This window comes from Dendrobates tinctorius, unplaced genomic scaffold (genome assembly GCF_039654945.1).
Source record: "Dendrobates tinctorius isolate UK_male_01 unplaced genomic scaffold, ASM3965494v1 ptg000046l, whole genome shotgun sequence".
In the NCBI taxonomy this organism is placed as follows: Eukaryota; Metazoa; Chordata; class Amphibia; order Anura; family Dendrobatidae; genus Dendrobates; species Dendrobates tinctorius.
Genome location: NW_027361714.1, coordinates 41,601,440 through 41,673,528, shown reverse-complemented (window position 1 = coordinate 41,673,528; position 72,089 = coordinate 41,601,440). Strand labels below are relative to the sequence as shown.

General features: G+C 44.3%; 1 protein-coding gene across 2 annotated transcripts; it reads right to left on the bottom strand.

Annotated features, from left to right (window-relative positions):
- Window positions 1–14,147: 14,147 nt before the first annotated feature.
- Window positions 14,148–38,432, bottom strand: TBPL1 (TATA-box binding protein like 1). Of its 2 annotated transcripts, XR_012232286.1 has the most exons (8): window positions 38,275–38,432; window positions 34,427–34,605; window positions 34,219–34,301; window positions 22,359–22,422; window positions 20,545–20,648; window positions 20,361–20,455; window positions 18,924–19,013; window positions 14,148–14,743 (listed from the first exon to the last, which is right to left on the bottom strand). XR_012232286.1 is itself a non-coding variant. In XM_073575846.1 (7 exons), exons 2-7 carry the CDS (start codon window positions 34,559–34,561, stop codon window positions 14,664–14,666), a joined length of 561 nt encoding a protein of 186 aa, XP_073431947.1. In that variant the 5' UTR covers window positions 34,562–34,605; window positions 38,275–38,432; the 3' UTR covers window positions 14,148–14,663. The 2 variants fall into 2 exon arrangements, 1 of the variants encoding a protein (XP_073431947.1); XM_073575846.1 differs by lacking the exon at window positions 18,924–19,013.
- Window positions 38,433–72,089: the final 33,657 nt, after the last annotated feature.

Here is a 72,089-nt window from a genome sequence, read left to right as displayed (position 1 = left end):
CTAGCGCAGATAGGGAAGCTGCGCTAGCGTGATCGGTAAACGCGATCACAATATGACAGTAGCGTTATGCAGTCCGTCAACACTATGCGTTGAACGGACTGCGTTAACGCAATGTGAACCTAGTCTAAGGGAAAAGAAGATATTGGCAGGTTTTCAGTGGCCCATGCTAGAGTGGAACTGAAGAACATCAACCACCTTGCCTCCCTCAGTATCCTCTTTCTCTAGCACAGGAGAATGCAATAATTGTCTATATCACCCAGTAGCTTCAGGCTGGAGCTTTGGTCCCTGTAACACGCGCCTTTATCCAGTCAAGAAAAAAACTGCCCAGATCTGCTTTCCACTTGTAGGATGGTCCATGATTTGAGAGAAGTGAACACAGCTAAGGAAGAAATCCCCCCCCAGAAGATCAAGTGTACACTGTCACTGACCTTGCTAATGCTTTTTTTCTTTGTACCATTGCTCCGGATTGTCAATATGCTTGGACAGTGTTACCACAAAGTGCCCAGAATTCAATGACAAAATACTCAACAGCCCTGCAGTCAGTCCTTCAGAACTGAATCCTCACACAGTCCTCAGTTGTGCTGTTACAGTATGCGGATGATTTGTTGATTTGTGCATCAGATGCTGAGAATTGAGAGCTGTAGGACTGCTTCCGTAAGTCTCCTGCAGTTTGTAGCACAAAATGGATGTAAGGTCTCCAAGGATAAACTTCAATTTTTTAAGCCAAAGGTTGTTTTTTTGGGTCACTCCCTGTATGGACCTACCAGGTACCTCACTCCTGATCAGAATCAGCACTGCACCTTTCTGAGCCAAGTTTCCTATTGTAGGGAATGGATCCCCAATTCTGCTTCACATATACAGCCTCTCTACAATTCAATTAGGATACTCTTTCATTTGTCCAAGGATGCTCTTGATAGCTTTTACGCCCTTAAACATGCCATCATGTTTGCACCAACAAGAGATATTCCCAATTATGAGCTTCCTTTTAACCTTTATTGCAAGGCTTTGCATCAGCAGTTTTGACCCAAACCCATCAACGCCCTATTGAATATTATTCGGCACACCTGGACCCAACAGTAAGATGTCACGAATGGACAAGGATATGTCCGGCAGACAACACAACATATACATACAACAGGATCATGAAAGGAGGGGAAGGCCCTAACTGGAGGGAGAGGGGAATAGGACACTTCGACGGAGGCCTCAGTGCAAGACAAATGGAAGTCTCTATAGAGTTTGTTAAAAAACACATGATGGACTCCCATACTATGAGAAATAAGATTCTCTGGTCTGATGAGCTGAAGATAGAACTTTTTGGTGATAATTCTAAGCGGTATGTGTGGAGAAAACCAGGCACTGCTCATCACCTGTCCAATACAATCCCAACAGGGAAACATGGTGGTGGCAGCATCATGCTATGGGGATGTTTTTCAGCTGCAAAGACAGGATGATTGGTTGCAATTGAAGGAAACATGAATGCGGCCAAGTAAAGAGATATCCTGGAAGAAAACCTCTTCCGGAGTGCTCGGGACCTCAGACTTAGCCGAAGATTCACCTTCCAAAAAGACAATAACCCTAAGTACACAGCTAAAATAACAAAAGAGTTGCTTCAGAACAACTCTGTGACCATTCTTGACTGGCCCAGCCAGATCCCTGGCCTAAACCCAATTGAGTATCTCTGGAGAGACATGAAAATGAGACCTGCACATGATTAATCTCTCAGTGACAGCGGGAGCTCTCTTCTGAGCGTCCTCTCACATGGCCAGCTAGGACACGCCCTCGACATCAGATATTTTGAAGGAGGTGGGCACCTGTAGTCTGTAGGTCACCGGATTGACTACCTCCACAATTTTGTAAGGACCAATAAACTTGGGGCCCAGCTTCATAGAGGGTATCTTAAACTTGATATTACGGGTGGATAACCACACCTTCTCCCCTACTAAAAACGCAAGACCAGGCCCCTTCCTTCTGTTTGCAAATTGTTTGTACCTTTTCTGGGCTTTAGAGATGTTCGTCTGAACCTCCCTCCAAAGAGTTCTCAAACATTGCACCATGCATTCGGCTCCAGGACAACCTGAATCCATGCGGGAAAATTCCCCAAAATATGGATCAAACCCATAGTTAACCTGAAAGGGAGACTTTCCGGTGGACTGACTCACATGAGAGTTGAATGCAAATTCTGCCATGGGCAATACCTCACACCAGTCCTCCTGTCTGGGAGAGGCCAAGCATCTCAGAATTTGCTCCAAAGATTGGTTCATGCGTTCAGTCTGTCCATTAGACTCCAGGTGATAGGCAGAGGAGAAAGACAGCGTAATCCAGTTTCTTACAAAAAGCCCTCCAAAACCTGGCCACAAACTGCACACCTCTGTCTGACACCACATTCACAGGCACTCCATGCAACTGAACAACATGCTGTATAAATAAGTGGGCCAAGGTTTCAGCAGACGGTAATGCGGGCAGAGGTACAAAGTGGGCTTGTCTGGAGAACCTATCCATCACCACCCATACCACTGAATTGCCCCTGGAAGGAGGGAGATTTGTGATAAAGTCCATGGACAAATGTGTCCATGGCCTATCCAGAATTGGCAAAGAATAAAAAACAAAAAAAACAAACAAATCTGAACTGAGAAAAGTAAGTAAATGTGTATGCACAATGTAAGTGCATATTAACACATGACCATTAACCAGAGAAAACAAAACAAAAAACACAAATATCCTGAACTAAAAAGTAAAAAATATACTGCAAATAATGCATAAAGGTAATAATAATAATAATAAGGGTATTTAGTAAACATAATTTTGATCAAAATAATGTACAAGCCATCCCGCCACGTCACGGCAACCCTTGTGGGACAGTCCCTACTCTAGTATTTAAAACCTTTTCACTTGCCAAGTGGCGTGAATGTGAATAAGGGTCGAGCGGCTGAACCACTAGTAACAGCTTAGGCCAGACTGGATGGCTTTCCCAGCTCAGAAAGAGGGCGGTCACACCCATATATGCACTGAATGCACAATGAAATGAACAAAAAACAAATCTGAACTGAGAAAAGTAAGTAAATGTGTATGCACCAGTCTGGCCTAAGCTGTTACTAGTGGTTCAGCCGTTCGACCCTTATTCACATTCACGCCACTTGGCAAGTGAAAAGGTTTTAAATACTAGAGTAGGGACTGTCCCACAAGGGTTGCCGTGACGTGGCGGGATGGCTTGTACATTATTTTGATCAAAATTATGTTTACTAAATACCCCTATTATTATTATTACCTTTATGCATTATTTGCAGCATATTTTTTACTTTTTAGTTCAGGATATTTGTGTTTTTTGTTTTGTTTTCTCCAGAATTGGCAAAGGCATCAATTCCACGGCCGACCGTGTATGAGAACTCTTGGAACGGGTGCACACATGCAGTCACAGACTTGTTAACATCTGATACCATGGAGGGCCACCAGAAACCCCTAGCAACAGCCCCCCCACGTAGCTTCAATCCCAGGATGGGCACTTAACACAGAATCGTGAGAGTCCTGCAGGAGTCTGAAACGGAACCGTTCCGGTACAAACAATTTACCTGGAGGTTTACTACCAGGAGCCCGGATTTAGGCCTCCAAAATCTCCCTCTGCAAATCAGATGAGATTTCAGCCACAACTACTCCTGGCTGAAGAATAGAGGAGGGGGGTTCTGGAGGGGACACCAAATCAAAGCTTCAGGATAAAGCATCAGCCTTAATATTTTTAGATCCCGGGAGGAATGTGATGGTAAATTGAAATCAAGAAAAAAAAAGCACCCACCGAGCCTGTCTTGGGGGTCAATCTCTTGGCAGACTCTATATAGGCCAAATTTTTATGATCAGTGATAACTGTAATGGGGTGGACGGTCCCCTCCAGGAAATGCCTTCATTCTTCAAAAGCCAACTTAACCACCAACAATTCCCTATTGCCGGCATCATAATTTCTCTCGGCTTGAGAGATTTTTTTTTTTAGAAAAGAAGGTGCATGGCTTCAGACTAGTGAGTGTGAAAGGACCCTGAGACAAAACTGCCCCCACCCCCACCTAAGAAGCATCAACCTCAATAATAAAGGGTTTTGATATATCGGGATGTACCAACACAGGAGCTGAAGTAAAACATTTCTTTAGTGTCAGGAAAGAATTTTTTGCCGCCACAGACCAATTATTCACATCAGGCCCCTTGAGGTTTAGGTCCGTCAAAGGCTTACCACCTGTGAAAAACCCTTAACGAACTTCCTATAGAAGTTAGCAAATCCCAAAAATCGCTGCAACCCCTTCAAGTCATGAGGTTGCACCCAATCCGTAATGGCCTGGACCTTTTTAGGATCCATGCGGAATCCCTCCCCTGACACAATTAAACCCAGAAAATAGAATTAGACTTACCGGTAATTCGGTTTCTAGAAACCTTCCACGACAGCATAGGAGGAGGTCGTCTCCACGCCCTAATGGGGGACAGGAAGCACGAGAGGTTAAAAGGTCCCTCCCTCCTCCCTCTCACCAGTGACATACAACTGATTACCATAGCACCAGTTACCTTTAAGATTCTCAGAATTTGAACAAGAATGCAGGGAGGGAAATAGTGGTGTCGTGGAAGGTTTCTAGAAACCGAATTACTGGTAAGTCTAATTCTATTTTCTCTAGCAACCTTCCACGACAGCATAGGAGGCATAACAACCTATACTGCACTAGGGGGGGGGGACAACGGCCTGAAGAGCTTTTCGGCCGAAGACTAGATCTCTGTTGGATACAAGGTCTAATCTATAATGTCTAGTAAATGTATGTAAGGAGGACCAAGTTGCGGCCCTACAAATCTGCTCTGAAGATGCGCCTGCCCTCTCAGCTCATGACGTGGAGGTAGATCGTGTTGAATGCGCCTTGATTCCAGCAGGGGGAGTGATGTTTTGCGTCAGGTAAGCTTCAGAGATAGCCTTTCTAATCCAATTGGCAATGGTGTTCTTCGCCACCTTCTTCCCTCTGTTTGGGCCAGAGGTATGGATAAATAGGTTGCGGTCGACTCTATAGGGTTTGGTACACTCCAGGTAGTGGAGAACAATACGTCTTACATCCAGTGTATGAAACACCTCTTCTTTGGGGTTCGCTGGGTTCTGACAAAATGACGGAAGGACTATATTCTGTGACCTATGGAAGTCGGACACTACCTTCAGCAGAAAAGATGGGTCAAGAGAGAGAACTATGGAATCATCTCTAATAGTTAGGTGGGGTTCCCTAACTGAGAGCGCCTGGAGCTCTCCTACTCGCCTTGCTGAAGTTATTGCTACAAGGAAGGCCACCTTACAGGTGAGGAGCTGAGAAGTGCAGGATGACAAGGGCTCAAAGGGAGGTTGAGTGAGTCCTGTAAGCACCACATTCAAGTCCCATGTTGGGACTGTTATTAACTTCTTTGGATGAAGTCTAGTGGCCGATGTCATGAATCTTCTTATCCACCTGTGATTGGCCTAGTCAAAGTCGAACATAGCACTTAATGCTGACACTTGTACTTTCAATGTGGTAGGTTTTAGACCTAGTTCTAGCCCCCCCTGCAAGAAATCCAGGATACGAGAAATGTTAAGGTTCTCTGGGTCAGGCAAGTCTGGTAGACACCATGAAGAGAACCTCTTCCATATCTTATTATATATGGCGATAGTGACCGGTTTTCGGGATTTCTGTAGGGTCTTTATTACCGCCTCTGATAAGCCCCTGGCTCTCAGGATCTGGGTTTCAGTAGCAAGGCCGCCAACCTCATTCCCTGGAGGTTTGGGTGATGTAGGGGGCCTTGCGAGAGAAGGTCGTCTTCCATGGGTAGGATGAATGGTCCGTCTACCACCAGCTCCGTAATCAGAGAGTACCAGCTCCTCTTTGGCCATAACGGAGCTACTAGGATTGTTGGGGTTTGATCATCCCGAATCTTCTTCAGGGTTGCAGCAAGGATTGGGATTGGCGAAAAGGCGTAAGCTAGATGGAACTTCCACCTGTGGGCGAAGGCATCCACTCCCAGGGATCTGTCCCTGGGGTTCAGTGAAAAGTAGGTTTTCCACTTGAGCATTCTCTCCTGAGGCTAATAGGTCCACCTCCGGGAGGCCCCACCTGTCTACCAGTTTCTGGAAGATTAATTTGCTCAGGGTCCACTCGCCAGGCTGGATGCTTTTTCTGCTCAGGAAATCTGCCTGAAGATTGGCAGTACCCCTCAGGTGAATTGCCGTCAAAGAGCGAAGGTGCTTTTCGGCCCAGGAAAATATTCGGTTTGAGAGGCCCTCCAGGCTGCTGGATCTCGTACCACCCTGGTGCCTGAGATGGGCCACCGTTGTTTTATTGTCTGAGTAGACTGATGTGCTGGCCCCGGACCAGGTGCCTTGCTGCCAGTAGAGCTTCTTCCACTGCCTTCAGTTCTCTGAAGTTTGAGGATCTTGCGCTCACTTTCTGGCTCCATAACCCCTGGAATGGGTGACGAGACACTACAGCTCCTCAGCCTTTTTTGCTGGCATCTGTTGTTACCGTGACTAAAGGGGTCTGAGAACAGTTGATTCCCCTGCACAGGTTCTTGTGGTCCATCCACCATGCCAGCGAGGCTCTCACTACCCCTGGGGTCTGGACCTTTTTGTTCAGACAGGTGTGATCCCGATTCCAGTTTCTTAAAATATGGGACTGGAGAGTTCTGGAGTGGGCCTGTTGCCCAAGGTTCTGACTGGATACAGGTCATAGATCCTAGTATGGACATAGCTGACCTGAGGGTCGGGGACCTCTGTTCCCTGAACTCTGAGATCCTTGATATTATGGATCTCTGGTGCTCCTCCGGGAGGAAGGACATTTGATTTTTTTAATCCGGTAGGATTCCTAAGAATTTCACCTCCTGGGAGGGTTGGATCTGAGATTTCTTTATGTTCGGGATCCATCCTAACGACTGGAGGATGCTCAAGGTCTAAGTCACCTGTAGTTCCAGAGTACGGTAGGAGGCTCCTATTATAAGTAGGTCGTCGAGGCAGGGTACAATACATATGCCCTGACTTCGGATGTGGGACACAGCCGCCGTCATGATCCTGGAGAATACTCGAGGAGCAGATGATATCCCAAATGGAAGTACCTTGTATTGAAAGGGTCTTATTTCTGGACCCTGGTGGACCGCGAACCTCAGATACTTTCTGTGGGAAGGATGGATGGGGATGTGGAAATAGGCATCCTTCAGATCTATAGTTGCCATAAAGTAAGACTGCCCTATTAGAGGAATGGTGGTCTTTACCGACTCCATTTTGAATTTGTGGTATGCAATGTGTCGGTTGAGGCCTTTTAGGTTTATTATTATTCTCGACTCCCCTGTGGGCTTTCTTAGGCTACTTTCACACATCCGTTTTCTGGAATCTGGCACGATGCGGCAAAAATGTAAAAGACCTGATCCGGCACCGGATCCGTTTTTTTCCTCATTGACTGTCATTATCGCCGCATCACTAAAAACGGATGTGTGAAAGTAGCCTTACTAGGAACAGTCTGGAATAATGCCCTCTTCCCTGTTCCTTCACAGGGACTCGAGAGATGGCATTTGACTGTAGCAACTGCAGAATGCCGGAATTTAGAGCTGGGGTCTCCCAAGATAGTAGGGAGGTGACTCTTATACCCCGCGGGGGATAGGATTCGAGTTCCAGCAGTAGGCCCTCTCTGATCACACTGAGGACCCAGGGGCTGCTGGAAATCAACTGCCAAGCAGGAAAGAAACTCGAAAGCCTTCCCCCCACCGGGATCGAGTCATTGTTTTTCTTGGGACTGCTGTGGCTGCTGCTGGGGGACCAGGATGTTCCTGCCTCTCCCTGTAGTGTAGCTCCATCTTCCAGTCTTTCCCTTTCCTCGTGGTTGGGATGACTGATTCTGGGGGCCTCGAAAAAGACGTTTCCTTGAGGTTCTCTGCTCTGGAAGCACTTTCTTTTTGTCAGTGGCTTTTTCCAGAATTTCATCTAAGGCAGGGCCGAAGACATGTTCACCTTTAAAGGGTAAAGAGCATAGTTTAACCTTGGATGTAATGTCTCCGCTCCACGTCTTAAGCCAGAGGGCTCGTCTGGCAGAATTTGATTGTACCATGGCTCTGGCAGAAGTACGGATCATCTCCATTGATGCATCTGCCAGGAAGCCCGTAGCTCTCTGCAAGATAGGGAGTTAAGGAGGTCACTCCTTGACGTACCATGCGAGATATGGTTCTCTAGCTCCTCAATCCATTGAAAGAGGGACCTAGAGACACAAGTGGACGCAACTTCTGATTTTAAGGTGGCCGCAGAGGAATCCCATGTTTTCCTCAGGAGGCTTTCAGCTTTACGGTCCATTGGGTCTCTAAGCTGAGACGCATCATCAAACGGTAGAACCGTCTTCTTTACCACCCTTGCCACCTGGACATCGACTTTCGGGATGTCCCATTTAAACTCCTCTCCTTCCAGAGGAAACCTATGACAGAGCTCTGAAGGGGCTGAGTAGCGTTTTTCAGGATATTCCCATTCCTGGGAGATCATGTCCACTATGCTTTTATGAACTGGAAAGCCTGCTCGTTTAGGTCCTTCATACCCCCCAAACATGTGATCCTGTGCTGTTTGCATGACAGGTTCATCTTCTAGGCCCATAGTGGCGCGTACTGCGCTAATCAACTCCTCCACGTATTCTGTGGAAAGGAGATACCATCTAACGTCAGGTGCCCTAGAGGTCCCTGGTTGCTCCCAATTTCCGGAGCTCGATTTGAATGATCTCTCCGACTCGGATTCTGAATCCTCCACCTGAATCCTCCGTTTTTTTGAAGGTGGTGAGCCCATCATCTGAGGGGGTGGAGGTGGAGGGGGGGGGGATAGGGAGGCTAAAGAGGTCTGAACCTGACGGGTGACCAAGCTGCGGATCTCGTCAGTTAATGACGGGTGCTCGGCCCTGGCCACTTTATCCATGCATGCCCGACATAACTTTTTCTCCCAATTAGAGGGAAGTTTCGTACTGCATATGGCACATTTGGCCGTTTTGCTGGACGTATTGGTGCTTTTATGGGCAGACTTTTCTCCCTATAAGAAAGAGGGGGAGAAGTATTTTAAGGACCTCTATCCCGGATCGCACCCTTAGGACCCACCCCAGGTAACACTCATTGTGGCTGGGGCAGCGCTGGGCTCTGCAGATGCAGGGCAGGAAGTATCCATGACAGCAGGGGATTTGCCTTACCTGTCGGCGTCTTCCGGCGGGTTAATGAAGAGTTAACTCCGCCCTCAGCGCATTAGCTCGATTCCCCCTCATCCTCCCTTGGTCCTGGAGCAGGCACAGCAGATGCCGACGAGCTCCGTGCGCTGGCAGCAGGATGGGGGCCGCCATGACAGCGCGCCCTCCACATACCCCACAAGTGACCCGCGCGCGTGACGTCACTTCCGGGTCGCACAGCACGAAGGGGAGGAGATGCCGGAGAGCTGCGGGAGGCCTCCGGCGGGGATCACTGGCTCGCTTTACTCCCCAAAGGGGAGCGCGGGAGGGCCAGGAAACGGTCCCGAATGCAGGAGCAGACGGGAGCAGAACGGAGGAGGGGAGGCTGCGCCACCGACCACCACTGCCCAGCTTTTTAATTCACAGGTATGCTATAGCAGCCGGCCACACAGCACACCAGACCTCTCCATGCCCCATTGGGGACAGGAAAGACACTGGTGAGAGGGAGGAGGGAGGGACCTTTTAACCTCTCGTGCTTCCTGTCCCCCATTAGGGCGTGGAGACGACCTCCTCCTATGCTGTCGTGGAAGGTTGCTAAAGAAAAGACCGTTCTTGCATTAAAAAAAAATGAACATTTTTCCAGTTTAGCACATAAATGATTCTCCCTGAGTCTCCTAAGAACTATACGCAGATGGTGCAAGTGGGTTTGACTGTCTGCTGAGTACACTAAAATGTCATCCAGGTAGATGACCACATAACACCCAATTAGGTCAGAAAAATAACATTAATGAAATTTTGAATAACGGCAGGAGCGTTAGTGAGACCAAAGGGCATAACTAAGTTTTCAAACAGCCCCTCAGTCGTAATAAACGCTGTTTTCCATTCATCTCCTTCGCGAACCCTTATAAGGTTATAAGCCCCTCGTAAATCGAGCTTAGAAAACCATAACCAAAAGTCGAGGCACGGCTGCAACCGACTATCTTTCTTTTTTACGAAAAAGAACCCCGCTGCCACGGGTGAAACAGAAGGGCGAATATGCCCCTTACGGAGACTCTGTTATGTACTCCTCTATGGCTTGATGATCAGGCCCGGACAAATTAAACAGGCGAGCCTTGGGTAACTTGGCTCCCAGGACTAAATCAATAGCACAATCGGAAGGTCTATGTGGTGGAAGCGCCTCAGCCTCGCTTTTGGATAACATGTCTTCAAAGTCCTTCAGGTATACCCTCCAGATCGACAGACGACATATACAGATTTTAAATGGGTGACAAGAGGTACCAGGTTACAGCATATACCGTTATCCTTACATTCCCACTGAGTGATCTCACCCATCACCTAATTAATGATAGTATTATGGCGTTGAAGCTAAGGCATCCTTAGTACCAGTCCAGCAGACAAATTATCAAGAACAAAACAACTTAATTTTTCCACATGAGTAGAACCCACTTTCAGAGAAAAAAAACTTCAGATATGAAACAAATTCCGTCCCGGGTGAGAGGAGACGAGTCAATAGCCACAATTTTAACAGGATCCTTAAGCCTGACTGTACCTATCTTATTAAGGGTTACCACCGGCGCATCGATCGGGTTAACGGAAGAACCATAGTCAACAAAGGCGGTAGTCATGACAGGACCACCAGCAAGTTCAATTTCCACCTGGAGCAAAATTTTAAGTGAGGAAAAATGTACCTGGCAGTCTGGGTAACCTCCTCTATCATTACCCAGACTTAGGTGTTTCCCGACGGCTTAGCAGAAGAAGGACGAGAGGGACAGTCCCTTTTCCAATGTCCAGAGGCTCCACAGTAAGAGAATAGATGGTAGACCCTGCAGTGTCTTCTCTCTCTTTCCATCATCGAGATAGCCCCAACCTCTATGGGTTCAGGGACGGATGCAGTGTCACACTGATTGGAGTATAATGAGGTCTCCTGCTACACTCCTCTAGCATGTAGCCTCCGATCCATACAGACCGCCTGCATCATGGTGTACTCCAGTGTATCGCGGGGAGAATGTAATGCCAGAGTGTCCTGTAAATAGTTGGACAAGCCCTTGCGGAACAACCCCCTCAGGGCAGCGTCGCTCCAGGATACTTCAGCTGCCCAGTGTCTAAACTCTAAGCAGAACCATTTGGCTGAGTGTTTCCCATGTCACACTCATTATCTTATGCTCTGCCAGACGCACTCTATCAGGCTCGTCATAAATATGCCCGAAATCCTCAAAGAAAAGGTTCACAGACATACATTCAGAAGCAGAGGGAGAGCGAGAGAAAGCCCATGCCTGTGGAGCCCCCCTTAATAAGGACATAACAATCCCCACCCTCTGCCTTTCATTACCAGAAGCTCGGGGACGTAACTCAAAAAACAACTTACATTCCTCTTTAAAAACGCTAAACAATTTTTTATCCCGAGAAAAATTGTCAGGTAACTTTACCGGTGGTTCAGTGTTATGATTGAGTCACCGTAGGAGGCAAAAACAGAAATACAAGCTAAGTCCAGAAAACCAGAGAAGTTGGCAACTATCAGATTGCAGACCCCTGAACCTATCAACACAACTAGCAGTAGCCGTGGGGGGTTCCTACAATGCCCTAGACCCCTCGATCACAGCCGGAGAATTAAATAGGCCTAAAGAAAGGGGAAATCTAAACTGCCCCAGAGCAGACCCCAAAGCAATAGGCAGCCCCCAACATATAATGACGGTGAAGCAAGATGAAAACACTAACACAGAAAGAAAGATAGACTGAGCAAAGCTGGGGCCCAAAACTACCTAGATAGGAAAGGACAGGAAGGCTGCTGTCTGCAATCTGCCAAAACCCTATCAAAGACATAAGCAAACAAGCTGATATGAAAAAGACCCTGAAGCAGCTAGGCTTCAAAAACTAAATCAGCACTCAGGTATTTTCAGAAGACAGAGCTAAAGGAATTCAGCACACCCCAGCAGGGAATGGCAGAAATCCAGAAAAACAAAGCAAAACAAAGTCAAAGCACAAATGCAAAAAGCCGAGCAGCAAACTTAGCTTTAGAGGAGCAGGAATTCAGACTGGTCTCCAAGGATCCCACAGAGAAATCACCCGCAGGGCAGAAGGGCGTCGGCAGCCTTATATCCAGTCAGTAACTCCACTCAGCCAGTCATCATCATCAGCCTCAGGTGTTTGATAATCAGGCTCACTACCTTTCTTTACCAGAAGAGGGAGTTCCTCGGGCCTCAGTAGTGAAGGGGAAAATGAACTCACAACAGTTCAGGGTCCACTAGGGACACATCAGTGGGGCCCCCAAACCAAGTCTCCAACAGAACAGTACCCTGTAGAGCGCCCGCCACATCTCTCTGCACCTGTTGGTGCGAGTGAACCAGGGCTTGCTGATCCATGGACAGCTTGTCCATAAGTTGGGAGAGCTCATTAACCTGCTCCGTTGAGAGCCCGTACCGGATCCATAATAAACTCGCACCTCACCACCCGGAAAAGACTGTATGGACAGTTATAATGTCAGGAAACAGACAGTGTGTGCGGTGCATACAGACTAGAGAGAGGACAGTACAGAAGGAGACTGTGGTTACCGAGCACACTCTCCAGAGGGGGAGGGACGGAGAAAGTAGCAGGCAGAAGCGACTGTGTGCAGAGACACAGACAAGGACCTGGTGGGTCACGTGACCAGAGCAGGAATGTCCTAAAGGCTAGAATTAGTACTCGTGCGAACTGGGGAGCACAAGGCAGAAAATAAGAACCGGCAACGCCGGGAGCGGGGTCAAACTAACCAAGGTCAGTAACAGGAGGACAGCACAGGACAAAAGAAGTGAGGCAAAAATGTAGTCAGGAGACAAGCCGAAGTCAATTGCCAAAAGAGCCGAACAATGAGGTACAGAATCAACAGGCAATAGCAAACTGAGGGACAGACCAGATCAGAACCAGGAAAAATACACGCAGTGCAGGCACAAACAAACAAAACACCAGGGTCAACTTAACTCAGCCGAGGGCAGGAATATAACTGACAGAGAACCCTAGTCCAGTGTGGGTATAAATGTCCTTCCCAGATCCAAAAGGAGGCCACAACAATTATCTCTGAGCGGACAGGGCATTAACCATGTCCAAACTATGACAAAAAGTATCATACGGCTTGTAGGGATTTCACTTGATCAGGAGCCACGGGAGACAAACATGAGGCACGTTCCTTTAAAAAGTCCATAGGGTTTATTGCTCCATAACCCATAAAGCAAAATAAAGGATGGAATCTCCAGCGCTGGACTTCAGTTAAAAATTCATCATTTATTATAAATTCTTAAAATCGGACAGAAAAAAATATGAATAAGGACATACAGGCAGATGGGGTCTCTGGTGGTCTCCAACCAATGCGTTTCGACCACATAATGGTCATTTAGGACCCTGCTCCTGTTACCACACTGGATGTTCCTGTACACCCGTCCTGGGACACCCACACAGCGCCCTCTAGCGGACATAGTGGTCACTACACCACAGGCTCCATAAATAAAAATCTTCCCCTGAATAAATTGCCCCTTAATGTGTTTCCTGCACAAAATACCCCCCACACACACTGCCCCTTGCTATTGTATTCTTCCTTTCACGATCCCCCTTCCCCCATTAATTGCCACATTATGTGCTCTTGAAGTAATGCAACCCTCCAATCTTCTAAAATAACAAGACGTTTGTCAGTTCCTACTGGAGTGCGAACCATAACCTGATGTCTCGGTATGGCCCTGTGAAGACCTCATTATGCTGCCGCACGCCGGGCTGATGCACACTCCATTGCCCCTGTCCCGGCGCCACAGTGTTCAAATGTATTAGTATTTGAGAGACGTGAATACGTGTGAATACGTTTGAATACAGGAAGAAGGGACTCACACATCCTGGACAGCATCCTTCGGCGGTCCGTATGCAGGCCATATGTTGTGCAGGCCCGCACTAAAGCTAGCAATATCAGTTGTCTGACGTCTCGTCAAACATATGACAATGCAACAATTGAGGCATAGGAATATAAATATTACAACCCTGTTATCAGTTTTTTTTTAATAAAAAATATTTACATGAGCAAGAAAAGAAAACTTTTGTGCTATGACATCAGAACATTTATAAAACATTCAATGAGTGAGAAGAAAACTTTTAACAGTTTCTTTGGTGCCCATATTGTAAAAAAAACAAAAAAAAACTAAAAATAGAAAAAATAAAACCAAAACGAAAAGGCTATAAATAAACCACAAGCTCAAACAGAGGGTTTGCGTTAGTGCACATCATTACAGCTCTCTCCGTAAGAGTACATGGGAATTATTTCACAAATAAATAGCACAGATGTTTCAAAGCAGCAGGTCCAAGTCTTGTAAACAGTCCTTTCCTAAAAAACGCAGAAATGTCTCTGGGTGCAGCGTCTCAGCACTGACTAAAAGACGATTAAAAGAGTTGGCCCTTTGTTGGTCCTGTTTATTTGATCAAGATACAGATTTAATCTTTCTTTGTCGTTTTCTTCTTAAAAAAAGGTGCGTGGACATAAAATTTCAACGTAGAAGTGGTTATTTACAAAATTACTTTTCTGCTTTCAAATACACAAGGGTAAATTTGCTCCACAGCGGTAGCAACGGACTTCACATCTGGACCTAAAGAAAAAAAACAAAAATACACAAAGCACTTAGAGCTAATTCTGATGTTTTTCTCATACAAATCCCATCTGTGTTTTTATGGTCAGCGTTCATACCTAGTCGTGTATGTGGCTGTTCGCGTGTCATAGTATTTTAACAAAAATTACGGAGACATGTCCGATTTTTATCTGAACGGCAGAGGAAAATCACCAATTCAGGTCTATGGGTCTGTGAAAAACACGGGACCGCACTTGGATGCCATCTGTGTGCTGTCCATTTTTCACACTGATTCATATGAGTAGCTTGAGGGACACCTCCATCAGGTATTTTTTTTAATCTGAGAAAAATGGATGAAACTCTGATGGTAAAAACGGACATTGACCAAACTCTGACATTTGGACCATTTTTGTGTATGAAAAAAAAATATCACTGTCTGAGGCCTCAGAGAAAGGCTGGTATAATATACCATACAAATGTATAATATGCATATTTGAAAAGGGAATATGTTGTGTTGTTAAAGCCTAAGGGGGTGTGCACACACTGCGGATTTTGCAAAATCTTTATCTGCGGATTAGCCTGCGGTTTTCCCCTGCGGTTTAACACCTCTACAATGGAGTAGGTGTAAAACCGCTGCAATTTCCGCACAAAGAAGTGACATGCTGCGGTTTTGAAACCGCAGCAAATCCGCGCGGAAAAATCTGCACTGTGTGCACTGCGGTTTTTGTTTTCCATTTAAAATAATGGTACTGTACACCACAGCAACAACTGCTGCGGATCCGCAGCGTGTGCACACACCCTAAAGGGAATGACCTTAATGACATAATTGGTAAGGTGACCATGACCATACAACTTTAGTGCAGGCTTTTATGGCTTATGTCTAGAAAAGGCCATCAAAGTATAATCTGTTAGCCTACGTTCCCATGAGCTTTTGGTGAATTTTTGCACCTATTTAAATTGAATAACTTGTGGTTTTTCATTGCGTTTTAATCGCTACGTGGTGTCATACTTTAACCCCTTCCCTACACGCGCCGTATATGTACTGCTTTGCGGGAGCTGCATTCTCACAAACAGCAGTACAAGTACGGCACACTGATCGCGCGGTCTCATGCTGAGCACCGCAGCAATAGGGTGTCACCTCTGTGTGAGAGCAGACACTCTGCAGCAATGCCCACGATCTAAGGCATTTAACCCCTCTGATGCCAATGTGAGGAGAATTGCGCAGGGAGGGGGACAATGCGATGCGATCGTGTTGTCCCAATGGTCTCCATGAAGACCCCCGGCTGCAAGATGGCCACAGGGTGCTTCAGGGAAGGTGGTTTGGCAGTGCCTGCAGAGAGCAGGATCTGAGACACCTCCTTCCCTGTCAGTCGCTGCTCCAATGTTCTGCAGTGCAGATGCATTGCAGATCAAATCAGCAATCTGATGTAATACAGTAATGTCCCATCCTGGGACAATGTAAAGCAGTAAAAAAATAAATATAATAATTATATATTAAAAAAAAATCTCTAAATAAAGAAAACAAAAGCAAATATTTTTCCAATAAATTTATTTATGTAAATAAAAAAAATTAACAATAAAAGTAAACATATTTGACATTGCTGCGTATGTAGTTAACCCCTTTAGTGAACACTGAAAAAAAAAGTAAAAAAACAATGCTTTATCATCATATCACCGAATAAAAAGTGCAATAAAACGAGATAAAACAGATGAATGTAAATAAAAATGGTACCGCTGAAAATGTCATCTTGTCCCGCAAAAAACTAGCCGTTAGCTCTCAGAATAAAGCGATGGAAAAATAATTATTTCTATAAAATAATTTTGTTTGTGTAAAAGCACCAAAATAAAAAACAAAATATAAATTGTGTATCGCTCTAATCGTACTGACCCGAAGAATAAAGCTGCCTTACCAATTTTACCACAAGCAGAATTGTATGAAAAAAACAAAAACATAAAGCAATTCCTGAATTGCTGGTTTTTGTTCATTCTGTCTCCCGAAAATCGGAATAGAAAGCAATAGAAACGACAGCTGGTCTTGCAAAAAACAAGCCATAACATGACTGTCGGACAAAATATGGAAAAATTATAGCTCTCAAACTATGGTGACGGAAAAGCTAGTTTTCGCAATAAAAAGCGTCTTTTAGTGTATGACAGCAGCCAAACATAAAAACCTGATATAAATCGGGTATCGCTGTAATCGCACTGACCTGAAGAATAAAGTCGTCTAATCACTTATACTGCACGAGTAATGGCATAAAAAAAATAAAACTAATTCTTCACATGCTGTTACTTTTTTCATTCTGTCTCCCATAGAATCAGAGAAGCTAGGCGCACGTTTCCGTGTAAATCTCTGAAATACGTGATTCAGACAGAACCCTCGGCGGAAGATTCCCTATAATGAGGCAGATGGATGCACTGTGGACGCCATAGCACCTGTGATCCGGCGGTGTCCATCTTTTTAGGATTGCATAAAAGTGCCGTCGGCCACAGTTTTGTGCACTTCTGAAAAGAAGGACACTGCTGAACAGAGGCCAGAGTCCAAAGTAACTTTACTGCCTCATTACAATGAATGGATCCCTCAGTGGTTTCATCTGAATAACGTCATTCAGAGAATTAGATGAAAACCCCATGTAAGTGCTCAGCATAGAGAGCAGGATAAATGTGATCATAAATGTTATGTAAAATGTTCCCAATAAAAGCTCCAACTCAATCCACAAAAAAGCAATCCTTGCTCAGGTCTGTCATCTGTTAATGGAAACAATATAGGGGCTTCCACATTACTGGTAGCACATAGTCTATGGAAAAGCGAGATGGCTCCTTACTCGCCAAAAGAAATTCAGCAAATTCTCCACTCCCAAATTCAAATGCCCCCCTCTCTTCTGAGCCCCAGTGCGCCTAAACCACTTTTAGCATCCACAAGTTTTGCATTTCTCTAGTGATGAAAGACAGGTGCATGTCTACAGAAGCATGGGCTGGGCATAATGTATTGTCACTACAACGGCAGTTTGCAATTTTCACTCAGCAACATCCACTGATGCCTGTTTCTGGGAAACGCCCATGGAGTCAAAATCGTCACTACAACTGTAGATAAATTCCCAAAGAATTAGAATTTCCAAAATGGGGAAGTTTGAGGGAGGATTCTGCTTTTCTAGCACTTACAGGCTCTTTATATGGAATCTGCAAACTAGACTAGGAAACTTCCTCCCAGGAGGCAAATAGCGCGCCATCCCTCCCAAGTCTGTCCGTATGGCTAAGTAGTACTGACAACCACATATGGGCTATAGCCACGTTCAGCAGAAATTGTGGGACAAGTTTTGGTGCCATTTTTTACCCATTTCCCAGTATGAAAATGTAAAACTTGGGGCTAACACACAATCTTGGTGGTAAAAATGTAAATTATTTTATCTTCACTGCCCAATGGTATAAAGTCTGTGACACACCTGTGGTGTCAATATAATCACTGCACCCCTATATGAATTCATTGTAAAATGTGGTCACTTATGGTGTTGGCACCTCAGGGGCTCTGCCAATGTAACATGGCAACTGGAGCAAAATCTGCACTGTAATATAGCATTTCTTCCCTTTTAAGCTTTGCACTGTGCCTAAAAAGTAGTTTTCGACGACAAGGGCTGTGAACTCATGAGAAATTGCACAACAAATTTTGGGGTACATTTTCTACAGTTACCCTTGGGAAAATGCAAAATTTGGAGCTAAAAAAGATTTATCTGGGAAAAATGTGCTTTTGTTTATTTTCATGGCTTAACGTTATAAACTTCTGTGAAGCACCTGTGTGTCTAAGGTGCTCAATACACATCTAGATAAGTTCCCTAAAGGATCTAGTTTCCAAAATTGTGTCACTTGTTTGGGGTTTCCACTGTTTAGGCACATCAGGGCTCTCCAAACGCAACATGGCATCCGCTATTTATTCCAGCAAATTTTACATTCAAAAAGTCAAATTGAGCTCCTTCCCTTCCGAGCCCTGCTTTGTGCCCAAACAGTAGATTTCCCACACACACGTTGAATCAGCAATCTCAGGAGAAATTGCATGGTCTCATTTTCTCCTGTTCTCCTTGCGAAAGTAAAAAAAAAAAAAAAAAAATGGTTCAAAAGGAAACTTTTTGTGCAAAAGAAGTAAATGTTTATTTTTTTCCTTTCACATTCCAAAAATTCCTGTGAAGCACCTGAATGTGGATTTGAGTACCTTGAGGGGTGCAGTTTTTAGGATGGAGACACTTTTGGGTATTTTCTGTCATATAGGCTCCTCAAAGTGACTTCAAATGTGAGGTGGTCCCTAAAAAAAATGGTTTTGCAAATTTTGTAGTAAAAATGAGAAATCGCTGGTCAACTTTAAACCTTATAACGTCCTAACAAAAAAAAAATTGTGTTTCAAAAATTGTGCTAATGTAAACTAGACATGTGGGACAAGTTATTTCTGAACTATTCTGTGCGATATGGCTCTCTGATTTAAGGACTTAAAAATTAAAAGTTTGAAAAGTGCAAATGTTCAAAATTTTTGCCAAATTTCTGTTTTTTTCACACATAAACGCAAGTCATATTGAAGAAATTTTACCACCATCATGAAGTACAATATGTCACGAGAAAACAATCTCATAAATCAGTGGGATCCAATGAAGTGTTCCAGAATTATGACTTCATAAAGTGACAGTGGTCAGAATTGTAAAAATTGGCCTGGTCAGGAAGGTGAAAACAGGCTTTGGAGTGACGGAGCTAAATAAAGCAGTTTTTATTTTTTTTTATTTTCAGGGTATGTGCACACGCTGCGGATTCTGCTGCGGATCCGCAGCGGATTTGGCCCTGCGGATCCGCAGCAGAATTAGCTGCATTGTACAGTACCATTATATCCTATGGAAAATGGAAACCGCAGTGCAGACGGTGCGGAATTTTCCGTGCGGTTTTTGCTGCGGTTTTCAATCCGCAGAAAGAAATGGCATGTCAATTCTTTCTGTGGATTCTGCTGCGCTTTGCCATCTCCTCCATTGTAGAGATGATAAACCGCAGGGAAAAAACGCAGACTAATCCGCAGGTCTTTTGACCTGCGGATTGTGCAAAATCCGCACGGAAAAATCTGCATACTAATCTGCAGCGTGTGCACATACCTTTATAGTTCCTGGTATTTGGCATTGACAAAACTTTGATATACTTAGGTGCACCTTACATGCCCACAGCAGAAAAACACTAAAAAAGCTTGTGCATTTTTTAACTGGGAAGTTTACGAAACTAATGTAAGTCTATGGGGAAAATCTGTACAGAAAACTCAATGTACTCGCATGACAAATAAACATGCTGTGAATTTGAAATGTGCACCGCATGTCAGTTTACACGGAGCAAAATAAAGGCACAGGGGGCATGAGATTTCTATAAATCCCATCCACTTTGCTGAAACTGTAAGATGCTGTGTTTTTTGAAGCAGCAAAAATATGCAGCGCCCAAAAACTCACAGTGGGAACGTAGCCTAAGGGTCCAGTCCCTGACATTACCATAACTGGGAAAATGAAGAGGCCATGGAGCTTGCTGTATGTTCTCTTAATACAACACCCTCTACATAGGGATAACCTTCGCTGCACACTTAATTTTATTGTAAGATCCTTTTTTTTTCTGTCCAGTATTCAATGATTACCTGTAACTGTAATACTTCCAGTGGAGAATATCTGTAGTGTTGATCTTAAAGACTTTATCCTATAGCAAACGGCAGGGTGAAGTTCAGGCTCATAACTACAAAAAAAACAAGAACATATTACGTTTTAATTAAAATTTTGGAAACCATAAAACAAAAGGAGATTGCACCATAAATAAAAACTTGCCTGGCATTAGGCCTGTTACTTTTTGTAAATTCCGGTAGTCTTATTTCAAATGGCATGGTGCACACTGCCAGCACATTGACAACTTTAAACTCTGTGAACTTCACCTGTTAGAATATATGAAAATTAACAGAGTGAATAATGATCAAATAAATATATATTAATCATTAGCGATAAGTAGCAACTATGGAAAGTGTTTCAGTAAAGTTATTACGGCTTACATACACATAAGCGCTACTAATGTATTTGTACAAGCAGATGAATGTCAGTGTCTCTCGCGGAATTATACAATCTAATGCAGGGGTCCTCAAACTACAACCCGCAGGCCACATGCGGCCCGCCAAGGACTTTTATCCGTCCCCCTGGGCTCGGCCGACATTGAACTTCTCTGCAGTTCAATGCCGGCGGGCCCTGTAATCGCGGGCAGAACAACGAGGCGCCGAGGAAAGGCGTTGCGCAGCCCTCACTATGCAGCGAGCACACACAGTCGACGTGATTGTCACCACGCTGCCTGCGCGGCCTGATGACAACACGCCGCCTGTGCCTGTGGTGGAAGAAGACGGAGACGAGCAGGCGCATCTTCAAAGCAGTGGGGGACATAGGCGAGTACTGTTTTTTTTGTTTTTTTTTAATTAACGCCGGCTCCTATTGGGGACCTACAGTATGCTGCCTATTGGGGACCTTTACCTGCCAATTGGGGACATTTCCCTGCCTATTGGGGACCTGTGCTGCCTATTTGGGACATTTACCTGCCTATTGGGGACATTTCCCTGCCTATTGGGGACCTATGCTGTCTATTGGGGTCCTATGCTGCCTATTGAGGACTATGCTGCTTATTTTGGACATTTACCTGTCTATTGGAGACCTATGCTGCCTATTGGGGACCTATGCTGCCTATTAGGACATTTGCCTGCCTATTGGGGACCTATGCTGCCTATTGGGGACCTATGCACCTGCCTACTGGGGACCTATGCTGCCTATTGGGGCATTTACCTGCCTATTAGGGACCAATGCTGCCTATTGGAGACCTATATTGCCTATTGGGAACATTTACCTGCCTATTGGGGACCTATGCTGCCTATTGGGCACATTTACCTGCCTATTGGGGACTCTCACACCACACCATTCTGAGCCTGAGGTTAAAGTGGAGTTCCACCAATATGGGCACTGGTGAGACTACATTGATGGGCACTGATCAGACGGCATTGATGGGCAGTGCAGTTTGTATGTCTCTGTGCTGGCAATTTTATTGCTGGTATATTGTTTTTGTAGCGCTGTATATATATTGGTATTTTACTAATAACAATTTGGAATTCCTAGGAAACAATACCAAGAAAGAGAAAAATTGCTTCACTTGTTATGACTAGCAGTGACAAATATGGAACCGAACATTGACCATCTCATTAGCCAAAAGCAGGCCCATAGTTCCCATTGAAATACCGGTAAGTTTGTTGATTTAACTTTACTTTCCTCCTGTTTTGTTTTTTTTTTACTTCAAAATGAGATATGTGCACTGTGCATAGGAATTTGTTAACCGCTTTTTTAAACTATATTCCGGCCCTCCAATGCTCCGAGGGACCGTGAACTGGCCCCCCTGTTTAAAAAGTTTGAGGACCCCTGATCTAATGCATATGGGCACCCTGTGATCGCAGCTCATTCTCCTTCCTTAAATCTGTACCGCCACACAGTTCCTCCCTCCCCACCGTTAAACTACAGCTTCGCCATCACATCGACACTACTCCTCCTATTTGCCAGGAGCATGTTGGATATAAGACTACTTTTTCCTCCCAAACGACTTTCTACAAAGATAAACATACCAAAAATCCAAGCTTCTGGAGGCAACGAGCCAATCTTCTAGCGCCAAACTTGGCTTCATCTTCACTGAAACACAAGAAACACAATCCAGGACATTACTAGGTGCTAATAGCAAAGAGCCAACATAAAATCAAATCCTTGCTCCTAATCTACAGCGTTACATCTGATCTATTGCAGAGGTTTGATCACTTGTTTGGGTTACTGAACATATTGAGCGTGTCATCATTATCCATGGTGACGGAGAGGACACAAGGATGGTAACTAGTGGAGGCACAAAGGCTTTGTACTTGGCCTTGGTAAAATAAATACACACAGACTAGGTAAGTTCTAGATTTTTAGGAACAGCTTTTTTTTAAAAAAAAAATTCAAGGTTGCAAGATACTGTCATAATTGGCTTTACATTCAATGCCGCTCAGGTTAATGGAAAAATTAAGTAGATGGTGCAGGGCAAGAAGCCCCGAATTATTGGCTTAAAAGAATAAAGTTTTTTAAAATGATTATAAAAATTTCATAATTACAGCACATGTGTTATGCACTAAACAGGGACCACACTATCTTTTCATGCTTCGGGGCTCGTGTGGGATGGCGCCATTCACCTCTTAATGAATCAGGAGCGACTGGCTATAGATCACCTCCTTAAGACCAGGATGAAAAATGCTGGCCTGGATTAATCTGGGCCAAATGACTAGCACAAGTTCAGTATAAAGGGTAATAAAGAATGTTTATAAAAACAAAATAACATACTACAAAAACATTGGTTTCAGATTTTTTTTTTGGCTTTCCTGACCTAATGCATGCAGTCTTTTTTATCTTTAGTATTACTACAGTTCGAGTCTCTAGGTAACAATTTCCTATGGGCATAAAGTAGATGTTAATTGTTTTACTGTAACAGGTCACTGAGTGGCCAGCCTGCTGAAAATCCAAAGACTTGGAGGCATTAATATAGGCATTCAATGGTTAAGGCCCCCTTAATACTTAAGAGCCATATATATCTTGTGCAGGTTTTTTTAAGTCACTTTTGATGTATATTGCTCTGACCATTTTGCGCAAGTTCATCAAAATGGCGCACCCAATTAACGAATTTTGTGCCAAGCCCTTGACTTTCCCCCCCCCCTTTTAACTGTAATTTGTTTTGAGTTATTTATTTTTTCCAGAAACAGTTGCACGTTTCGCAAAGGGCGTTATAACTGGTATTTATAAAATCACAACAGGGGCGGAATGGAATGAACTTGTGCCAAATTTGGAGACTCGAAGAAAGTCTACTTTCATAAATCTGTCTAAAACTTCCGAAGATGCCACATTGATGTAAAAATCAGAAAAGTTAACTGAACGACGAAAGACTACTTGGGAAAAAAAAAAAAGGGGGGGGGGAATCGTCTGATGAATGAGTCGCAAATCAAAATATCAATTGAGCAATATTCCCGTAAAAAAAACATGGTGAAATGCAATGAGGAAGAGGGCCTCATACTGCAGAATGCTGAAAGTGAAGTCAGCATTCTACACCGTTGTCTAGATGCCACACTGTAGCTTCTCCTGTTCATAGACTAGTTGTAATGCAACACCCAGTTATCAACAGATCTCACTCGTGGCTGCTCTGATTCTTCTACAAAAGCAAATCTGGCACTTATGCATCGAATATCTGTGCCTTCGATCTGTGTACAATACAAGCTGTGATACTTTCAAAATGAGGTACTGTTAAGTACTAACCATGCAGGGTGCCCAAACTTTTCCATCAGTCCATTTAACTTTTCTGTAAGTTTTTAAAATGTAAAAGATAATATATTTTATTTTATTTTTTTTTTTTTACATAAAATACAATGGAAATATGCCTTAGTTAACTTGACCTGTTTTAGAGATCATGTCATTGTTAACTTGCTTAATTGTTGACAATAAGGGTGGGCGTTTTTGCTGCGCTTTTATGCCAATTTTCAGCTGTTTTTACAGTACCAGTAAAGCCTACCGATACTTTTACAGTACAAGCAAAGACATCTTCAGAAATCTCATGCACACACATCGTTTTGTGTGTCATCAGGATTTTGTGCTTTGCAGTGTTTTTTTTACATAGAGAATGTCACTTCTTTCAGCGCGTTTTTTCATCATTTTTCACTTGAATGGATGGTAAAACAAAACGCTGCAAATACGCAGGTTGACCTTTTTTTGCTGCGTATTTGCTGCAGAAAAGTCCAGGACATCAGGATGTGACCTCACAGTCAGCTCTGCCACCTCTAGTTGGCATGCTGCATGGTTGTAGGATACGTCCAATCAGCCTGCCATCCAGTAGACACTGAGCAGCGGATGGGGGAGGCCTGACAATACAGTGCGGCAAACACCGCTTCTGATCGGCGGTCAAAAGACAGCGTGATCCAGCAGCTATGATCGAAGGCATAAAGTTCACCTCCGGTCACTGGTGTCAGCTGATGGGACTATCGACACCTGCTGCACAGTGCAGAGGTGAGTTCTCCACAGTGAAAATTCTTCCGGTGAACTTGCCTCTGCACGTGCCACTTTCTCACGGTGCTAACGGGATCTCACCGAGGTCACCACAGTTCAGCTTAGCTGGGAACGCAGCCTCAGTGACGTCACAGCTAGTCACTGAGGCTGCGTGCGCAGCAGCTCATTCATCAGTGGTTCTCAGCCTCGACGGTCACATCTTGGTACCATCCAGGCAGAAAACAATATATTTATCTCCTACACATGGATTACGAGCGTGGGACAGAACAACGGAGAGGTGAGGAGTATTGTTATTTTTTTATTTTAATTCTCTTGCATGAGACAATGGCGTTGGCGGAATGGGTGATGTTGTAAGTATGGTTTAATTAAGATTTATGAAAGGAGTCTGTGCGATTCTTTCAATTAAAAGAATTTATTCTTGGCATGTCTGTTTTTATACAATATCACTATGGGGTTAGTAATGGGGGTGTCTTATAGACGCCTCTCCATTACTAACCTCTGGGCTTGATGTCACCTGACAATACAAAGGTGACATCAACCCCCCAACTATCACCCCACATGTCACCACTACATGGTAAGTGGGAAGAGCCGAGGAAAAGTGCCAGAACTGGCGCATCTTATAGATGCTCCTTTTCTGAGCCGGCAGAAAGATGATGCTGTAAGCCCGGGGGGGATGGGGGCAATATCCATGGCCCCTTCATAGGCTATTAATATCAGTCCACAGCTGTCTGATTAACCTTTGCCAATTATTAATTAAAGGGGAACCCATGTAAATTTTTTTTTTTTTTTTTGGGGGGGGGGGTCCCCCATTTTAATAGCCAGTAAAGGCTACGTATACAGCAGTGAGTTGATATTAATAGCCAGGGAACATCCAGGGATATTACCGCTTCCTCAGGCTATAAATATCTGCCCCCAGCCATCTGCTTTCCCTCTACTGGTTTAGAGGGAAAGTTAGCCCCTAAAACGCATGAAAATAGTATACGAACGAAAACCGCAATAAAAACGCATCAAAACATGCGCTTTTGCGTCAGCTTCTTTCCTGCCAAGAAATCAGGTTTTGCTGCAGAAAAAAAAAACGGCGCAAAAACGGCCAGTGTGAACATGCCCCGACAGTGATTTTGACCAGGGGTGCCCAAACTTTTACATGCCACTGTATAATACAGATTTAAGCAAAATGATTAGTAGCATCTATTGTTGCTGAAGCACGGTCATGTGAACTTCAGGTGACCTTTGAATGCCAGTATCTTGGATGGCTGTAGCATTAATAAAGGCTCACAATATCTTGACCAATCGGAAAATTTGCATGACCCTGGTCTAATTACTATGGAGTGCTGACATGGACGCTGCAGCAGAGTCCGGTGAAACTATTTATTCTACTCAATATTATACTTTATTTTAGATCATTACTAATTGCTGGATTTAAATGGCGATTTTGGCCATAATAAAGGTTGTGTGCCACATAATCACGTTATGCGGCTGCTACATTACATACAGTGGGGAAAAAAAGTATTTAGTCAGTCAGCAATAGTGCAAGTTCCACCACTTAAAAGGATGAGAGGCATCTGTAATTTACATCATAGGTAGACCTCAACTATGGGAGACAAACTGAGAAAAAAAAATCCAGAAAATCACATTGTCTGTTTTTTTTTCATTTTATTTGCATATTATGGTGGAAAATAAGTATTTGGTCAGAAACAAAATTTCATCTCAATACTTTGTGATATATCCTTTGTTGGCAATGACAGAGGTCAAACGTTTTCTGTAAGTCTTCACAAGGTTGCCACACACTGTTGTTGGTATGTTGGCCCATTCCTCCATGCAGATCTCCTCTAGAGCAGTGATGTTTTTGGCTTTTCGCTTGGCAACACGGACTTTCAACTCCCTCCAAAGGTTTTCTATAGGGTTGAGATCTGGAGACTGGCTAGGCCACTCCAGGACCTTGAAATGCTTCTTACAAAGCCACTCCTTCGTTGCCCTGGCGGTGTGCTTTGGATCATTGTCATGTTGAAAGAGCCAGCCACGTTTCATCTTCAATGCCCTTGCTGATGGAAGGAGGTTTGCACTCAAAATCTCACGATACATGGCCCCATTCATTCTTTCATGTACCCGGAGCAGTCGTCCTGGCCCCTTTGCAGAGAAACAGCCCCAAAGCATGATGTTTCCACCACCATGCTTTACAGTAGGTATGGTGTTTCATGGATGCATCTCAGTATTCTTTTTCCTCCAAACACGACAAGTTGTGTTTCTACCAAACAGTTCCAGTTTGGTTTCATCAGACCATAGGACGTTCTCCCAAAACTCCTCTGGATCATCCAAATGCTCTCTAGCAAACTTCAGACGGGCCCGGACATGTACAGGCTTAAGCAGTGGGACACGTCTGGCACTGCAGGATCTGAGTCCATGGTGGCGTAGTGTGTTACTTATGGTAGGCCTTGTTACATTGGTCCCAGCTCTCTGCAGTTCATTCACTAGGTCCCCCCGCGTGGTTCTGGGATTTTTGCTCACCGTTCTTGTGATCATTCTGACCCCACGGGGTGGGATTTTGCGTGGAGCACCAGATCGAGGGAGATTATCAGTGGTCTTGTATGTCTTCCATTTTCTAATTATTGCTCCCACAGTTGATTTCTTCACTCCAAGCTGGTTGGCTATTGCAGATTCAGTCTTCCCAGCCTGGTGCAGGGCTACAATTTTGTTTCTGGTGTCCTTTGACAGCTCTTTGGTCTTCACCATAGTGGAGTTTGGAGTCAGACTGTTTGAGGGTGTGCACAGGTGTCTTTTTATACTGATAACAAGTTTAAACAGGTGCCATTACTACAGGTAATGAGTGGAGGAAAGAGGAGACTCTTAAAGAAGAAGTTACAGGTCTGTGAGAGCCAGAAATCTTGATTGCTTGATTGCTTCTGACCAAATACTTATTTTCCACCATAATATGCAAATAAAATGAAAAAAAAACAGACAATGTGATTTTCTGGATTTTTTTTTCTCAGTTTGTCTCCCATAGTTGAGGTCTACCTATGATGTAAATTACAGACGCCTCTCATCTTTTTAAGTGGTGGAACTTGCACTATTGCTGACTGACTAAATACTTTTTTTCCCCACTGTAGAAGCAGAAAGTCATTGAATTATATATTTTTTTACATCAGCATATGTAATGATCTATCAGCTAAAAAAAAAATTACATATACAATGATACATTGTATATGTGAATATATACATACAAAAATTTCAATATATTACACTACATTCATATGCAGCTTTTTTAAAACATTTTTACAATTCACAACATGTGTTGTATGTGTACGGTGCTGCGGAAAGCGCGTTCCCGCTAAAAGCCACGAGTTTGCGGAAACTAGCTAGCAGGGCTGGCGATATCAGCTAGCCCTGCTAAACATCATAGCTGATACCATGCAGTAACGTCACAATTAGTGCTAGCGCTGATCACAGACGTTTTAACCCCTCTGACGCCACTGTCAATGTCGACAGCGGCATCAATTAGTGCTGTCGTAGAAGGTTCCTAGAAACCGAATTACCGGTAAGACATTCTATTTTCTCTAGTCACCTTCCACGACAGCCATATCGGAGAAATACCAACAACTAATTTCTTAGGGAGGGACAACAGCCTGCAGAACATATCTGCCAAACGTTAAATCCCTGTTGAAATTTAGTGTATAGTGACTGGTGAATGTATGTACAGACGACCAGGTGGCGGCTCTGCATATCTGCTCAGAACATGCGTTCCCTCTTCCTGCCCATGATGTTGATACTGACGAGCAGAGTGGGCTTTCAGAGATGTAGGAGGAGGAACGTTCTGTGACGAGTAGGTGAGGCTGATAGCTTGCCTGATCCAATTCGTGATTGTAATTTTTGCCGCCTTTTGCCTTTATTCCGACCGGAAATTTGAATCAATAAAATCTGGTCAATCCTCCAACTCTCCGTCTGCTGGAGGTAGAAGAGAACTACTCTACAGACGTCGAGGGTGTGAACGGCTTCTTCTTTCGTGTTGGAGGGGTTTGTACAGAAGGAAGGTAATACAATGTCCTGGAACCTATGAAAGTTTGAGACTACCTTAGGCATAAAGGAGGGATTTAACCTTAGGAAGACGCTATCTTCCGTGATGATCAAGTATGGCTCCTGTATTGAAAGGGCCTGTAATTCTCCTATGCGCCTTGTGGTAGTAATTGCTACCAAAAACACAGTTTTTAGTGTTAAGTTTTCCAGAGCCGTGGAAGACAGTGGCTCAACGGTTCCCTGGACAAGCCTTTGAGAACTAGGTTCAAGTCCCACGGAGAATCTGACTACAGAGTCGCTGAGGTTATGAATCGCTTGATCCAGCGATGGCTTGCCAAATCTTGATTGTAAAATGAACTAAGAGCTGATACCTGTACCTTTAGTTTACTACGAGTGAGCCCTAGAACTGAGCCATCTTGAAGAAATTCTAAGATCTGAGATATCAGGATGGAAGGGGTCCAGGGCCCTTAGGGAACACCAAGATGAGAACATCTTCCAAACCTTCCCGTAAATGGCGTTAGCCATGCTCAGCCTAGAATGGCCGGTGGCCCTGTAGAGTTTGGATCACTTCCTCGGAAAGGCCTTAAGCCATTAGAATTCCGGCTTCAGTAGCCGGCCCTCTAGGGGCAGAAGTATTGGGCCTTCCTGAGCCATGTTCCGTAGGGTTCCGTACCAGCTTTTCCCTGGCCACAAGGGAGCCACTAGGATTGTAGCGACTTGTTCTGCCCGTATCTTCTGCAGTGTTCTCGCTACCGTGGGAATCAGAGGGAAGGTGTAAGCCAGATTGAACTGCCACGGATGGGAGAAGGCATCTACTCCCCAAGCTCCGTTGGTGGACTGAGGGAACAATGTTCCGACCTTCGTGTTTTGTCGCTGGCAAAAAGGGTCCACATCGGGATTTCCCCACCTTGACACCAAAGGCAAAATACTGTTTGGTCTAGGCTCCATTCCCCGGAATGAACGTCCTTCCTGCTGAGGAAGTTCACCTGCTGATATGGACAACAGACGTTTCTCTGCCCAAGAAAAATTTCTTGCAGCTACCAATTTTTTGGTTGAAGAATTTCGTGCCTCCTTGGTGTCGGATGTAGGACACTGTAGTAGCATTGTCTGGGCAGACACGTACATGATGATTTGGACAAGGGTTGATGCTGCTTTCAATGCTTCCTCCACAGTTTTCAGTTCTCTCACATTTGAGGAGCTGGCTCTGACGTCTGGGGGCCATACCCCCTGGAAGTGTGATTTCTCCACTATAGCACCCCAGACTCTGACTGGCGTCTGTGGTGACAATTTTCAGGGAGAGCTGATCCCAGCTGATGCCCCGCTGGAGGTTCTAGTAGTCCAGCCACCATAGGAGAGACGCCTTCACATGACCAGGAAGAGGGGTTCTCTTGGTCAGAGTATTCCGATACTTCTTTGAACACCGGAGTACATAGGACCGAAGGAACCGAGCATGGGCTTGAGCCCAGGAAACAGTTTGGACGCACGCTGTAAGTGAACCTAGGATGGACATTGGCGTTCTCTGGTCTCCGAACCTGGAGGACCTCTGAACAAGGTCGAGTTGTCGTTCCCTGGGTAAGAAAGATGTTCGCCTTCCTGAGTCCAGGAGTATCCCTAAGAACTTCTTCCCTGACGAAGGAAGAAGGTCTGATTTCTGCAGGTTGGGGATCCAACCCAAGGACTGTAAAATCTCCAGGGACTTTCCTACGTCCTGGTTCAGGCGAGACATGGATGGAGCCCTTATTAGAAGGTCGTCTAGGTATGGGACAATGCAAATCCCCTGCTGGCAAATGAAGATCATTGCCTCTGCCATTATCTTGGTAAACACTCGAGGGGCTGATGACACCCCAAACGGCAGGACATTGAACTGGTAGTGGTTGACCCGGGGACCCTGGAAAACCGCAAACCTGAGGAATTCCTTGTGGTCTGGATGAATCAAGACATAATATTAAGCGTCCCTCAGGTCTATTGTGGCCAACACCCAATTTGTCCTATGAGGGGGATTGTCGACTTAACTGACTCCATCCTGAATCATCTGTACATTACCACTTGGTTCAAGGGTTTTAAGTTTATTATAACCCTGCTTTCCTGAGGGTTTTACAATTACGAAGAGGCGAGAGTAGTGGCTTCTGCCTACCTCATGTCGATTTGCATCGCTGGTCTCCCATTCTGGTCCCGGACCTGCTCCAAGTCGTCTAGTGACACCTGACGGGAGCAGTCACGCCCAGCGTGGAACTGGGGAAATCGCCTTGTAGAAGTGTCTTTATGTCTGACAGCAAGGATTTTTGGAGGTACGCCTGCAAGGACGTCACTCTTAAGCATTGAGGGGGAGGATTCTCGAACCTCAATCTCAGTCCATCGTGAAAGGTGCAAATAACCCATTGGTTTGAGGTTATAGATTGCAACAACCTAAGAAGTTCAAGGGTCGGCCCCCGACCGGAGAACCGTGAATTCTGGGAGGACTGGTCACGGGGAAAAAATCGTTTCCTAGGTTCCGGAAGAGACTTCTTTTTATCAGTTGCTTTCTCTAGGATATCATCCAGAGCTGGGCCACATAATAATTTGCCTGAAAGGGAAACGTATAGACGTTTGACAAAGTCTCCTCCCCCAGCTTTCAGCCACAGAGTTCCCCTGGCTGAGTTGGAGAGGTAAATGCATGACCCGTGACCTGCAATTGCAGGCTGGTCTCCCATTCGGGTCCCGGCCCAGGCCCAAGCTGCTTAGCAGCCGCCAACTGCCGAATCTAGAAGGGCCAGTTGACACTGCAGATTTTGCTGCTACCCGGACGGACTTAGCAGAAGCATCCGCTAGGAACCCTGTCGCTTTTGTAATAGGGAAAGAGAGCCAAGGGCTTCTTCCCTGGAGGTCCCGAGTGAGGTGATCCTCCGGCGTACGCCACCAGCAGACAGGGACCCAGATACACACGTAGAGGCTATATTGGCCTCAAGCAGGATTGTGGAGGCGTCCCAGGATTTTCTGAGCAAGCTTGCCATTGAGAGTTGCCCTTAAATGGAAGAGCCGCTCTCCTGCACGTCCAGTTTAGGGACTTCCCATAAGGAGCCATCTCTGTTCAAGGGAAAAACCGATTCCTCAATTCTGAGGTGACACCAAGTCTCTCTCGGGAGGGGCCCATTACCAGCCGTGAAGGCTTCAGCCCCTCCAAACATCTCATCTTATATAGAGAAATCCACTTCCTCCTCCCGTACTACCTAATCTGGTCTCTCATTCCCATCTCGGCCCAGCCTCAAGCTGCTTAGCGGCCGTGACGAATGTTAGTCACGCTCAGCCTAGAATGGCCGGAGGCACCTTCGGAAGAGAGATAGTATTCCCAGATCTGAGGGTGGAAGTGGAACCCTCATTTTCCCAAGCATCCTCTGAGTTAGAGGTATCAAATTCACCCGAGTCAATCAGATTACACAGGTGCCGATTTCCTCCTAGCAGGAGGGGGTTGTGGCTGGGAAAATAGAAGATTGGACTTCTTGTCCGATGAGAGTTTTTATACTGTCCAGTAGGGAGGGCTGCTCTGTACGTAATACATCGTCCGTGCAGGGCTGACAAAGCTACCCCTATATGAAGAGGGAGGCCAGGAACCACACCTGGTTTACTCTTTTTAGGGTCAGAGGCTACTTACAGTAGGAGGGTGACGCTGTGCCTGCAGTAGCAGGCAGTAAGGGTTTGTCGCTGTCCATGGTCAGTCTTCCACAGTCACTGTACAGATAATGGCCTTACATGGATGCACCCGGACCAGGATTACAATAACCGAGGTCCATTCAGCGTGTTGTGTGCTCCTCCTCCCCTCGGTCCAAGGGTGAGGGTCATTTCAATCACCTCTCCCCACAGCTGAATTCCCCAGCTGCTCAGCGGCTGCCCCTGCACACTCGGCGGTGCTCCTTCCTCTAACGAGAGCAGCCACGCTCAGTCCAGAAGGGCCGGTGGCTGGAGACCCGGACCGCGCCCGCAGTCATGTGTGCGTTCCCGCCTGGCACGCACGTGGAAGGCAAACCGGAAGTTCGCTGCCAGTCCCGACGCCACCTCCGGTGTGCACGTGCGCGCCCGGATTGCATGCTGCATGGGGAGGAGGACGCCGGGGAGCTCCAGGAGGACCCCGGCCGCACAGCACCGCTTTACCCCGCTGAGGGGGCGCAGGAGGGGTGGGAAAGGGTCCCGAGTACCACCAAAGTGGAGACGGGAGCAGCCTTCCTACGGAGGAGAGCAGAGCCCCCGACAGTTGACTGCCCGGCGTTACAGGTATCTGATGATATAGTGCCTCCGGTCGCCGGCCACGGCAGCACTATCAGGACCTCTTTATGCCCCATAGGGGACAGGAAAACCACTGAATATAGCAGGAAGGGGAGGGTTATGTAACCTCTTGTGCATCTCCTGTCCCCCATTAGGGCGGGGAGACATCCTCCGATATGGCTGTCGTGGAAGGTGACTAGAGAAAGTTAAAGTTTAAAAATTGTGAAATTTTCAATATTTTTGCCAGAATTCCAATAATTTCACAAATAAACGCAAAAAAAAAAAAAAATGACTCAATGGTAAATTTAACAAAGTACAATATGTCACAAAAAAAAAAAAAAAAAAAAAAAAAAAAGACAATCTAGTGACACTGGTCAAGAATTGTAAAAATTTGCCCTGGTTAGGAAGGTGAAAACAGGCTGGGGGGGGTGAAGGGGTTAGCAAATAGGAAGCGGCTTTTTACAGTACCAGCAAAAGTTAAGAGACTTCGGAAATCTCAAGCACACGCATTTGTTTCCTGAGAGAATGGCAATTCTTTCAGCATTTTTCACATATATAAAGCAATGAGAGTCCAAAAAAATGCAGCATTTTTCGGCATTTTTGATAAATAAAACTCATTTTATAAAACATGTATTTTAGGCAAATTACACATTTCGAATTTGCAGCTAAAAAACATAGCAAACCCTAAGTTTTGATCTCGGCGTATTTTTGCTGCTAAGAGAGCTGGTTTTAGCTGTAGAATAAAATGCAGCAAAAACTCAGGTATAATATGGGGGGCATATGGAACAGTTTTATTAAAATAATGGATAAGCTGAGTGATTTGAGTGAATGACAAGAAAAGAATTATTGCTGTCACTTCCAATGCTGGAAAAACTGCTAGATATTGGTGCTGGGGCAAAGCTATAACACTGTCAATGAGTGCGTAGTGGGTGGGCTGGCTTTGAAGACAATGAAATGCACCAAGTGTTTGGGGGCGAGAAAAAAAGCACAAGACGCTACCTAACCTGGAAAATTAGCATGTAAAACGGGATGCAAGCAATGAATGGTAAAAAGTAAAATTTGATACGGCAGGAGGTGGATTTGAAATGCAATATATCACTGATTAGCTAAAAAAAAAAAAAAAAAAACATTGGACAACCCTTAATGCGGTAGCACAGATCTCATTACCTGGTCGCTCCTGTACAAATTATTTTTCCTGATGACCAGATTGTAGCAGTTATTCTGGGTTTTCGAAGTTTCATGAGCACCTTCTAAAAATGAAAGATAGAAAAAAAAAAGAAGTGCAAAGAGGTGTACAATGGTTTGTGCATCGCCATAATACCATGCTCCCACGCAATCTGACTCCAAGAACGAATAAAAAAAAAAAAAAACTCACGCCAACTTCACGCTTGTATATGACATTTGCCCCCTCTAGTGCAATCTTCCGTAGGTTTAAATGGCATCTTGTTCGGAACACACAGACGACATTGGTAATTAGGATATCTAATGCCACATCATTCTCTGCATCCATTGAGGTGGCTTACTTGCTGCTTGCCCCCACCATGAGAATTTGTCCTGGGGAGAAAATATAAATAAAGATTACGTATTCACTACATTTTAACAAACTAAGACCCAGATTAATTAAAACTGCCATCTTTCATGCCAGTTTTGATGAACAGTGCGCTGGTGTAAGACGTGCTCAAGTCACTAGAAGGCTTGCGCTCCATGAAATTGCTGCATCTTTCCGCTCTTGTGCGCAGCCGGAAGATGTACATCAGTCAGGTACTTGAGTTCATTTTTGTCATAATTTGACACTTTTTTCAATGTAAATTATGATTAACTAGCTGGCAATGCTCAGGAACACCCTCCTCTGTGCAAATCACTTCTCCCTTTTCAAACTTGCGATGGCTGGCATAAAAACTCAGTTGAAAAATGTAAGCGCAAAAATTTTAAATCCGTTTTGTGCCAGAAAACTGGTGAAAAGTGCTCGATTAATTGAGGCCCAAGTCTTTTTTTATGTTATATATCATCAATATCGGATTGGTGAGGGGTCGGATACCTTGCTCTGCCACCAGGAAGTGATTTGCTCTGGCAGTTGCCAGATGAAAACACATGGAAAAGAGCTGTAAAGTGCAGCTTCATTTAGTGTGTAGCAGCCTCCGCTGGGTACTGTGGGACAGCTCCTATCTGTTTGAACTGTTTTGCAGTACCAAGGAAACGGCAACTACACAATGAATGGAGCAGAACTTTGCAGCTCTATTCTATTTGCAGGCGCAATTAACAGCTTACAGATCCAATATGTGAGGTACAGACCCAATATTAATATCCCTATCCCTGGGATAGAACATCAATATGGTGTAAGGGGACACCCCTTTTTGAAAGGCTTGTTTCTTCAGAGACAATTCCTTAAAAACGCAGCGGCTGTGGCAATGGGCAGATTGCTGATGGTGTCAGGAGTGGGACACCAGGCAAACAGCAGATTATGCTGGATAATGCCATAGCCAATCCAGGCATCAAAGTTGTTGTGGGAACTGCTTAAAGGACTTATCCAGTCCAAAATAAGTCTGCAGGCACTCTGTATTGAAGTTCTTAAACACACCTATATGAGTGCCAAGTATTTCTACATCACAGCTGACGAATTTGGTTATCCTACTTGTGCACCACCAGAATTCCAGAAGTGCCGTGTTTTCCTAATTACTTCAGTACCGTACATGTGCACTCTGGATAATATCTTCTTCTACCTTTTCGTACAACGTTGAATAGACCATCAATATCATCTCACAATCTAATCTCTCGACCAATTTCCTGCAATTTCAACCAAAAGAAGCAAGGGGGGCGTGACTTGGAAAGAGAATCTAGTCAACTTGGACCTTCATTGCGCCACGCTAACGGAATACCTGGAGGTCCAAAGTATCCCCAGGGGCCTTCATTTTTCTGGAATTTCTTCATCCAATAAATAAGTTCATAAACACACCTATATGAGTGCCAAGTATTTCTACATCACAGGAATTGGAATTGTTGAATAAAATGAGTAAAAAATGTTGTGTGCAAATTGTAAGGTGGAGGTAAGAGTAGGGTACTTGGTTTCACTATAATAGGTGTCAGCACCTTTGTTAACCAGAGCTCTATATAAGGTTCAACCTCCCATGCTGTTAGTACTGCTTTCCAACAATAAGTGCTGGAGCACAAGGAATAATAATGTAGTCAAAATAATACCAGGTATAACTTACTGTAGTGCTGAATAAAAGACCCATGTATACTCGGGCTGCCACCCCCGGGCATATACCTGGTATTATTTTGACTACATGATTATTCCTTGTGCTCCAGCACTTATTGTTGGACAGCAGTACTAACAGCATGGGAGACTGAACCTTATTTACAGCTCTGATTAAAGGGAATCTATCACCTCATTTTTCCCCTATGAGATGCAGCCACCGCCATCAGGGGCTTATCTACAGCATTCTGTAATGCTGTAGATAAGCCCCCGATGTAACCCGAAAGATAAGAAAAATGAGTTAGATTATACTCACCCGGGGGTCGGTCCGGTCCGATGGGGGGGTCGCAGGTCCAGCGCCTCCCATCTTCTAGTGATGACGTCCTGTTCCTTGTTTCCTGTCGCACACCTGCGCAGGCGTAATTCTCTGCCCTGCTGAGGGCAAAACAGAGTACTGCAGTGCGCAGGCGCTGGGAAAGGTCAGAGAGGTCCGGCGCCTGCTACTCTCGACAGAAGCAAGGAGGAGGACGTTATCGCTAGAAGATGGGAGGCACCAGACCTGGACCGCGACACCCATCGAACCGGCCCGCCCCCCGGGTGAGTATAATATAATTTGGTTTTCTTATCTTTCAGGTTACATCGGGGACTTATCTACACGATTACAGAATGCTGTAGCTAAGCCCCTGATGGCGGTGGCCGCCGCTTTTAGGGGAAAAATGAGGTGACAGATTCCCTTTAACAAAGGTGCTTATACCTACTATAGTGAAACACAGTACCCTACTGTTACTTCCACGTTACAATTTGCACACAGCATTTTCTACTCCTTATATTCAACAATTCCAATTTCTGTCCAGACATTACTTCTAGCACATTATTTTATTTAAAAAAAACGTAGATTAAGTACAAGATGTACCTTTTCAGCACTGTTTGCACTTTATTAAAGAATTAAATAAATACTTAATAAATCATTGTTCTATCATATTTTTGAAACCACTAAGGTGATAGCTATTATTTATATAGCGCCATTACTTCCATGGTGCTGTACATGAGAAGGGGGGTTACATACAAAGTTATAGATATCGTTTACAGTAAACAAACTTACAATGACAGACTGGGGCAGAGGGGAGAGGACCCTGTCCTTGTGGACTTTCATCTACTAGACTGTTTTTCTCTGGGCTGCTTATGGTCATATCTTATGCTCAATTTTTAAACTTCCCCTTTCAAATGTATTGAAATGATGATAAACTTTGATGTTTTCATATTTAGACTATGGTAACTTCTTGTACAGATTGAACATCTCTGGAAGTGTGGTCATATATCGTATCGTAGCTTTGCAGAGCTGGGGGTTTTGGTTCAAATCCCACCTTGTACCATCTGCAAGTAGATTGTATGTGTTCCCCGTGCGGGTATCCTGCTACACACCATGGACATACCGATAGGGAGTTTAGATTGGTGCCGGTGATGATGGCTGTAAGGTGCTGTGGAATTAATGGCGCTATATAAACAGAAGTGATCACGTAGGGCGCGTGAGAACTGGCACTTGGCAGCAATTTGCTTCCAGGATAGTCCTGATGTCAGATTCTCGGCAATGATGGTTTTTAACCAGCGATCACGTAGAAGACATTGTTGGCTCATTCCTTAGGCTTGTTTCTTCAGGGTGGATGCAGATATACTGAGGGTGTACAGTGAATGACGAACATAATGTGAAACATCAGAGTAATGTACAGGGGGTCTCCCAAGGTGCCGCATACGGGGGTCTGATCACTTTGCACAGGGTGCTCTGGAGCAGAGGAGACATGGGCCCACCCTGCAGCCTTGTGGGTGCACCTGTCACCCTGCCCACACTACACTGGAGCTTAGGAGGCCACATACTGGAGAGAGGGTATTACAAGGTGACTGAGAAGAAGAGCTGAAGCAGCTGCAGCAGTCCAGCCACGGACACCATATTCCCCAGCATTATGAATCCCAGGCGGGCACCATACAGCTCCCCAGCAGTTGTAGTAGGGCCATGGCGCCCCCCTCTGACATACCTGCCACCTGCACCGTCAGAGCCGGTACAGCCCACCGTGCACGGCGATGAGAAAGGTAAATACGGGTGTCCCGGAAGCAGTGGCTGGGCCTTAGTAACCCCACCATACACTTCCCTGCCACCCCGCCCACAGCACTAGGCTTTACCAATCCGTGAACCGGGCTTAAGCCACCAATAGCGGTACTCGAGTTTACCAGTGAAACGCTCGAGAGCGAATGAAAGGAAGCCCGTGATTGGCCGTCAGCAAGGATGTGACGGCTAGCAGGGAGAGATGCTGGCAGGGTGCTCTTTGTTTGGAGAAGTTGGACTAGTGGGCTGGGATGCGGGGCTTGCTGGGAGGGGAGAAGAGGGACCGGAGTGATGCTCGGCAGGACAGGCCCTTAGCTGACAGCTTTCTGTCCGACCTCCCCACGTCTGTGCTCGGGAGCATGGCGAGCGGCAGCTTTTCCTCAGAGTGGGGCAGTGGTGTATCCACCACAGGCATGGCGGGCACTAGTGGGTCCATGCTGGGCTCAGTGATGTAGAAAAGCGGGAAAAGCTGCGGCTTGTGCCGGGTTCTCCCTGTGTTAGTCATGCTATTGTTTTAAGTTGTTGAGAGAATGTATTGACATGTAGGAAACGAGCATCATGTCAATTCTTGAGGTGTTTCTGTGGGAAAAAGCTCCAAATGTGCCCACTAAATGAATTAGAAGCGGAAAATGACTCCCACACCCCGGAAACTGGCCAAAACATTAGCACCGAAACCACTTCATGACATGGTTGTCGAATGGACATGGGTCCCTATTGATCAAGATCGGCATGATGGAGTCAGACTCCTGAGGAGCACAAATCTCCGCCTCCGATAAATGGCGTGCATTGCCATGGCCACGCCACAAGTCTTACTCCAGTCAGGGACCAGTGATCGCCACCTCTTACAGCTGTGGCGTCACGCCACCGCCATTCCATTTCAAGCCCCAACTCATTTTTACACAGCTGTCCCAAAATTTTAGCGCAACGCTAAGTTGCAGCAAAATTTTTGCAACATTTGGCTTTTACTCCATTTTTTTTGAGGACACGTTTTTGGCTGAGTTCACACGTGGCGTTTTTTCGCGTTTCCGTGGCGGTTTTAACCGCGCGATTTTGCCGCGAAAACGCGAAAAATAAGCATCCCATGCATTCCTATGGGATTCCGCAATGCTGTGCTAATGCTGCGGTTTTTACCGCGGCGGAATAGCTTCGCGGTAAAAACCGCAGCATGCTCATTAATTTGCGGAATCGAGGCGATCCCGCACCCATAGGAATGCATTGTTCCGCTTATTTCCCGCATGTGGCTGTGCACACCATGCGGAAAGTAAGCAGAACAATTGCGGATGGTACCCATGGTCTGGAGGAGAGAAGACTGTCCTCCGGGCTTTGGGTACCATATCCCTGTAAAAAATAGAATTTAAAATAAAAAATATTGTTATTCTCACCCTCCGACGTCCCGCGCAGCCTTCCCGCTTCTCTCCACGCTCTCGTTCCCAGTAGTGCTTTGCGAAAATGCCCGCGATGGCATCCGTTCTCGCGGGATCGCGAAGTCTCGCAGTCATTCGCGCGACGTCATCGCGAATTACCGCGAGACGTCGCGATCCCGCGAGAACTGACGTCATCGCGGGCATTTTCACAAAGGATTACTGGGAACGGATGCGCGGGACGTCGGAGGGTAAGAATAAAACCATTTTTTATTTTTTTTTACATTTTATCTTTTACTACTGATGCAGCATAGGCGGCCTCAGTAGTAAAAAGTTGGTCACACTCATCAATCACTATGTTTGACGAGTGTGACCAACCTGTCAATCAGTTCTCCAAGCAATGCTACAGATCGCTTGGAGAACGCTAGCATTTTGCAAGCTAATTACGCTTGCAAAATGCTAGTTTTTCCGCGGGAAAATTGCGGGAATTTAAAATGCGATTTTCCCGCGGACTGGAATTCCGGAATTCTCGCGGTAATTTCCGCGAGAGTTTCGGTACGTGTGCACTTAGGCTTTCAGTTGCAAAAGCAGATCAGTTTTTTAAAAAAACCGCATCACCTGAAAGGTTTTTGAGCTCATAGATAATGTTTTCAATAGCAAAAGTAGATTAGAAATCTGCTCTATCTATCCATTTATCCATATCATATCTGTACCAAAAAGAATGAAAGCCGGATAGCACACAGACTAACACTTCTTTTTTTTAGCACCAGTCAGGTACACCTCATAGCTGCCCAAAAGGACGCCCAGGACAGGCATTGCTCGTCTCCAGTAACATCATCTGATAGTTGGAATAAATAGACTGCATACATCACCACATCTTCTTAAGGTGCAGGCTTTATTTTCAAGTGTAGGGGTGTGAAGTATGAGGTTCTGCAGCAGCTGAGGTGTGCAGTATGAAATTCTGCGGAACAGTATGAGGTTCTGCCCCCCGCTAGATTTGATCCTGGCTACGCCCATAGTGTGAATGGAGCCTGAGGATCTAGGCTTTATCTTAGCCGAGGTAAGTCATAGTGTATGTGTGTGTGTATATTTATATATATATATATATATATATATATATACACACACATACAGTATATATATTTATATATATATACATATACACAGTACAGACCAAAAGTTTGGACACACCTCAATCAAAGCGTTTTCTTTATTTTCATGACTATGAAAATTGTAGATTCACTCTGAAGGCATCAAAACTATGAATTAACACGTGGAATTATATAATTAACAAAAAAGTGTGAAACAACTGAAAATATATCTTATATTCTAGGTTCTTCAAAGTAGCCACCTTTTGCTTTGATTTCTGCTTTGCAGACTCTTGGCATTCTCTTGATGAGCTTCAAGAGGTAGTCACCGGAAATGGTTTTCACTTCACAGGTGTGCCCTGTCAGGTTTAATAAGTGGGATTTCTTGCCTTATAAATGAGGTTGGGATCATCAGTTGTGTTGTGCAGAAGTCTGGTGGATACGCAGCTGATAGTCCTACTGAATAGACTGTTAGAATTTGTATTATGGCAAGAAAAAAGCAGCTAAGTAAAGAAAAACGAGTGGCCATCATTACTTTAAGAAATGAAGGCCAGTCAGTCCGAAAAATTGGGAAAACTTTGAAAGTGTCCCCAAGTGCATTGCCAAAAACCATCAAGCGCTACAAAGAAACTGGCTCACATGAGGACCGTCCCAGGAAAGGAAGACCAAGAGTCACCTCTGCTGCGGAGGATAAGTTCATCTGAGTCACCAGCCTCAGAAATCGCAGGTTAACAGCAGCTCAAATTAGAGACCAGGTCAATGCCACACAGAGTTCTAGCAGCAGACACATCTCTACAACAACTGTTAAGAGGAGACTTTGTGCAGCAGGCCTTCATGGTAAAATAGCTGCTAGGAAACCACTGCTAAGGACAGGCAACAAGCAGAAGAGACTTGTTTGGGCTAAAGAACACAAGGAATGGACATTAGACCAGTGGAAATCTGTGCGTTGGTCTGATGAGTCCAAATCTGAGATCTTTGGTTCCAACCACCATGTCTTTGTGCGACGAAGAAAAGGTGAACGGATGGACTCTACATGCCTGGTTCCCACCATGAAGCATGGAGGAGGAGGTGTGATGGTGTGGGGGTGCTTTGCTTTGCTGGTGACATTGTTGGGGATTTATTCAAAATTGAAGGCATACTGAACCAGCATGGCTACCACAGCATCTTGCAGCTGCATGCTATTCCATCCGATTTGTGTTTAGTTGGACCATCATTTATTTTTCAACAGGACAATGACCTCAAACACACCTCCAGGCTGTGTAAGGGCTAATTGACCAAGAAAGAGAGTGATGGGGTGCTACGCCAGATGACCTGGCCTACACAGTCACCAGACCTGAACCCAATCGAGATGGTTTGGGGTGAGCTGGACTGCAGAGTGAAGGCAAAAGGGCCAACAAGTGCTAAGCATCTCTGGGAACTCCTTCAAGACTGTTGGAAGACCATTTCCAGTGACTACCTCTTGAAGCTCATCAAGAGTGTGCAAAGCAGTAATCAAAGCAAAAGGTGGCTACTTTGAAGAACCTAGAATATAAGACATATTTTCAGTTGTTTCACACTTTTTTGTTAATTATATAATTCCACATTCCACATAATTCATTGTTTTGATGCCTTCAGAGTGAATCTACAATTTTCATAGTCATGAAAATAAAGAAAACTCTTTGAATGAGAAGGTGTGTCCAAACTTTGGTCTGTACCGTATGTATATAATCGATATTATACAGTGTATTACATATTTACAATTTATTACAGTTTTTTGTGTTCTAAAGTTGTATTCCAATAAATAGATATTATGTTCTAAATATCTTGATTATTGTATCATAGAAATGATTAAATGTCTGATGTTCACATTGTACTACAATAAATTTTTCACTGAAATATAAGCAATATATGTGGGAGTTGGAGTCGGTGTAAGGGAAATTGAAGAGTCGGAGTCGCAGGTTTGGCTTACCGACTCCACAACCCTGGTTACTATTTATTTAGTGCAAGGGTATTTACTCCATTTGGTTTTATCGGTTCTGTCTGTTAAATGGCCACAGAGTGAATGTGCACCTACTCATTGCACTTATACCAACTTACCGTATGTTGTTGCTCATTTCTTTTATTTTGATTAAAGTGTACAAGCCCACTGTCATAAGGACCCACAAAAGAAGTCACCGTGACCTATTACCATTTTTTGAAGGTGAAATGCATGACAGTTCATGGTAAAAATGTGTTTTTTTTTAACCCCTCCCCAATATTTGACTTGTATGTATTTCACATGTTGGCTACCGGTGTGAGGAGCAAGGTAAGGAGTTGAGCCTGTACCATACATTTCAGACTTTTTATAACTAAAAACTGATGGAAAATCCTTTGCAAACTCTCTTTAGTGTCTGCTTACCCCTCTCACAACACAAATCAGATATAAAGTGAAGCAAAGTATATAAAAACAATCCTAATGCACTCCTACCCTATTTGTTATCCTGGCCTGAAAGGGGTATTACCATCTCATAAAGTGAAAGTAGATAACTAGGAAATGTTATTGTTTTATTATAAGAAAGGGCCTGACCTTTGAGACTTCACAATGAGAGGCCATAATGCTGGATTAGCCCTATGTTCTACGACTAAACTTTTGCCTTTTTAATGTGGCTCCTCGCCCATTTTCTGCCAGGTAGCCACAGCACCGTCATATAAGATGTGGAAAAGTTCTTCATTTGATTTGGACAGAACTCTTGTTCCTGCATCTTCTCAAGACAGTGAAGCGATCCTTGCTAACCTTTCAAGGATCAAATGGTATGGTCAGTTGGTCAAGGAATGTTCCCTTCTTTCAATGTCGCATGAGCAGGGAAATACTGTTAGGCATCAGGTTTCTGCGTCTGCTCTGCAGGAATCCAGAGCCTCACATTCTGCGGTCTCCTGCTGCCTTTCTACTGCAGAAATTACTTTGCAGCAGACCGCTCCAGAGACTAAGTCCCTCTATGGTCCGTCTGGGCATGCTCATGAGACGGGAGTCATGTGCCCAGGTCCTGTTCCAGATCTCATTGGTCAATCTCGGAGATCTGGAAGGTCCCGCACGGCTATAAAAAGTGCGCATGGCCGTTCCGCCATGCGCTAGTATAGACTATACATGCTATGTGTGAATGGTGATGGATGTATGATTCTGGTGACTGACTCATTATAAAACCCCTTCCCTCTGATATTACGTATGTGGATAGGGAATTAGTTCAGCAGTCAGCGCCAGACAGTGGCAAACCTTAGGCCACTGTGCACACCGCACCTCTACGCTAGAATCCGACATTGCGCGTGCTTTCTAGCTTTGTCGTCGAGCGGCAGTGTCCTACGCCGCGCTGCAGTTGCAGCCCTTGGCGCTCGCAGCAGCGACGCCGCACACACGGTAGGTCTAGATGGACGCAGCTCCTCTGTCTTAGGTCCTGCTCCTGTGACCAGATACCGTGTGTGCATTTTCCTGAGGCCTGTGACACTAACAGGCTCAGCCTTTTTGTATGTTTATGTTGCGGCGCCTCTGTGTGTGAACAGGTTCCCCGCATCATGTTGCCACATGCTTTAGGCATCTATTAGTCCTCTGTGTCTGTACTGTTACCCACTTAACATTATGGGTGGTCCATACAATCAGGGCAACTGTTACCACCCACCTTTCGTGTCTACCGTTTTCCTCCTAGATTGTAAGCTTGCGAGCAGGGCCCTCATTCCTCTTGGTATCTGTTTATGATCTATGTGATTATTGTTATGCTGTAATGTCTATTGTCTGTACAAGTCCCCTCTGAAATGTAAAGTGCTGCGGAATATATCGGCGCTATAGAAATAAAATGTATTATTATTACAGTCTGCACATTTTTTCATGCTAATTTCTTTATAACTGATTCTATGCTCCAATCCAGCATAGCCTAGCATTGCATGTTTTCATGCACAATTCATTACATGTCATTTACTCTGTTGCTGGATCGCCTTTGCATGGTGCTCTTTTCAAATTGAAAATCATTATATAGTGAAATGCTCCAGTGTTTGACTTTTAGAAACCTCTTTTCAATTGAGCTTATGCTCTTGTGATTCAGCATACTGCAACATTATATGCATTTTTATGTAATCCGTTATATGTCATATCTACTGATGCTGGATTGCAATTGCATGGTTCACCTTTTAACCTCATATATTCCAAATTAAGAATTATTATATAACTTGTCATCTATTTGCCACATTTGGGTTTGTGTATCAAAGAGAATATTGATTGTATCGATGTATGTGATATAAGGGATCTTTTCCCTCCATATGTCTGCCTATCACTTTTTTGCATGTCTTTTTCAATTTTTTTAACTGTTTTTAACTTGTAATTGTCTTCTGACATTTTTGTCTAATAAAGCTGTATTATTTATATTTTCTGTGTGCGCACTTTCATTTGCTCTACTTTTCTTTCTCTTCTGTTCTCATGAAGTACAATATGTCACGGAAAAAATCTCAGAATCAGCGGGATCCATTAAAGTGTTCCAGAGCTATAACTTCATAAAGTGGCAGTAGTCAGAATTGTAAAAACTGGCTTGGTCATTAAGTACCAAATTGGCTTTGTCACTAAGGAGTTAAAAATATTTAAAACCAGCGCAATAGTCTGACAACATTCCCAGATACCATATGTGAGTCAGAAAGGCAAGTAGGCATCTTCTCCATGCTATTCCTATTTAGTTTTAGCTCATTCCCATCTATTTCAGCTTTTTTCTCTGGTCCCCAGACCTGTATGTTGGGTCCAGCAGAAAAATATTTGGCCTCCCCATTGACTTTCATTGCATTCATTATTCGATACAAATACATGGTGTGACGGATTGTACATGGGAAGGGGTTTGTCACCTTCAGTCACCTCTGGGAAGGGGAGAAAAGGACCCAGCAGGGATTGGCTCTCTGGCGCCACCACTTTCCCCAGGTTAGTCAGGGAACTGCACAGAGGTCAAATAGTTGCCGGAAAAGCTTCCCTCATAGTTATTGAGGTGCTCCCAGTGAGGGGGGATATACATCACAAGTCCAGGCTGGGGATATATATATTTATTACAGACCAAAAATTTGGACACACCTCATTCAAAGAGTTTTCTTTATTTTCATGACTATGTATGAAAATTGTAGATTCACTCTGAAGGCATCAAAACTATGAATTAACACATGTGGAGTTATATAATTAACAAAAAAGTGTGAAACAACTGAAAATATGTCTTATATTCTAGGTTCTTCAAAGTAGCCACCTTTTGCTTTGATTACTGCTTTGCACACTCTTGGCATTCTCTTGATGAGCTTCAAGAGGTAGTTACCGGAAATGGTTTTCACTTCACAGGTGTGCCCTATCAGGTTTAATAAGTGGGATTTCTTGCCTTATAAATGGGGTTGGGACCATCAGTTGTGTTGTGCAGAAGTCTGGTGGATACGCAGCTAATAGTCCTACTGAATAGACTGTTAGCTGCTTTTTTCTTGCCATAATACAAATTCTAAGTAAAGAAAAATGAGTGGCCCTCATTACTTTAAGAAATGAAGGTCAGTCAGTCTGAAAAATTTGGAAAACTTTGAAAGTGTCCCCAAGTGCAGTGGCAAAAACCATCAAGCGCTACAAAGAAACTGGCTCACATGAGGACTGCCCCAGGAAAGGAAGACCAAGAGTCACCTCTGCTGCGGAGGATAAGTTCATCCGAGTCACCAGCCTCAGAAATCACAGGTTAACAGCAGCTCAGATTAGAGACCAGGTCAATGCCACACAGAGTTCTAGCAGCAGACACATCTCTACAACAACTGTTAAGAGGAGACTTTGTGCAGCAGGCCTTCATGGTAAAATAGCTGCTAGGAAACCACTGCTAAGGACAGGCAACAAGAAGAAAATTGTTTGGGCTAAAGAACACAAGAAATGGACATTAGACCAGTGGAAATCTGCTTTGGTCTGATGAGTCCAAATTTGAGATCTTTGCTTCCAACCACCATGTCTTTGTGCAACGCAGAAAAGGTGAACGGATGTACTCTACATGCCTGGTTCCCACCGTGAAGCATGGAGGAAAAGGTGTGATGGTATGGGGGTGCTTTACTGGTGACACTGTTGGGGATTTATTCAAAATTGAAGGCATACTGAACCATCATGGCTACCACAGCATCTTGCAGCGGCATTCTATTCCATCCGGTTTGCGTTTAGTTGGACCATCATTTATTTTTCAACAGGACAATGACCCCAAACACACCTCCAGGCTGTGTAAGGGCGATTTGACCAAGAAGGAGAGTGATGGGGTGCTACGCCAGATGACCTGGCCTCCACAGTCACCAGACCTGAACCAAATCGAGATGGTTTGGGGTGAGCTGGACCGCAGAGTGAAGGCAAAAGGGCCAACAAGTGCTAAGCATCTCTGGGAACTCCTTCAAGACTGTTGGAAGACCATTTCCGGTGACTACCTCTTGAAGCTCATCAAGAGAATGCCAAGAGTGTGCAACGCAGTAATCAAAGCAAAAGGTGGCTACTTTGAAGAACCTAGAATATAAGACATATTTTCAGTTGTTTCACACTTTTTTGTTAATTATATAATACCACATGTGTTACTTCATAGTTTTGATGCCTTCAGAGTGAATCTACAATTTTCATAGTCATGGAAATAAAGAAAACTCTTTGAATGAGAAGGTGTGTCCAAACTTTTGGTCTGTACTGTATATAAACCTCCCGGCCATCACTGTCAGGGCTCCTCACTAACGCAGTACGGTATGCTGCCACCAATTCCTTGTTTGATATAAGCCTCGTCCGACAGCAGGCTTATATCAGGCCAGAAACCAACCCGGGTAACGTATAATAACCAACTGAGCTTGTGGACGTGGGGATTTGTGTATCGAGATAAAAGAGCAGCCGAAGATTAATTTTATATTTAGTCACCCAAAAGGCACACAAGAAAAATACAGATATATATATATACAAGAGCAAATATATACAGTCAGGATCACAGGTCCAAATCTTAGTTATGGGATTTACTTGGCCGCGTCAGCTAACTGTCCTCCTGCCAGTAGAAAACTGAGCTCAAAATGAAGAGCTGCCTCTTATCTCCTAGGCTGCTTCCTCCCACATTCTGTGCCCACCCCTGGGCTGGCCCACCTCCCATATCTGTTATGATTGGGTCACCGAGGAGGAAAACAAGACCAAGCTAAGCCACAGAAAACCAGAGAGGTTGGTAACTAAGCAGATTGCAGACCCCTGATCCTATCCACACAACTAGCAGTAGCCGTGGAGCGTACCTACGATGATTCTAGATGCCTCGACACAGCCGGAGGACTAAATAAGCCTAAAGCAAGAAAAGGGGAAATCTAAACTGCCCCAGAGCAGACCCCAAAGGAATAGATAGCCCCCAAACATATATTGTCGGTAAGACAAGATGAAAACACAAACACAGGTAGGAAAATAGGATGAGCAAACGATGGGGCCTACACTAGCTAGAAAGGACATGAAAGGAAAGATACTGTCTGCAATCACGCCAAAAAAAACCCTGCAAAAATGTCCAACACTTCTGATAGCAAAAAAAACCCCTGAAGTCACTAGACTTCAACCACTATATCAGCACTCTGGCATATTCTAAAAACAGAGCAAAAAGAGGCCAATCTAATAAGGGACAAACAGCAAACTGGCACAAACAGTAACATAAGGATGGAAATTCAGCACAGCCCCAGCCGGGGCAGGCTGACCGCACAAAACTGAATAGACAAAACCAAATCAAATGTGAACAATAGCAAAGAACACTTAGCTTGAGAATGCAGGGACTGAACTGGAAACTAAGACCTCAGGAGGCAGGAAAAATCAGCAGGGATAGAGGGAGTTGGCTGTCTTAAATCCAGTCAGAGACTCCAGATGTCCAATCGTCATCCTCATTATCAGGTTGCAGGTCTCTGTTAATTAGATCAGCTTCATTACCTCCTGAAACCACCAGAGGGAGCCTGGAATGAGAAATCACGACTCCTCTGTCAATACAACCAGCTCCACCACCCTCACCAGCAACCAGAGGTAGACCAGAAAGTGAATTCACAACACATATCTGAGCATATGGTTTTCCAGTCCAGAACCGTGAATGTCCATAACTTTCCACCCAAAACTCTAAAAAAGCCTGCACCGGCGCCACTGGTTTTTGCTGGATTTTATCCATGCATAGAGACAAAATGCTGCTACTGTATTTAATTCCTGGTAGCTATGCTTTGTAACTCAATAACACAGAATGCTAGTGGTGGTCGGATGTAATGGGCTCATGGGGGAAGGAATGTAGATTCCAATAATGTGCTAGGCTCAGAGATATTGCATTCTGTTATTATAGGTCATTTTCTAGATTCCATATCTCAGAGCCTTGCACTGGTTGGCCTGGGATCTGTTGTGCCACAATGTCAGCCTGAATCAAACAAAGGAAGCCAGTTGGCTGGTAGCTGCATGAGAGTTCACACCCCTGTGCTAATTGCTAGGCACAGAGCTTCAAAGGGCTTGTTCCTGGAGTAACATAGTAACATAGTTAGCAAGGCTGAGGTCCATCCAGTTCAGCCTATACTCTGTCAGAATAAATCCCTAGATCTACATCCTTCTAAAGAACCTAATAACTGTAAGATACAATATTGTTATGCTCCAGGAAGACATCCAGACCTCTCTTGAACCCCTCGACAGAGTTTGCCATCACCACCTCTTCAGGCAAGGAATTCCAGATTCTCACTGCCCTAAGGGTAAATAATCCTCTTCTATAGATAGATAGATAGATAGATAGATAGATAGATAGATAGATAGAACAAAAGCCGGCAATTCAGCAACCGCGTAGTGTAAAATCACAGCAGGAGACGACAGTATAAAATAGATGGATTACATATAGTAAATACATATAGCCTAGATAGATATACAGATGTCAGTAACATATACAATTAGAACAGTGTGTGTGCAGCTTACTGTACATGTATTTATTAAAAGATTTTTCAGAAAAAAATGGCGTGTGCTCCCGTATAATTTTCTTAACCAGCAGAGGGAAAGCCGATGGCTGGGGGCTGATGTTTATAGCCTGGGAAGGGGGTAATACACATAGAGCTTCCCAAGCTATTAATACCAGCTCACAGCTGTACACTTAGCCTTTACTATTAAAATGGGGGACCCTAAAAAAAAAATTATTTAGGGTCCCCTGTAATTATTAACCAGCAAAGGCTATGCAGACTGCTGCGGGCTGATATTAGTAGCCTAGGAAGGGGCCAAGGATACTGCCCCCCAGGCTAAATACATCAGCTCTCAGTCACCCCAGAAAAGGTGTATCTATATGATGTGCCAATTCTGGCACTTAGCCTCACTCTACCCACTTGCAATGTAGCAGTGGTAAGTGGGGTAATGGGGGGTGGATGCCCCGAGGTTAGTAAAGGAGAGGCGTCAATAAGACACCTCCTTTACTAACCCCATAATCATATTGTATAAAAACACACCAAGAATAAAGTCCTTTAATTGAAAGAAAGACAGAGACTCCTTTAATAAATCTTAATTAAACCATACTTACTGTATCGTCCATTCCACCGACATCATTGTCTCCTGCAGAAGATGTAAAATAAAAAAAACTATCCCTCACCTCCCAATCGTTCAGACCCATGCCATAATCCATATCTGGGGATAGTTTTCAACCTGGACGGTGCCAAGATGCGACCGTAGAGGCTGAGAACCGCTGGTGAATGAGCTGCTGCGAGTGCAGCCTCAATGAATAGCGGTGACGTCACTGAGGCTGCATTCCCAGTTGAACTGCAGTGACCTTGGTGAGATCCCCGCTAGCACCGTGAGAAAGTTGCACTGTGCAGAGGCGAATTCACCACAGTTGAAATTTACCGCAGTGAAATTCTGGTGAACTGCAGTGAACTCGCCTCTGCACCGTGCAACTTTCTCACGGTTCTAGCAGAGATCTCACCAAGGTCACTGCAGTTCAGCCCGGCTGGGAACGCAGCCTCAGTGACATCACTGCTATTCACTGAGACTGCGCTCACAGCAGCTCATTCACCAGTGGTTCTCAGCCTGGATGGTTGCAGCTTGGCACCGTCCAGGTTGAAAACTATTTTTCTCCCAGACATGGATCACAGCGTGGAACAGAACAACGGAGAAGTGAGAGATATGGTTGCTTTTATTTTTAGTTTATTACAGGAGAATAAGGCTTTCGGTGGAATTGGGCATTAGATGAGTATAAGTGTTTGTTATTTTTTTAAAAAAATGTAAAACTGTGTTTTGTTTTATTTGAAATAAAAGATTTTTTTTCTGGCTGTGTCTTGATTTACCATACAACTATAGGATTAGTAATGGATATGTGTCTTATAGATGCCTCTCCATTACTAAGCCATGGGCTTGATGTCACCAGACAAACCAAAGGTGACATCAACCCCACAAATATGAACCCCTCTTGTCACTGCTACAGGGCAAGCGGGAAGAACCGGGCAAAGCGCTAGAATTGGCGTATCTAATAGATGTGCCTTTTCTGGATGGCTGCAGGCTGCTAGTTTTAGGCTGGATGGGCCAATATCCATGGCCACTTACCAGCCTGAGAATACCAGCCCCCAGCTGTCTGCTTTAAGAAGGCTCACTGTCAAAAATGGGGGGGACCCCACGCCTTTTTTTAAATTATTTATTTAAATAATTTAAAAAACAGTGTGGGGATCCCTTTATTCTTGATAACCAGCCTTGCTAACGCTGACAGCTGAGGGTTGCAGACCCTAGCTGTGAGTTTTGCCTGGCTGGTTACAAAAATATGGGGGAACCAACACAGGTTTTTTTTTTTAATTATTTATTTACAGCACAGGAGGTGCTGATGAATACTCTCATCAGCCACTACTGCTCTCACTGTTATTAGCGGCAGCAGGTGTCGAATGATGGGAGCGGTAGTCCCATCAGCTGACACCAGTGACTGGAGGTAAACTTTATACCTTCGAGCACTCACGCTGTGTTTTGACAGCATGGGAACCGTGGCTCACCACCGATCAGAAGCTGTATTTGCCGCGCTGTCATGCATATGACAACATGTCAAACACTGTATTGTCAGGCCCCCCATTCAAGTGAGTGGGGTTCGGGTCTGATGCTCTGCTGGATGACAGGCTGTATGGTCGCATCATACAACCTTGCATCCTGCCATCTAGATGTAGCGGGGCTGACTGTGAGGTAAAATCCTGCAGCCCTTAACTTTTCTGCAACAAATACGCTGCAAAAAAAGTCAGCCTGAGTATTTGCAGTGTTTTTTCACCATCCATTCAAGTCAGTGGGTGAAAAACATTGCAAAAATGCTGAAAGAAGTGACAAGCTCTATGTAAAAAAAGACGCAAAGCACAAAATCCTGATGAGAAAAAAAAACATGTGTGTGCATGAGATTTCTGAAATCTCATAGGCTTTGCTGGTACTGTAAAAAGCAGTTACAAATTGGCATAAGAAAGCAGCAAAAAATGCAGCAAAAGCACCCAGTGTGGACATACATTTAGTCTAGACTCTAGAAGAACATGTCCTGATATTGGGAGACATATTATGGTGACACATCTGATTTATTCTCCGAACGTAACATTCAACTGAGCTGGACTCATAATATGAGATACTAGTGGGGTAGTCATTGAATGCTCCTCCTGAATATAATACAGGATATGAATGTTGCAACAAAAAAGTAATATGTATTATATTCACACTATATGTGACCTAAATACAGATGTTAACCCCTCTCTGTCATGTGACGTACAGTTGTGGTCAAAAGTATTGACACCCCTGCGATTTTGTCAGATAATACTCAGTTTCTTCCTGAAAATGATTGCAAACACAAATTCTTTGGTATTATTATCTTCATTTAATTTGTCTTAAATGAAAAAACACAAAAGAGAATGAAGCAAAAAGCAAAACATTGATCATTTCACACAAAACTCCAAAAATAGGCCAGACAAAAGTATTGGCACCCTCAGCCTAATACTTGGTTGCACAACCTTTAGCCAAAATAACTGCGACCAACCACTTCCGGTAACCATCAGTGAGTTTCTTACAATGCTCTGCTGGAATTTTAGACCATTCTTCTTTGGCAAACTGCTCCAGGTCCCTGATATTAGAAGGGTGCCTTCTCCAAACTGCCATTTTTAGATCTCTCCACAGGTGTTCTATGGGATTCAGGTCTGGACTCATTGCTGGCCACCTTAGAGGTCTCCAGTGCTTTCTCTCAAACCATTCTCTAATGCTTTTTGAAGTGTGCTTTGGGTCATTGTCCTGCTGGAAGACCCATGACCTCTGAGGGAGACCCAGCTTTCTCACACTGGGCCCTACATTATGCTGCAAAATTTGTTGGTAGTCTTCAGACTTCATATGCCATGCACACGGTCAAGCAGTCCAGTGCCAGAGGCAGCAAAGCAACCCCAAAACATCAGGGAACCTCCACCATGTTTGACTGTAGGGACCGTGTTTTTTTCTTTGAATGCCTCTTTTTTCTCCTGTAAACTCTATGTTGATGCCTTTGCCCAAAAAACTCTACTTTTGTCTCATCTGACAAGAGAACATTCTTCCAAAACGTTTTAGGTAAGTTTTGGCAAACTCCAGCCTGGCTTTTTTATGTCTCGGGGTAAGAAGTGGGGTCTTCCTGGGTCTTCTACCATACAGTCCCTTTTCATTCAGACGCCGACGGATAGTACGGCTTGACACTGTTGTACCCTCAGACTGCAGGGCAGCTTGAACTTGTTTGGATTTTAGTCGAGGTTCTTTATCCAACATCCGCACAATCTTGCGTTGAAATCTCTTGTCAATTTTTCTTTTCCGTCCACATCTAGGCAGGTTAGCCACAGTGCCATGGGCTTTAAACTTCTTGATGACACTGCGCACGGTAGACACAGGAACATTCAGGTCTTTGGAGATGGACTTGTAGCCTTGAGATTGTTCATGCTTCCTCACAATTTGGTTTCTCAAGTCCTCAGACAGTTCTTTGGTCTTCTTTCTTTTCTCCATGCTCAATGTGGTACACACAAGGACACAGGACAGAGGTTGAGTCAACTTTAATCCATGTCAACTGGCTGCAAGTGTGATTTAGTTATTGCCAACACCTGTTAGGTGCCACAGGTAAGTTACAGGTGCTGTTAATTACACAAATTAGAGAAGCATCACATGATTTTTCGAACAGTGCCAATACTTTTGTCCACCCTCTTTTTTATGTTTGGTGTGGAATTATATCCAATTTGGCTTTAGGACAATTCTTTTTGTGTTTTTTCATTTAAGACAAATTAAATGAAGATAATAATACCAAAGAATTTGTATTTGCAATCATTTTCAGGAAGAAACTGAGTATTATCTGACAAAATTGCAGGGGTGTCAATACTTTTGGCCACAACTGTACTATCCCGTCCATGTGCCCTGGGACTTAAATCCCAGGGATGGGATAGTACGTCACAGCGATCAGCGGCGCCCACGTGGTGAGCGCCGCTGACCGCAGCCGGGTGTCAGCTGATTATCACAGCTGACACCTGGCACAATGTGTCAGGGGCGGTTACGGACCGCCCCCGACACATTAACCCCTTGCACACCATGATCAAACACGATCGCGGTGTACCGGGGTTAAAGGGAAGCATCGGCAGGGAGGGGGCTCCCTCCATGCTTCCCTGAGCCCCCCACAGCAGCGCAATGTGCAGCGCTGCTGCGGGGGGCTCCATCCCTGCAGGTCCCTGAATCCAAGATGGCGACGGGGACCTTTGGGGGCCTGCAGGGAGCTGGCTTCCTAAGCCTGCAAAGCGCAGGCAAGGAGGAAGCCTTGTGCAGTGCCTGTGACAGATCGCTGATTTGTCACAGTGATCTGTGATGTGACAGATCAGCGATATGTCACAGGACAGTGATGTCCCACCTGGGACAATGTAATAAAGTTTAAAAAAAAAAAAAAGTGTAAAAATAATTTAAAAAAAATCGCTAAATAAATTAAAAAAAAACAATCCAGAAGAAAAGGGTCGCACTCAACGGGATATTAGTGAATGTTTAATGACACATAGTTACATGTCAAGTCGGGGATGTGTAGACAAGAGTGTATGAAGGCTGACAACGGCCGTTTCGCGCTACTCGACCCGTGGAAGCGCTCGAGTAGCGCGAAACGGCCGTTGTCAGCCTTCATACACTCTTGTCTACACATCCCCGACTTGACATGTAACTATGTGTCATTAAACATTCACTAATATCCCGTTGAGTGCGACCCTTTTCTTCTGGATTGTCCCACTTGTTTGCTACGAGGTCAAGCACCCGGGATCCTGGATGTGATCTCACCGCCTGCTGCAAGTCACGGATCCTAGCACGGTAACAGCGGTGCCGCCCGCTTCTCTTTTTACTAAAATTAAAAAAAATTCCCTAATAAATTAATTTTTTGGAAATAAAAAAAAACAATAAAAGTACACATATTTGGTATCGCCACGTCTGTAACGACCCGTCCTATAAAACTGTCCCATTAGTTAACCCCTTTAGCGAACCTCTTAAAAAATAAAAATAAAAAACGAAGCAAAAAATAATGATTTATTATCATACCGCCGATCAAAAAGTGCCATAACGCACGATCAAAAAGATACATATAAATATCCATGATACCGCTGAAAACGTCATCTTGTCCCTCAAAAAACGAGCCACAATACAGCATCATCAGCAAAAAAATAAAAAAGTTATAGCTCACAGAATAAAGCGATGCAAAAATAATTATTTTTTATATAAAATTGTTTTCATTGCATAAAAGCGCCAAAACATAAAAAAGACATAAATGAGGTATCGCTGTAACCGTACTGACCCGAAGAAAAAAAGCGCTTTATCGATTTTACCACAGACGGAACGGTGTAAATGCACCCCCCAAAAGAAATTCATGAAACGCTGGTTTTTGTTCATTCTGCGTCCCAAAAATTAGAATAAAAAGCGATCAAAAGATGTCACGTGCCCGAAAATGATACCAATAAAAACATCAGCTCGTCCCGCAAAAAATAAGACCTCACATGACATGTGCATCAAAATATGGAAAAATTATAGCTCTCAATATGTGGTGATGCAAAAACTATTTTTACAATAAAAAGCGTCTTTTAGCGTGCGACAGCTGCCAAAAATAAAAACCCGCTATAAATAGTAAATCAAACCCCCCGTTATCACCCCCTTAGTTAGGGAAAAATAATAAAATAAAAAAAAAATGTATTTATTTCCATTTTCCCATTAGGGTTAGGGCTAGGGCTAGGGTTAGGGCTAGGGTTAGGGCTAGAGTTCGGGCTGAAATTAGGGTTAGGGGTGTGTTGGGGTTAGGTTGGAGTTAGAATTGGGGGGTTTCCACTATTTGGGCACATCAGGTGCTCTCCAAATGCAACATGGTGTCTGATCTCAATTCCAGCCAATTCTGCGTTGAAAAAGTCAAAAGGTGTTCCTTATCTTCCAAGCTCTGCCATGCGCCCAAACAGTGTTTTACCCCCACATATAGGGTGTCAGCCTACTCAGGACAAATTGTAAAACAACTTTTGGGGTCCAATTTCTCCTGTTACCCTTAGGAAAATAAAAAATTGGGGGCAAAAATATTATTTTTGTGGAAAAAAATGATTTTTTTATTTTCACGCCCGGCGTTATAAACTTCTGTGAAGCACTTGGGGGTTCAAAGTGCTCACCATACATCTTGATAAGTTCCGTGGGGGGTCTAGTTTCCAAAATGGGGTCACTTGTGGGGAGTTTCAATAGTTTAGGTACATCAGGGGCTCTCCAAACGCACATGACACCTGCAGACCATTCCATCAAAGTCTGCATTCCAAAACGTCACTACTTCCCTTCCGAGCCCCGATGTGTGCACATACAGTAGTTTTCTCCCACATATGGGGTAACAGCGTACTCAGGACAAATTGGACTACAACTTTTGGGGTCCAATTTGTCCTGGTACCCTTGAGAAAATAAAAAAATTGGTGACTAAAAGATCATGTTTGTGGAAAAAATATGATTTTTTTATTTTCACGCCCGGGCGTTATAAACTTCTGTGAAGCACTGGGGGGGTTCAAAGTGCTCACCACACATCTAGATAAGTTCCTTGGGGGGGTCTAGTTTCCAAAATGGTGTCATTTGTGGTGGGGGGTTTTCATTGTTTAGGTACATCAAGGGCTTTCCAAACGCAACATGGTGTCGGATCTCATTTCCAGCCTGAAACGTCAAATGGCGCTTTGTTATGAATGAGTCACCGAAGGAGGAGAAAACAAAAAAACAAGCTAAGTCCAGAAAACCGGAGAGGTTGGTAGCTATCGGATTGCAGACCCCTGATCCTATCCACAACAACTAACAGTAGCCGTGGGGGGTTCCTACGATGCCCTAGACCCCTCGATCACAGCCGGAGAACTAAATAGGCCTAAAGAAAGAAAGGGGAAATCTAAACTGCCCCAGAGCAGACCCCAAAGCAATAGGCAGCCCCCAACATATAATGACGGTGAAGCAAGATGAAAACACTAACACAGATAGAAAGATAGGTTGAGCAAACGATGGGGCCCAAGCTAACTAAAAAGGACAGGATAGAAAAGCTGCTGTCTGCAATCCGTAAAAAACCCTACCAAAAAATGTCCCAACCGTCTGATAGGAAAAACAGGCCCTGAAGTCGCTATGACTTCAAAAAGACTATAGCAGCACTCAGGTAAATTCTGAAGACAGAGCAAAGAGACAAACTGATCAGAGACAAAAATGGAACTCAGCACACCCCCGACCGGGGATGGCTGAACTCCAAAAAATAAGGTAAACAAAACAATACTAATAAGTTCAATAGCAGAGCAAAAACTTATCTTTGGGAAGCAGGAATCAGACTGGTCTCCAAGAATCCAGCAGAAAAATCACCAGCGACTCAGAAGGGCGTCGGCTGCCTTATATCCAGTCAGAATTTCCTGTTACCCAGTCATCATCTACCAGATCAGGTGTTTGGTAATCAGCCTCACTACCTTCCTTCACCAGAAGAGGGAGTTCATCAGACATCGATGGTGACGGGGAAAATGAACTCACAACAGTACCTCCCCCTTGAGAAGGGGTCACCGAACCCTCATCCACGCCACCAGAGCGATCAGGATGGGCCCGATGAAAGGCACGAACCAATCTTTCGGCATGAATATCGGATGCAGGGACCCAAGAATTATCCTCCTGGCCATAACCCTTCCATTTAACCAAATACTGGAGTCTCCGTCTAGCCAGGCGAGAATCCAGTATCTTCTCAACATCATATTCCACATTACCTTCAACCAACACCGGGTCAGGAGGTGCCACCACAGGAACTACTGGCTCAACAAACCTCTTTAACAGAGACTTATGAAACACGTTATGGATCTTAAATGTAACAGGAAGAGCCAATCGAAAAGAGACTGGATTAAGAATCTCCAAAATCTTGTAAGGTCCAATAAATCTAGGTTTAAACTTTGGAGAAGCCACCTTCATAGCGATATTCTTTGATGACCACCAAACCATATCACCCACCTTAAACTGGGGACCAATGGTCCTATGCCGGTTGGAAAACCGCTAGGCCTTTTCCTGGGAGAGAGACAACTTATCCACCACTTGGTCCCAGATCTGGTGCATTCTCTCCACCACAGTGTCAACACCTGGGCAGGCAGAAGGCTCCACCTGCCCTGAAGAGAATCGAGGATGAAACCCAAAGTTACAAAAAAATGGTGACATCAAAGTGGCAGAACTAGCTCTATTATTTAAAGCAAATTCGGCCAAGGGCAAAAATGAAACCCAATCATCCTGATCAGCAGAAATAAAACATCTCAAATACGACTCCAAAGTCTGGTTTGTTCTCTCCGTCTGCCCATTGGTCTGAGGGTGAAACGCAGAGGAGAAGGACAACTGAATTCCCAGCTTGGAACAGAAAGTCCTCCAAAATCTAGACACAAACTGAACTCCTCTGTCAGATACAATGTTCTCAGGAATCCCGTGCAAGCGAACCACCTGTTGCAAAAACAAGGGCACCAACTCTGAGGAAGATGGCAACTTAGGGAGTGGTACAAGATGGACCATCTTAGAGAATCTATCACAAATCACCCAAATAACAGTCATTCTCTGAGAGACAGGCATATCAGAGATAAAATCCATTGAAATATGAGTCAATGGCCTCCTGGGCACCGGCAAAGGCATCAACAACCCACTAGAGCGAGAACAAGGTTTAGACTGGGAGCAAGTCCCACAGGACTGCACAAAATTCCTGACATCACGAGACAAGGCGGGCCACCAAAAAGACTGACTCACCAAATCGCTAGTACCAAAAATACCTGGATGACCAGCCAATGCAGAGCAATGAACTTCAGACATCACTCTCTTCCTCCACTGGCCAGGAACATACAATTTTCCAATGGGACAACGCTCAGGTTTGTCCTCCTCAAACTCTTCCAGAGCACTTCTCAAATCGGGCGAGATGGCAGAAAGAACTACCCCCTCACCTAAGATGGTAGCAGGCTTGGTCACAACAGGAGAATCAGCAAAGAAACTCCTAGAGAGGGTGTCTGCCTTGACATTCTTAGTGCCCGGAAGAAAAGAGACCACAAAATCAAAACGTGTGAAAAACAAGGCCCACCTAGCCTGTCTAGGATTCAAGCGTTTGGCCGACTGCAGGTAAATCAAATTCTTGTGGTCAGTAAGGACCACGACTTGATGTTTAGCTCCCTCCAACCAATGTCTCCACTCCTCAAATGCCCATTTCATGGCTAACAGTTCCCGATTCCCCACATCATAGTTACGTTCGGATGGGGAGAACTTTCGGGAAAAGAAAGCACAGGGATTCATTTTAGATGTTACAGGATCTTTTTGGGACAAAACAGCTCCTGCACCAATCTCAGAAGCGTCCACCTCTACCTGAAACGGGAGTGAGACATCAGGTTGCCGCAAAACCGGAGCAGAAGTGAACCTTCGCTTCAGCTCCTGAAAGGAAGAAACAGCCTCCGGAGACCAATTCAGCACATCAGCACCCTTCTTAGTCAAATCAGTCAATGGTTTGGCAATACCAGAAAAATTAGCTATAAATTTATGATGAAAATTAGCAAAACCCAAAAATTTCTGGAGGGCCTTCAAAGAAGTGGGCAGAACCCAATCATAAATGGCCTGTACCTTGGCCGGGTCCATTTCAATAGTTGACGGAGACAAAATAAATCCCAAAAATGAAATCCTCTGTACACCAAAAAGGCATACAGGGAATTCTCCCTCAAAATCCGGAACACAGTCCGAACATGTTCCACATGAGAGTTCCAATCCTTGGAAAAGATCAAAATATCATCCAGATAGATGATCAAAAATTTATCCACCAAGTCTCGGAAAATATCATTCATGAAGCACTGGAAGACAGAAGCGGCATTAGTGAGCCCAAAAGGCATCACCAGGTACTCAAAATATCCCTCCGGAGTATTAAACGCCGTCTTCCATTCATCCCCATGCTTAATGCGAATAAGATTATATGCCCCCCTGAGGTCAAGCTTTGTAAACCAGCAAGCACCTTTAACTCTGGAGAATAGATCAGAAATCAGGGGTAACGGATACTGATATTTAACAGTAATTTTGTTGAGAGAACGATAGTCAATACAAGGCCTTAATGACCCATCTTTCTTAGCCACGAAAAAACCCAGCACCTATGGGTGAAGACTCGAGGATGGTCTAATATGACCCTTCTCCAATGACTCCTTAATATAGGATCGCATAGCCTCGTGTTCGGGTACAGATAAATTGAAAAGTCGACCCTTGGGAAATTTACACCCAGGGCTCAGCTCAATTGCACAGTCATAACTCCTATGAGGAGGCAAAGACGCAGACTCATTCTCACTAAATATATCATAATAATCAGCCAAATAGTCAGGAACATCATGCGCCTGGGGAGAGGTAGAGAAAACAGGAGTATCACTAAGGGCACACTGAGAACCCCAACTCACCACAGACACAGATTTCCAATCCAAAACTGGATTATGGATTTGCAACCAGGGAAACCCCAAAACGATGGTATCATGCAAATTATGCAACACCAAAAATCTGCAATTTTCTTGATGGTCTGGGGCGACCCGCATTACCACCTGGGTCCAAAACTGAGGTTTATTCTTCGCCAAAGGAGTATTATCAATACCTGTTGTGAGTTAATTTTCCCCTTCACCATTGAGGTCTGATGAACTCCCTCTTCTGGTGAAGGAAGGTAGTGAGGCTGATTATCAAGCACCTGTGCAGGATGATGATGACTGGGTGACTGGAATTGCTGACTGGATATAAGGCAGCCGACGCCCTTCTGCCTTGCTGGTGATCTCTCTGAGGGATTCTAGTAGACCAGTCTGATTCCTGCTCCTCAAAAGTTAAGTTTTCTGCTCTACTTTTTGCATTTGTGTTTTGGTTTTGATTTGCCTTGTTTTTCTGGATTTCTGCCATTCCCTGCAGGGGTGAGCTGAATTCCTTTTTGCTCTGTCTTCAGAAAATACCTGAGTACTGATATAGTCTTTTTGAAGCCTAGCGTCTTCAGGGCTTTTTTCCCTATCAGTCTGTTGGCTCTTGTTTTGATAGGGTTTTGGCGGATTGCAGACAGCAGCTTTTCTATCCTTTCCTATTTAGTTAGCTTGGGCCCCATCATTTGTTCAGCCTATCTTTCTACCTTTGTGAGTGTTTTTTCATCTTGCTTCACCGTCATTATATGTTGGGGGCTGCCTATTGCTTTGGGGTCTGCTCTGGGGCAGTTTAGATTTCCCTTTCTGTCTTTAGGCTATTTAGTTCTCCGGCTGTGATCGAGGGGTCTAGGGCACAGTAGAAACCCCCCACGGCTACTGCTAGTTGTTGTTGATAGGCTCAGGGGTCTGCAATCCGATAGCTGACAACTTCTCTGGTTTTCTGGACTTAGCTAGTATTTCTGTTTTTGCCTCCTACGGTGACTCATTCATAACAAATACCCCTCAAAGGGATAGGCATCCGCAGAGGTGTCATAGGAAACCAACAACGTTTAGCAAAATCCAAGTCCATCAGGTTCAGAGCTGCTCCCGAATCCACAAAAGCCTTAGCGGAAAAAGTGGACAGGGAGCAGATCAGAGAAATTGCCAGAAGAAACTTAGGTTGAACACGACCCACAGCAAATGTGTGTGCAAAACGTTTCTCTCGTTTAGGGCAGACAGAAATAATATGCGAGGCATCGCCACAGAAGAAACATAGCTTATTACACCTGATGAACTCCTGACGTTGCGCCCTAGACAAAACCCTATCACATTGCATAGGTTCAGACATTTGTTCAACAGGTGGCAACACCTCTTGTGCGGTTTTGCGTTCACGCAAACGCCGATCAGCCTGAATGGCTAATGACATAGAATCGTCAAGACCAGAGGGAACAGGAAATCCCACCATAGTATCTTTTACGGTTTCTGACAAACCGTTCCGAAAGAGAGCTGCCAAGGCACCATCATTCCAGGTAGTAAGGACCGCCCACTTTTGGAATTTTTGACAGTACAACTCTGCAGAATCCCGACCCTGGCTCAATGCCAACAAGGCCTTTTCAGCCTGATCAATAGCATTAGGTTCATCATACAACAACCCCAAGGCCTGAAAAAATGCATTCACATCAGTCAGAATAGGATCATCAGGTTTCAAAGAAAACGCCCAATCCTGGGGATCGCCGCGCAGCAAAGAGATGACAATTTTAACCTACTGCGCGGAGCTCCCCGATGAGTTAGGCTTCAAGGCAAAAAATAATTTACAATTACTCTTAAAATTCAAAAATTTAGACCAATCCCCAAAAAGTACATCAGGAGTAGGGATCTTTGGTTCAGCAGCATGTGAATGAGCAAGATAGGCGGAAATTCCCTGCACTTCAGCAGTGAGCTGCTCCACATGATCAGACAATTGCTTAATCTCCATTGACAAAAAACTCCTCCTCCGGTCTCAGAGAAATAGAGGAAAAAATATACACACAAAAAAAAAAAATTCTGACACTTTTTTTTTACAATTCTTTCCTGCTATTGAGTACCCTAGAATCTGCGGTATGGCTGGTGATTCTGTTATGAATGTGTCACCGAAGGAGGAAAAACCAAAAATACAAGCTAAGGCTGGTTTCACATTAGCGCTTTTTAAGCGCACGCACGGCCGGGGGTAGCTCCGCCCCCGAGCCGGCTCTCTGCCCGGCGTGCCCGCCCCTTGCTTGTAGCGCCGCCTCCTAGCGCACAGCGGCGCCTGCGATCGGCGCACCCTATCTTTAGCATAGGGTGCGCAGATCGTGCGCAGGCCATGCGCTAGTTGCGCTTTGACCTGCGCTGCGCACTTTTGACGGTGCGCCGTGCGCGCCAAAATCCGAAAAGTTCGATTTTGGCACGCACGGCGCACCGTCAAAAGTGCGCAGCGCAGGTCAAAGCGCAACTAGCGCACGGCCTGCGCACGATCTGCACACCCTATGCTAAAGATAGGGTGCGCCGATCGCAGGCGCCGCTGTGCGCTAGGAGGCGGCGCTACAAGCAAGGGGCGGGCACGCCGGGCAGAGAGCCGGCTCGGGGGCGGAGCTACCCCCGGCCGTGCGTGCGCTTAAAAAGCGCTAATGTGAAACCAGCCTAAGTCCAGAAAACCGGAGAGGTTGGTAGCTATCGGATTGCAGACCCCTGATCCTATCCACAACAACTAACAGTAGCCGTGGGGGGTTCCTACGATGCCCTAGACCCCTCGATCACAGCCGGAGAACTAAATAGGCCTAAAGAAAGAAAGGGGAAATCTAAACTGCCCCAGAGCAGACCCCAAAGCAATAGGCAGCCCCCAACATATAATGACGGTGAAGCAAGATGAAAACACTAACACAGATAGAAAGATAGGTTGAGCAAACGATGGGGCCCAAGCTAACTAAAAAGGACAGGATAGAAAAGCTGCTGTCTGCAATCCATAAAAAACCCTACCAAAAAATGTCCCAACCGTCTGATAGGAAAAACAGGCCCTGAAGTCGCTATGACTTCAAAAAGACTATATCAGCACTCAGGTAAATTCTGAAGACAGAGCAAAGAGACAAACTGATCAGAGACAAAAATGGAACTCAGCACACCCCGACCAGGGATGGCTGAACTCCAAAAAACAAGGTAAACAAAACAAAACTAATAAGTTCAATAGCAGAGCAAAAGCTTCTCTTTGGGAAGCAGGAATCAGACTGATCTCCAAGAATCCAGCAGAAAAATCACCAGTGACTCAGAAGGGCGTTGACTGCCTTATATCCAGTCAGAATTTCCTGTTACCCAGTCATCATCTACCAGATCAGGTGTTTGGTAATCAGCCTCACTACCTTCCTTCACCAGAAGAGGGAGTTCATCAGACATCGACGGTGAAGGGGAATATGAACTCACAACAGCGCTTCTTCCCTTCCGAGCTCTGCCATGCGCCCAAATAGTGGTTTACCCCCACATGTGGGGTATCAGCATACTCAGGACAATTTGCACAATAACTTTTAGGGTCCTGTTACCCTTGGAAAAATAAGAATTGAGGGTGAAAAGATCATTTTTGTGGAAAAAATCTGATTTTTTAATTGTACGGCTGTACGTTATAAACTTCTGTGAAGCCCTTGGGGGTTCAAAGTTCTCACCACACATCTAGATAAGTTCCTTGGGGGGTCTGGTTTCCAAAATGGTGTCATTTGTGGGGGGTTTCCACTGTTTTGGTACACCAGGGGTTTTCCAATCGCGACTTGGAGTCCGATCTCAATTCCAGCCAAAAAAGTCAAATGGCGCTGCTTCCCTTCTGAGCTCTGCCATGTGCCCAAATAGTCATTTCCACCCACATATGGAGTATCAGCGTACTCAGGACAAATTGCACAATAACTTTTAGCGTCCTTTTACCCTTGGGAAAATAAAAATTGGGGGTGAAAAGATCATTTTTGTGAAAAAAATATGATTTTTTAGTTGTACAGCTGTACGTTATAAACTTCTGTGAAGCCCTTGTGGGTTCAAAGGTCTCACCACATATCTAGAAAAGTTCCTTGGGGGGGTCTAGTTTCCAAAATGGGGTCACTTGTGGGAGGTTTCCACTGTTTAGGTACATCAGGGGCTCTCCAAACTTGACATGGCGTCCGATCAGAATTCCAGCCAATTTTGCACTGAAAAAGTCAAATGGCGCTCCTTCCCTTCTGAGCTCTGCCATGCGCCGAAACAGTGGTTCCCCCCACATATCAGGTATCAGCGTACTCAGGACAAACTGCACAATAACTTTTGCAGTCCAATTTCTCCTGTTACCCTTGGTAAAATAAAAAAAATTGAACCTGAATTATTTTTTTTTGTGAAAAAAAGTTAAATGTTCATTTTTTTAAATATTCAAAAAATTCCTGTGAAGCACCTGAAGGGTTAATGAACTTCTTGAATGTGGTTTTGAGCACCTTAACGGGTGCAGTTTTTAGAATGGTGTCACTTTTGGGTATTTTCTATCATATAGACCCCTCAAAGTGGCTTCAAATGTGATGTGGTCCGTAAAAATAAAATGGTGTTGCAAAAATGAGAAATCGCTGGTCAATTTTTAACCCTTATAACTTCCTAACAAAAAAAAATTTTGGTTCCAGAATTGTGCTGATGTAAAGTAAATATGTGGGAAATGTTACTTATTAAGTTTTTTGTGTGCCGTATCTCTGTGATTAAAGGGCATAAAAATTCAAAGTTGGAAAATTGCGAAATTTTCAAAATTTTCGCCAAATTTCCTTTTTTTCACAAATAAATGCAAGTTATATGAATGAAATTTTACCACTAACATGAATTACAATATGTCACGAGAAAATAATGTCAGAATCACCAGGATCCATGGAAGCGTTTCAGAGTTATTACTTCATAAAGGGACAGTGGTCAGAATTGTAAAAATTGGCCTGGTCATGAACGTGCAAACAACCCTTGGGGGTTAAGGGGTTAATATTGTTTGTTCTATTTCTCTCAAAGTGGACAACTTGCTTTTAACTCCTGTATACCCTTTAGTGAAATGAAAATCTACCAGATGATGGAAGTGCAGAATCACTGTTTAAGCCCAGATGGTAGACACTTAAAACATTGCACCAACAGATACTTTCCAGTTTGGAGAAGGTTAGCAGCTGGTATTACATCACTGTAGAACTTTTATCAGAAATGTCCTTGAATGTTGCAATCCCACTTCCTCTTTAAAGCTTGTAAAGAAGTGTGCATTTCACTCTATTCATTATTCATGGCAGTGCTAAGATTCTTGCAGGAGATGTGGTCAGCAACTCCTTGAGAAATATGCAAATAGCGCTTCAGAATATGCTTTCTTCCAGAATCAAGAGAATTGTGTGCAGAGAAAATGACAATAAAATAGTAACTTAACTATATCTGTGTTGGCTACATTTGTCTGGTATAAAAACAGGTGAAGTCCCCCTAAAGTGAAACGCTTGTGAAAAACACCTTTTTTTATTTAAACTAGAGCAGTCATGCACCTGAGTTTACATGTAGAAGGAAAAAACAGATATAAAGAGCACATGTAAGACGAAGGCTATGTTCACATTGGTGTTTGGGGGCTTTGCGGAGGGCTGCGTACTTCCTCTGTTAAGCTCCGCCCACTTTTGCATACTTCTGCAATTTGCGTTTTGTGCGGACGGCGGAAACATCAAAACGACACATCCGCATACATCCGCATGTCCTGCGTACTCGATGTTAAAGATAGGTACGCAAGACACATGCAGAAGAATGCGGAAGTAGGCGGAGCTTAACGGAGGAAGTACGCAGCCCTCCGCAGAGCCTTCAAACGCTAATGTGAACCCGGCCTAAGGGAGTTGGCTAATTTATCTATAAAGCAGAACATGTGTGTGTGGTAGCCCATTGCATACAAACCAACATTTTTCACCCTATTTGAGTGAAATTTTTCACGATCCTTCTTTAACACCAGCCTAAAAATACTGCAAACATTACAACTCAATCTTCCCCTTCACGAGATTTGGCCCCCCGAATTTAGGCTCTATAGAAATAAAAGAGAAAATGGATGTCTACGTTTTAAATGAAAGCCACAGTTTTTACCCACAGTCTTAAATAATTAACCCCTTCACGACCTTGGATATACTCAGTACGTCATGGTCGACTGGTACTTACAGACCTTAGACGTACTGGCTATGTCCAGATGTCCCATAATGGCACAAAGTAAAAATGTTTAACCCCTTAACGACAGCCGATACGCCTTTTAACGGCAGTATTTAAGGGTACTTAAACCACAGCACCATTAATTAAAGGCGCTTTGGAAAAAGTGTTTAGCGCCCCCCAGAGACGGATTTTCTCTGGGGTCTCAGCTGCTGGGGCTAGCTGAGACCCCAGAGAACATGATACGGGTTGGTTTTTACCTACCCCAGTTTTGAGATCGCCGTTATTAACTGAATAATGGCAACCGCAAAAAAATGTCCAATGTGCCATTTAATTTCGCTCGCCTTTGATGTGATCGCACCTCAGAGGAGAAAGAAATAGGGTTCCCGATCCCTCCCTCTGGTACCTCCCAGTGCTCCTCAGACTTCGTGCTTCCCCCCAGGGGCGAGGCCCTCTTCTTCTGGGAAGAAAATGGGCGCATGCACAGTGATCAAAATAAAAAAATAGTAAATAATCCCCCCTTATCACCCCCTTAGTTAGGGAAAAAAATGAAATAAAGAAAATATTTTTACTTTCATTTTCCCATTAGGGTTAGAGTTAGGCTAAAGTGAGTTGGGCTAAATTTAGGGTTAGGGTTGGGGTTGGAATTAGGGTTTGGGTTGGAATTAGGATTAGGGATGGAATTAGGGTTAGGGTTGGAATTAGAGTTAGGGTTAGAATAAGGCTGAGTTCACACGTGGCATTTTTTTCGCGTTTCCGCAGCGGTTTTAACCGCGCTATTTTGCCGCGAAAACGCGAAAAATAAGCATCCCGTGCATTCCTATGGGATTTCGCAATGCTGTGCTAATGCTGCGGTAATGCTGCGGTTTTTACCGCTGCGGAATTGCTTTGCTGTAAAAAACGCAGCATGCTCATTAATTTCGCTCAATCGTGGCGATCCCGCACCCATAGGAATGCATTGTTCTGCTTACTTTCCGCATGTGGCTGTGCACACCATGCAAAAAGTAAGCAGAACATTTGCGGATGGTACCCACGGTCTGGAGGAGAGGAGACTGTCCTCCGGGCTTTGGGTACCATATCCCTGTAAAAAATAGAATTTAAAATAAAAAATACTGTTATTCTCACCTTCCGACGTCCCGCGCAGCCTTCCCGCCTCCCTCCACGCTCCAAGTCCTAGTAAGCCTTTGCGAGCGATCGCGAATGACCACGAGACGTCGCGATACCGCGAGAACAGACGTTATCGCGGTAATTGTCGCAAAGGATTACTGGGACCGGGAGCGTGGAGAGAGGCAAGAATGCTGCGCGGGACGTCGAAAGGTGAGAATAACAATATATTTTTTTATTATTATTTTTTACATTCTATCTTTTACTATTGAGGCCGCATAGGCGGCCTCAATAGTAAAAAGTTGGTCACACTCGTCAAACACTGTGTGACCAACCTGTCAATCACTTCTCCAAGCGATGCTCCAGATTGTTTGGAAAACGTTAGCAATTCTGCAAGCTAATTACGCTTGCAAAATGCTAGTTTTTCCGCGGGAAAATTGCGGGAATTTAAAATGCGATTTTCCCACGGAATGGAATTCCAGAATTCTCGCGGTAATTTCCGCGAGAGTTCCGCTCCGTGTGAACCCAGACTTAGGGTTATGGTTGGAATTAGGGTTAGGGTTGGGATTAGAGTTAGGGTTGGGATTAGGGTTAGGGTTCGGATTAGGGTTAGGGTTCGGATTAGGGATAGGGGTGTGTTGGGGTTAGGTTCGTGGTTATGGTTATGGTTGGGATTAAGGTTAGAGTTGTGGTTAGTAGAGTTGAGCGAAACAGATCGGTCAGATTCAAAAGTCGCCGACTTTCGCCAAAGTCGGGTTTCATGAAACGAAACCCGACCACAGTGTGAAGTTGGCTATGCGGTCGGCGACCCAAGCGTCAAAGTCGGGTTTCACTGAATGCTGGCATCGTAACTTTTTTCAGCCAATGAGAGAAGCGGAGCGTAGCGTAGCGGGAGCATAGCGGAAGCATAGCTGGAGTGGGAGTGGGAGAGAGAGCGAGAGGGAGAGGGAGAGAGAGAAGAGAGAGAGAGATTTCGCCGCCTCTGGGGTTAAAATTCATGCCAGGTGTGTTTACAGTCCTCCACTCACTGCCGACTTTTCTCCTCATTGACTTGCATTGGGTTTCTTGTTTCACGACTTTTCCCTATAGTCGGCCGATTTCTTTCGACTCGACTTTTGAGAAAGTAGGGTTTCATGAAACCCGACTCGACCCTAAAAAAGGCAAAGTCGCTCATCTCTAGTGGTTAGGGTTGGGATTAGGGTTAGCATTGTGGTTAGTAGTGTTGAGCATTCCGATACCGCAAGTATCGGGTATCGGCCGATACTTGCTGTATCGGAATTCCGATACCGACTTCCGATATTTTTTCAATATCGGAATTCGGCATCGGAATCGGAAGTTCAGTTGATTGACGGCCTGACGTCATCATGATGCGCGGTGTGTGCGCATCATGATGCGCCGTCATTTCGGGCCTTCCGGGGGTCTCTGCCGGCCTGCCGGGGGGCTGTGCCAGCCTGCCGGGGGGCTGTGTGGACTGCCCGGGGTCTGTACCGGCCTGCCGGGGGGCTGTGCCGGCCTGCCGGGGGGCTGTGCACCCTGTGGGGTTCTGTACCGGCCTGCCGGGGGGCTGTGCCGGCCTGCCGGGGGGCTGTGCTGATGTCCGGGGGTCTGTGCAAGCATCGTCCGATGGGACTACAAGTCCCATCGGGCGATGCCTGCTACCATGACAGTGATTGACACATTAGCCAATGATGGGACAGTAGTAGTCCCATCATCCGGCTAATGTGTTAAATGTTAAAAAAAAAAAAAAAAAAAAAAAAATACTACATACATACTACATGCATGCTACATACATACTACATGCTACATACATACTACATATATACTACATACATACTACATACATGCTACATACATACTACATGCTACATACATACTACATGCATGCTACATACATACTACATATATACTACATACATACTACATACATGCTACATACATACTACATGATACATACATACTACATACATACTACATACATGCTACATACATACTACATGATACATACATACTACATACATACTACATACATACTACATGCATGCTACACACATACTACATGCATGCTACATACATACTACATGCTACATACATACTACATATATACTACATACATACTACATACATGCTACATACATACTACATGCATGCTACATACATACTACATGCATGCTACATACATACTACATGCTACATACATACTACATATATACTACATACATACTACATACATACTACATGCATGCTACATACATACTACATGCATGCTACATACATACTACATGCATGCTACATGCATGCTACATACATACTACATGCTACATACATACCACATACATACTACATACATACTACATACTACATATATACTACATGCATGCTACATACATACTACATGCTACATACATACTACATACATACTACATGCTACATACATACTACATATATACTACATGCATGCTACATACATACTACATGCTACATACATACCACATACATACTACATACATACTACATACATACTACATGCTACATACATACTACATATATACTACATGCATGCTACATACATACTACATGCTACATACATACCACATACATACTACATACATGCTACATATATACTACATGCATGCTACATACATACTACATATATACTACATGCATGCTACATACATACTACATGCTACATGCATGCTACATACATACTACATACATACTACATGCTACATACATACCACATATATACTACATACATACAATACATTCATACAATACATACATAGACATACAGTACATATAACATAGAGTAACATACTTACCAATACTTGTCACATTGTTCCCCGAAGCCATTGTCTTTTCCGGAATAAATATTAACATAACAAACCACAAAAATACTCACCCACGATCCGAAGCAGTCCACGAGTGTGTCCCACGACGATCTTGGGTAGAGAACTGCAGCATCAGATGATGCTGCCGTTCTCTACGGGCTGCAGGAATCCAATGACGGAAGGTAGGTATCCTTCCGCACTGTATTCCTCCGCCACTTAAAAAAAAAAAGTCCCTAGTCTCACTTTATGCCATTGCTGTGTGGGAATTTCCCACACAGCAATGGCATAAAGTGAGACTAGGGACTTTTTTTTTTTTTAAGTGGCGGAGGAATACAGTGCGGAAGGATACCTACCTTCCGTCATTGGATTCCTGCAGCCCGTAGAGAACGGCAGCAACAGCTGATGCTGCAGTTCTCTACCCAAGATCGTCGTGGGACACACTCGTGGACTGCTTCGGATCGTGGGTGAGTATTTTTGTGGTTTGTTATGTTAATATTTATTCCGGAAAAGACAATGGCTTCAGGGAACAATGTGACAAGTATTGGTAAGTATGTTACTCTATGTTATATGTACTGTATGTCTATGTATGTATTGTATGAATGTATTGTATGTATGTAGTATATATGTGGTATGTATGTAGCATGTAGTATGTATGTAGTATGTATGTAGCATGCATGTAGCATGTAGTATGTATGTAGCATGCATGTAGTATATATGTAGTATGTATGTAGCATGCATGTAGTATATATGTAGCATGTATGTAGTATGTATGTGGTATGTATGTAGCATGTAGTATGTATGTAGCATGCATGTAGTATATATGTAGTATGTATGTAGCATGTAGTATGTATGTAGTATGTATGTAGTATGTATGTGGTATGTATGTAGCATGTAGTATGTATGTAGCATGCATGTAGTATATATGTAGTATGTATGTAGCATGTAGTATGTATGTAGTATGTATGTAGTATGTATGTGGTATGTATGTAGGATGTAGTATGTATGTAGCATGCATGTAGTATATATGTAGCATGTAGTATGTATGTAGTATGTATGTGGTATGTATGTAGCATGTAGTATGTATGTAGCATGCATGTAGCATGCATGTAGTATGTATGTAGCATGCATGTAGTATGTATGTAGCATGCATGTAGTATGTATGTAGTATGTATGTAGTATGTATGTAGCATGCAGTATGTATGTAGCATGTATGTAGTATGTATGTAGTATATATGTAGTATGTATGTAGTATTTTTTTTTTTTTTTTTTTTTTACATTTAACACATTAGCCGGATGATGGGACTACTACTGTCCCATCATTGGCTAATGTGTCAATCACTGTCATGGTAGCAGGCATCGCCCGATGGGACTTGTAGTCCCATCGGACGATGCCTGCACAGACCCCCG

What these genes read in the sequence shown, in the direction of transcription:
- TBPL1 (XM_073575846.1), bottom strand. Translation starts at nt 34,561, where the DNA reads ATGGATGCAGAGAATGATGTGGCATTAGATATCCTAATTACCAATGTC. An exon ending in TCCAGAAGCTTGGATTTTTG is followed by an intron (nt 20,649 to 22,358) that starts GTATGTTTATCT and finishes ATATTCTAACAG; the next exon opens with GTGAAGTTCACAGAGTTTAA. An exon ending in AGTAACAGGCCTAATGCCAG is followed by an intron (nt 20,456 to 20,544) that starts GCAAGTTTTTAT and finishes TTTTTTTTGTAG; the next exon opens with TTATGAGCCTGAACTTCACC.